This window comes from Schistocerca cancellata, chromosome 11 (assembly GCF_023864275.1).
Source record: "Schistocerca cancellata isolate TAMUIC-IGC-003103 chromosome 11, iqSchCanc2.1, whole genome shotgun sequence".
In the NCBI taxonomy this organism is placed as follows: domain Eukaryota; kingdom Metazoa; phylum Arthropoda; class Insecta; order Orthoptera; family Acrididae; genus Schistocerca; species Schistocerca cancellata.
Genome location: NC_064636.1, coordinates 142,068,261 through 142,140,349, shown reverse-complemented (window position 1 = coordinate 142,140,349; position 72,089 = coordinate 142,068,261).

The following is a 72,089-nucleotide window of genomic DNA, read 5'->3' as shown; positions in this document are numbered from 1 at the left end:
TGAAACAACGGTTCTGCTCACGTGGTCCGCTGTGTTGTTGTGAAGAAGAAAAAAATAAAAAAAATGAAACCACGGAGGAGAAGACTTGATGTGGCGTCAAGGCTGTGTAATAGAACGACTCGCTCATTGGCGTACCGACCATTTCTTTGGGGGGAGGGGGGTTCAAGCAAACCCATTTGCTGATTTCGTCTTTCAGCAAAACTGTTAAGAACACATAAATACCGACCGCGTGGGAAGGTGTGTACCTTGTTAGGTACACAGCACTGTTCTACAGAAACAACTCGTTAAATAATAATATGGACCCAGTTTTAAGGTTCGTCCTCTGTAAAATTGTTCCGTTGATTTAAGTTTTAAAAAGACATTGGTCCTACTTTGTTGTTAGACCATTTACGAAAAGGAATACCTATTTACTGTAGACTGTGGATGACAATCGGGTAGAGAAACCTTTTATTATTATTTTATAAACACTGTGCATCACATCATAAGGGAAAAAGAAAAACGTATTTTGAAATAAAGACATTTATTTTGTTTTTATTTAGACTAAAAGTTTTAGGTAAAATTTGCAAATGTAGTTTTCCTTTCTACGGTTCGGGAAAAAAAATTTTTCATGAAATCTATAAGATTAATTTTTCCACTCGTGTCTTGATAAATATGGAAGAGGAGTAAAGGGGTGACTCTCGATTGAGTCAGCGTTCATCTGAGGCAAGTTTTAAATCGTATCAAAGCGCCGAATGACCTCTGAGGATGGTGACGGTACTGGAACTGTCAACCATAATGATGAGGCAAATAACTTCCTGGAGGAGTCCTTTAACCCTAACAGGTTCAGCGGTAAGTTTTCTTCTAGCAGAGGGTACGCTACATGGTTGTATACCAGTCGTAATGGTTCACATCATTTCGAGCTGTGCAGAAAGCCTGTCCAGGTTGAAGTCTTGTTGTATTTACTCAAAGCAATTCTTCCAAACGTCTTGTAGATGGAGGACGTATTTGGGAGAACGTAATAAACACCGCTTCAAGATGGGATAGTCTCTTTAAATCCTCTTGGTTGCCCTTCGATCATTTTTTCAGAATGAGATCAAGAATTTCGAACGAATCCTTTCTAAAATTTCGTTCCGAAGACAATTTTTTGGAAACATTGTGTTTCTGTATGTTGCAGCTCAGTCGGGTTTGAGTAGTAGATTCTCCCGCTTCTGGCTACAGGAGTGTGGCTGTTGGCTGTGCAGGCAGTCGCAGCAAGCAGGTAGATGCTACCGGGAAAAGGGGGCGCCAAATTCATACTCTTGAGCAAGAAAAACTTTTCACAAGACGCCTAGCATCCAGCTCTCGTTGGTCTCTCGATTATTCATACGATTTTGAAACGCGTTCCTGTTGGTCTTAGAACATTTTTGAACACATTTTAAATTGATTTATGAATGAGTCATAAGTTGATTTTTGAATGTGTGCATAGTGTACGTGATAACTTCTCGCTGTATCCATGAAAATGAAACTTGGACAGAAAATTTTTGGCCAGATCGCTACACCAGTAAGGACCGTTGTACAGTCCCCGGCTAGCAGCCGCTTAAGTTCTATTCTGGAAGTAACGAGGAAAATGTAAAACGCGTAAGTGGAAAATAATCGCGGGATAACTAAATAACTAAACCTGTGATTCTGGCAGGGTTAGTGAAGTTAATCGGCGAACAAATTTTGAAAATGGCAGGAATAGCAACAGAATTGGTGATGATAAGATTGTTGGTTAGAACGTGGAAGGAGAAGAAACAGGGACATCACACAATTTTAGATTTATATAAAAACTTCGTAATACTACTTTTCGATCTCGTGCTCGAGAATCCGGTACGTATAAATAAAATGTGAAACTATTTCCTAAAATGAAGCTTTTTGCTTGTAGTAGGCGTAATAGACGTGTGATATTGGTACTTTGTGAATTATATTCTTTCGTGTTACAAAAATGGCCATTTGTGCCAAAACATTCACGTTTATTTGATGTGTGTTACAAAATTGCTGCAATATTAGAAAGGCCTATTTTGTTTTATCTAGCAGACTGACAAAATAGACGTAATGAGATCGTAAAGCCACACCAGTCTTGGGTATTATTTGTGTTAAAAGCTTTTTCATTATTAGCTAACGACATTTCCATTTTTCACTTAGCAAAACGTTTGACGAACTTTGAGGTAAGAGATTCTTCCGCAGAAAGGAAAGCACGCCATGTAAAGCTGGAGCAAGATTAGAGAGAAAAAATGCTGCGAGCTAAGGATTGAAGAAATGTGTACTTTCTTGCTTATCTCTTGTTTTTATTGGTTTTATGTATCCTATATTTAATTTTATGCCACACACAACAGCAAGTTATTAGCTAATAGGGAATAAAGAGTGCAAATTTTCTGGAGAGTTCTTGTTCTCCCTATTACAAATAATCCCATTCTCTGTTAATTGCGAGATTTTTTTAAAGAGGGGCAGGCTGTCAAACTGGGAGCAGAAGAGGCACCAGAGGACATTTAAGTTTCCACTGTCCTGAATATAGTTTGGTGGCATCCATTATAAAATATACACGTTTCAATTCCACAGAGCGAAATACAGTGACGTGCGGTAGAAGAATGCTTTATGAAGAGGCACTTTAGCACACTTCAGACCAAATAATCTCTTACGCCGGCCGCGGTGTAATATCCTTAGGTTAGTTAGGTTTAAGTAGTTCTAAGTTCTAGGGGACTTATGACCACAGCAGTTGACACCCATAGTGCTCAGAGCCATTTGAACCAATATGCCTTACATTTCCTCGAAAACGTATGTTCTTTGTTTTTCATAAAGGCGTGCGCCAGAAGATGAACATATTTTCATTCTGAATATTGACGACATGTGGACGCAAATTAACGAACATCTAGAGATTTGTAAAATAGGTATAATGCAGAAACACGAGAAGCTCAGCAATCTTTTTGTCTGCTTTCTAACGAATTTTCATGAAAGAATTTTAAATAAAACCAACATCATCTTTACTCAGAATGAAAAAGTCCTGTTATGAAAAAGGACTAAAATACGTCAGGCCTAACCTTTTAGACAGAAATGTGAGAGAAAATGTGCTTCTTGATTTAAAAATGTCTCGATTATAAGAAGATTCATAATGCTTCTCAAGCCAGAATTGCGTGTGATGTAACCCGCATGCTAGAGCAAAATACAGCTACTTTGCCTAATGCTACGCATAACGTCAAAATTTTAGTAACTTCCATTAATAATCTTAAAACAGCAAATGCTTTAATAACTAAATCCGATAAAGGTTGTTGTCTAGTCGTTGCTTATATTTCTGAGTATATTTCTTAAAAACTGAAAATTTCTTCAGTGAAAACAACATATCGGAGCTGCATGAGGATCCGACTCCTGAATTACAGAAAGAAGTAACAATGCAAAGTTTCTTATAAAACCTTTCCAAAAGAAACTACTCATTAATATGAACCCTCAGCCCCCCTAAACTTCGGTCCCAGTTCAAAATTCATAAATCCAATTTCCAATAGCATGAATAGCGCATATCACAATTCGGCCCGATTTCTACACGAAACTTTGAAAAAATCTTTCGTTTTCGAAAATAATTATTCTGTTCCAAACAGCTACGTTTTGGTTCAAAATATTAAAAACTTAGTATGCAGTTCAGATACGAAGCTCTTTTCCTGAGATATTAAAAATCTTTATACCAATGTCCCGGTACATGTGACGCTCATCATTGTGGAAGAAAATTTACGTCAATTTAATAAACATCTATCAGATGAACAGATTACCGATTTTATGAATCTCATTAATGTCGTTGTCAAGTACAACTACTTGGAACTAAACGGACAACTTTGTGGACGATATCCACTTTCAATAGGAAAGTTTAATGAGCAGATTGATTTACTTGAAACCATAGCTGTCAATAATGAGTATACGCCAAACATAGTGGACGATATCCTCAAAAAGAAAACTGCAAGAACTACTACGCACAACACCTCACCCGCTGAAGTTAACCCAGCGATTTTCTATTCCTTTCGTAGGACCCATTTCCTATGAGATTCAGCGCATGCTTCGCACCAAATACAACTGCAATGTTGCCTTCTCTACTAATTACAATCTGACGAGAAAATTCATTCATAATTTGAAATCCATTCGCTCCCCTACAGAAAGTTCTGGCGTTTATAAGATCATCTGTGATACCTGCTCCTCCTATTATATAGGGCAAACTGGACGTGCTTTCACCATCAGCTATAAAGAACATCTTTTGAGAAAAAACTGCACCAGATCCCTAAATTCATCCTTTGCCGATCATCTCTTAATTACTGGACACGTGCCTAAAGCCATTGGCGATAACAATATTCGGCATACCGAAAAGAAGGGGCGTAGGTTAGATTAGAGGAATTGGAGATTTTCAAACATCTATCTCGTCATGATGGCCTCATTCTAAGCGAACAGCTGCAGCTGCGAAATAAAAACTTTTTCCACTGTATAAAGCCGTTGCTTGATCTTTGATTCAATTTCCTCATGCAGTTTGCCGAAATGTTATTTTCCTGTTACGGCTTTGCTGTTTTCTTGTATGTCATAACTGACGGTTTTTTTTACGTTACAAAATGTATCTGTTTAAAGCAGATAAATATGTCACTTCATCTTATTATTATTAGAGCTTACATTATGCCTGAATCAGCTTCATTACAATTTCATGTGTGTAATTTTGAATGTACAGTAGCGTAGTTGTTTCTGCGGCTACTAGGTGGCGCTCGTAGCAACACCGTGTTTACTTGCCCACACTTTCTAACGTGGGCACCTCAGTTTGGTTGCAACCCGTGTTCACTCAGGTACGAGCAGCCTTTAGCAGCTCGCCATCTTGTCTTATTTACAGCTTTCCATGACGTCGCCTTTCCGGCTTAGATTTTTCTTAGAATGCATCTCTTTCCAGTCAGTGCACACTTTAGTTTATTAATGTCTTACATAGGGTACCTATTATGTTTTAGAACAGTTAGTTTAATTCTGAAGACGACGCTCATAGTAGCGTCGAAGCCTGGTCAGTTTTGACTTAATATTTGTGACCGAGGGCTTATTTGTTCTAATATAATTCTGAAACAGTCACTGAACCTTAGCAGCTATGTTCAAAGTTTTACAATGAAGTTGTTTTTGTCTGCTCGCTACAGAAATTTGACTTATTAACCTTTTCCGCAGAGGCAGTCAATATATTTGAAATGAAACGTTTAGTTCCACAGTACTGGTTAGTTTCAACTGTTCGCTGCATTTCAGGGGCACGTTTTCACGTTCCTAGCACGTATGGCACTAAGGCATAATTATGAACCAAACATGATACAATACAGTACTGGTGCTCCAAGAAAATTTACATCCCGAAAACCACACCGCAAAGCTTAAAAATCAGGTCGAGGTCTACTTCATTGGGAATCTGCACACACGAATGTGCACTTCAGATGTGCAAATTTTAGTATGGTTCACGAAATTCCGATGCTCTAGGAGTATCCTCTGATGTCTTGTTTCTTTTATGACATAATGTATGGTCCTTCAGTGTTTTACACGTACGCACATACAAGGGCTTCCTACATCATGGTAGCTGCGCAAGCGCGGTTTCTCCTGTTATCTGCGCTCTGTCAGCTGCTGAAACGAACCTATTTCTAACAGGTCGAGGGAAAATATTGCGAATGGTGGTTTGAAAAGCGTTACTTTCAGAGTAAATATCCTTTTACGTAAGTTTAACTAAGTGCGAGAATGTACCATGAATTTATTAAATCACAGAGCCTTTGACTCTCACTTAAGAATCAACTCTTTGATGACGAGCCATTTAGAAGAATTTCGAACCTTGAGGATCGGACATTTATGTCATTATTAAAAATATTTCTGGCACACTTGTGTGATACATATAAATGTGTAACACGCGCAAAAAAGATCAACAATATATGTGAAAGCTTTTCTTTTCTTGCAGCAACACTATGTATAGTAATTTAAACTGTTAACTTTCCCTGTCTGTGTGTTCGTGCTACTTAACAGTGGTGTTGCTGTTGCCTGACTACATCACGTGTCCTACGATCTGAATATCTGCTGTCATCGGCTGGCGAGATCACGTGACATGAGCTTCATGACAGCCTGCTATATAGTAACATGTCTGAACAAACGTCTCACATTTCTGATGCTGCCACAACGGTGGACTTTATCTTCCCGTGGAATAAATGGATGATCCGTGTGCACTGTCATGATGCCTGATTTCATGACCAGCTGCAATGGGTTATGGAGGGATTTGTATGCAATACTGCACCTGGTTCAAACGCGTGCGTCCAAATACTAATTTTCTTCCAACTTACGGGAATTATTCCATTAAAGTTCTCGATACTGTTACATGTATATAGTTTGCGTCTTTCTGTAAGAATTTCTTATATCGTTACATACTGGTTACCGACATCTTTACGTCTGCTTGCTTCGTAGTGGTAGGGAATGCTTATTCACCAATCGTTGTTAATTTTTTCTGCAACATTTCTTCGCTTTCTCCTGCTTGAATCCTTGGGACTGACCTGTTTGCCGCTGATACGGATGGTCAAGAGAGTTATGATTACCCAAACGTAGATCCAACGACGGTTTTCTCCCGTTTGGATTCAGATTTGGTGCCCCCTTCAACTCAAAAGTATTTCCGCTGCATCGGAAATAATGACACCTTTTTGTAAAAACTTTCGTGTACGTCATAGCTCCACCCCCCTTCCCAAAAAGGTCTCTCTGAGAAATGGGAGAATATAACTACAAAAAAGGGTTCAAATGGCTCGGAGCACTATGGGACTGAACATCTGAGGTAATCAGTCCCCTACAACTTAGTACTACTTAAACCTAACACATCCATGGCCGAGGCAGGATTCGAACCTGCGACCGTAGCAGCAGTGCGGTTCCGGACTGAAGCGCCTAGAACCGCTCGGTCACAACGGCCGGCGCAGATTTCTTGAAGCAGCTTATTTAATTCATTTTTTAAAATATAATCCATTATGGAGTCGAGGTAGCAGTTGTCTTATACTGGTTATCACTGTTAGTATTCCACCGCGATTCTTATACATGTATTTTAACAACGCGTTTCAAGAGACAGTGCTCTCATCACCAGGTTGTAAAGTCTGTCATGAAATTAAACGGACTAAAAGACAAAATACCATCACAAATAGTTGGGAAGTCCATAGAGTAAAGCAGAATTAAAAGTATATTGGACTGTGGGTCCTCGCCTTACATTGAAGTTGTTGACACAAGTCGATGGCCGTCCCATAGCTACCAAATATGCTGTCGCACTGTGCCGGCTCGGGAGCTGTTGTGGACTGACGTGCCTAGGTCTTGTGGCGTGGTTACAGCCGTGTGCTTGACGGTAACGCTATGCTATTGGGCGCCTTATTTCTTTATTGCATTGGTCTGCCATCGTTAGCCTCTCGCAACTCCGTTAGTGACATGCTAAAAGTTTGTCACATACCTACCCTAAAGTAATTCTAAAAACCCGCTAAAAAATCTCATTTCTTTAAAATTATCTTGTACATTTACAATATTGCTTTGTTTCTTTTCATGGATAGCTATCTCGAATTCCTCTAGTAAATCAAGTTTCCTCCGTTTCTTTTCTACATGCAATATCTCTACGTTATCTTCTATGCTATTAAGAGGATGGCCTGTTTCATATATATGGTTCGCAACAGCTGATTTGTCATAATTTCCTAAACTGAACGCATCTTTATGTTCTTTATACCGGATCGCGAATGATCTTCCTGTCTGCCCTGGCTCTGTCCATATATGAAATGAGTCTTCAAGCCATTTAGTTTGGGGGGGGGGGGAGGGGGGGATGGGAAGAAACCGTATCTCCCCCTCCCCTTATTTGGAAGTGGGAGGGGGAGTGACTGCCCCTCCTTGCCTGCCCTCCCCGGGGGTGGTTGATACGTCGTTGCAGTGGTAAATGTAAAAATGCAGCAGCATTTGTATGGCGTGCTCGATGCTGTGAAAATGGTTTCTCATGTTTCTAATACAGTTACCTGGTTCGTGTGAGACTAAATTTGTGGCATAAACAATATTTGATTTTTATTTTTGTCCTAAAAAATCAACTTGTTTCCTTAATTTAAGCAGCCCTCATTAACGATCTTCCATAATATCTACGACTGAGAATATATATTTGAAATGAACACAGGAATTTTGCGTGGTGTGTGTAATTAGAAGCAAGGATACGTGCATTATTCATGAAAATGATGGATTTTAGTTACCAGGTGTAGGTATTTAAAATTGGATGAAGAAGAGGATGAGCAATACGGGACTTGAACCAGCGATCCATGAGCTGCACCAAAATAACCATCCGCTATACATTCAGTGTGTATTTGTAAGTCAACTGCGTCAAATACAGTTCCTCGCAAAACTTGAAAGCCGATTTTTTTTCTGGAAATTCACGAAAAACATTAAGAGCGACCTATTTCTCGGCACTTTTTAGCCGTGTTCCACGCGCGTGTTTCACTGCAGAGCAGGAAGCAGCGTGAGCCATTTTCGTACTGATTATTAATGGTGTGACATCAGAGCACACCAGTACAGAGACTGTGACTGACTGTACACGATATCTGAAATAAAAACTACATAGCCCCCTAAGAAAAACGTCAATGGCTGGTAGTACGTTAGAATATCTTAGTTTCGTTCAACATTACGTAGTAATAAGATATTCAGTACAGAAGTCGGACCTACTTCAAAATGCGTAAGAACACGTGTGCTGCGTCTCTCGACCAATGTTCGCGTGTGTGTTTGCTTACGGCAGGTCTGTTCTTACGATGAACAGAGCAGAGCAGTGGGGTCCCAACGCCAGCCGACCGCCAACGCTTCGACGCTATCGCCAGCGGACCGAACCCCAGCCGAGGCAAAACGCTTCGTCGGCTGCGATTTGCCGCCCGCACACGATAATCAAGTTCCGGCCACCGAAGCAGTTGCTGCCGTGCGTTGGCCTAGGCTGTTGTGACCACATCCTCACGCAGTATCATATCTCCCATTTCATCTTCATCTACATCCTCTTCCATTTCCATAATATTGTCCTCAAGTGCATCGCCCTTGTATAGACCCTCTATATACTCCTTCCACCTTTCTGCTTTCCCTTCTTTGCTTAGAACTGGGTTTCCATCTGAGCTCTTGATGTTCATACAAGTGGTTCTCTTATCTCCAAAGGTCTCTTTAATATTCCTGTAGGCAGTATCTATCTTACCCCTAGTGAGATAAGCCTCTACATCCTTACATTTGTCCTCTAGCCATCCCTGCTTAGCCATATTGCACTTCTTGTCGATATCATTTTTGAGACGTTTGTATTCTTTTTCGCGTGCTTCACTTACTGCATTTTTGTATTTTCTCCCTTCATCAATTAAATTCAGTATCTCTTCTGTTACCCAAGGATTTCTACTAGCCCTCGTCTTTTTACCTATTTGATCCTCTGCTGCCTTCCCTATTTCATTCCACAAAGCTACCCATTCTTCTTCTACTGTATTTCTTTCCCCCATTCCTGTAAATTGTTCCCTTATGGTCTCCCTGAAAGTCTGTACGACCTCGGGTTCTTTCAGTTTTCCAGAAAGGGACACTAGGCAAAAAGAAAACCTTTGCATATATAGTGAAACCCCAAGGAAACTGGTATAGGCTTGCGTATTCAAATACAGAGATACGTAAACAGGCAGAATACGGCGCTGTGGTCGCCAATGGGTAGATAAGACAAGTGTGGGGCGCAGTTGTTAGATCGGTTACTGCTGCTACAGTGGCAGGTTATCGAGATTTGAGTGAATCTGGACGTGATGTTACAATAGGCGTAGGAGCGATGGAACACAGCATCTGCGAGGAAGCGTTGAAGTGGGGTTCTTCGCGTACGACAATTTCACGATTGTACCGTGAGTATCAGGAATCCAGTAAGACATCGCTGCGGTCGGAAAAAAAGATGCTGTAAGAACGGGACCAATGGCGACTGAAGAGAATCATTCAACGTGACAGAAGTGCAATCCTACCGCAAATTGCTCCAGATTTCAATGATGGGCCATCAACAAGTGTCAGCGTGCGAACCATTCGACGAAACGTCATCGAAATGAGCTTTTGGAGCCCAGGGAGCAACCCTGTACGCCTGTCCTGGCCCGTCAACACCGACATTAGACTGTTGACTGGAAACATGTTACCTAGTCGGACGAGCAGACGGACGTATACGGGTATGGAAACAACGTCACGAACCCGTGGATCCTGCCTGTCAGCAGGGGACTGTTCAAGCTGGTGGAGGCTCTGTAAAGGTGTGGGGCGGGTGCAGTTGGAGTGATACGTCTGGATACGTACGTAAGCATCCTCTCTGATCACCTGCAGCCTTTCGTGTCCACTGTGCATTCCTACGGGAAATTCCAGCAGGACAATGTGACACCCGACACGTGCAGAGTTGCTACAGAGTCCTTCCAAGAACACTCTTCGGAGTTTAAACACTCTGCTGGCCACCAAACTGCCGAGAAATGAACACTACTGAGCGTATCTGGGATGCGTTGCGACGTGCTGTTCAGAGATCTCCACCCCGTCGTACTCTCACGGATTTACGGACAGAGCTGCACGATTCACGGTGTCAGTTCCCTCCAGCACTGCTTCAGACCTGAGTCGAGTCCACGCCACGTCGTGTTGCGGCACTTCTGCGTGCTCGCGGGGTCCTACACGGTATTAGGCAGGCGTACAAATTTCTGTGGCCCTTCAGTGTAGGACTGCATCGCTTCGCTGAGATACATAAAAATTCCTCTGCCAAATGACATTAGCCCTTGTGGTAAAACTCTTAGCAGTAGCGAACATTCTCAGTAACGGAGACGGAGAGACAAACCTCTCTCCCAACAACCATTAAAACTCCCAAATAGCGGACGGCGTGGACACGGCGGAGGTCGCGCGTCGGCCGGCAGTGCAGGCCTTCAGAAGGCGGGGCTTTGATGTCGCCGCCACTGCTGCGCCGCCTCCTCTCTGAGTGAGGAAGGCGTGTGTGGGGGCGGCCGGCTAGACCAGTGCTCCGTGTGGAGGGAGGCCGCTAGAGGAGCTCACTGCTGCTGCCTCCCAGCCAGGGAGTCCGGGTACCGCAGTGCTGAGGTGGCGCGAAACCGGACACGGCTAACGCTGAACGAAAAGGTAGAGATAATTCGTGCGGAAAGGGAATTAGAGATACGGCTACGAGGTTTGTTCTTGGAAAAACACGGGTCAGTGACGTTTTGAGAAACAAAAACGGCATTCCGAAATCGTGGACTGGAAACGATAACTTAACTAGTAAACGCGCTTTTCACAACACACCGGGCTCAGAAGTTGACAATTTCACACCTCACTGGTTCTGCCGTGCTCGCAGCAATAACTTGCCACAAGGTGGACCTCTGGTGCGCGGGAAAGTACTCGGAATCGCCAAGAAGTTGCGGCTTAACGATTTTAAAGCCAGTAGGTTGACCTGACAATTTAAGGAGTAGCCACTACATATCTTCTCTAACGGTGTGTGGTGGATAGAGCTCAGCGGAGGACGAAAACATCGTGTCAGACGGGAAGTTTTGGGTAACAGGAATTCGTGAGGTTTATGAAGAAGGAACCATTTTTATCTGTGATGAGACTGGGCATTTGAGCTCTTCCTGGTAAAACAATGGTCCTGAAACAAGAAAATTATTCGCGAAGCAAAAACCAAAAGACCGACTCGCCGCTGTATTGTTTGTCAATATCATAGATAAATTTGAAAAGCCTTCAGTTACTGGTGAGGCCGCTAAACCTGGTTGTTTTGGGGTATTGACTTAGGTAAATTGAACGTGGAGTGGTTTGCTCAGAAACCATCTTGGATGACGAGAGGAATAATGGCAGAATGGTTGCTGGCATTTGATAGTAGAATGGAAAGACGGAGGAGGAGGATGTGATTTTTTATAGATGTGCCACTTCCTCATGCGATGCTGCACTAAAAAATGTGAAAATATTTTTGCCGCGAAATTCAGCTTCCAGTTGTCAGACATTCGATCAGGAGATCATTAAGATTTTCTAAGTGTTTTAAAGACAGAAATTGTGACGTAGTTCGTTTCGAATTGTCAGCGTTCAATCTGGACATGAACTTCAAAAATCTGTTAGTAGTTCTGTGGATTTCTTCAGCCATAAAACGATAACACTCACAACAACTGTTTCAAGAAGGCAGGAATCGGAATCGTTTTTAATAACTGAGCTTCAGCGACTAACGATGGTGTCGCAGAAAACAATGTCAAGGGACATAAGCATGAAGTTCAGTTGAGGAATTTGGTGGATCTGAGGGATACACCAATATGTCGTGATGCCCTATTCACAGAAAGTACGTCAACTAGTGTAAGTGACTCGTAAAAGAGGCGTGTCATGACAATGTCGAGAATGGACAACAAAATGAAGATGAAGATAACGTAATTTTAGAGGACAACTCCACTTTCAAGTAAGCAGGCGGGAGAAGAGGTAAAATAAAACTGAAACACTGTTTTTAATGAGAAGTGACGAAGAGAATTTAGTTTCTAACGAGAAGTGAAGAGAATTCAATTTAACGTTTTAAGTTGAAACACACATGAAGACAATGAGACTCTGGCTCAGAAAGAAAGATCTGTTTATTTCCAACAGACGTTCCAGAATGCATGAAGGGAATGCCAATACTGTATTGTACTGTAATCCGTTCATCATACGAATAAACCCGATGTAAACATTGCGCTGTGTATTCTTCCGCGTTTGCTGGAACCTTGTTGGATTCCCGTCTCAAGTGGGACTGCAGCCAAGCTGTCTCGAGTACTGCCAACTACGACAATAAGGGCACACGTTGTGCTGTGCGTTACGCGCACATCGACTGCCCGGTGATACGGGACAGCAGCTTTAGCGGCGCATTTAACTTGGACAGCGCTGGCCGGCCAGCTGGTACAGCTGCAGGTCACACGTAAAACGAGACGAGCAGAGGAGCAGTACAGCTTCTTATGTCATTTGAATGTTAAGCAGGCTGAAACAGTACACTGCAAATCTCCCACAATATGCTCCTTAGACGACTAGACGAAAACCTCACAACGTTACCGTTTTTAGCTAACGTAATATTGTAATGGAAAACAAGAATGACGAAAGGTAATTTTTTTGCATAAGCTGTGTGTAACGTAAGGGTTTCACCGTATAGTTAAATATTGAAGCCACTGAAGATATTATTTAGGCAGTCGTCTGGTAATCTCTTAGCTCCTTTACCCGAATCAGAGAAATACATTTCAGTTCTGGAAGTGTCACCTGCTAAATTGATAAAGAGCCTATCGACAACAGAATCCACGAAGCCAACCATGCGCAGCATTTTCTCATTCTCTTTTATGGCGAGCCGTTCTATATCCCGCCAGCGTTCGGCAGTGACGTGTGAAGAAGCTGCGTGCGTTATTTCCAGTAAGTCTGGCAGCAAACAAGTCCTGTTACTTGTCGGGTGAAATCCCGCAGCTTGGCTCCAGATCGGTTCTGTTGGGTTCATTTTGTAATGGTACAGTAGCAAATGTAAAGATGCAGCGTGTGTATGAAGCGCTCGATGCTGTGAAAATGATTGTTTTTCATCATTCTACGATACTTCTGTGGTTTAAAACGACGGACATAGTCCAAATAAAGATGATTTGGTTTTTCATTTTTGCCTTAAAAATGAAATGTTTCCTTCATTTAAACAACTTTTATGAACAGTCTTTCATAAAACATCGATAATTAAAAATTTGTATTTGAAATGGAAACAGAAATTTCATGTCCAATATGTAATTAGAAACAAGACGTACACTACTGATTAAAAATGATGAGGTTCATAATTACGAGATGTAGGTATTTCACCTTGAACGAGAAAACTTTATACTGGGGAAATTCGAACCAACGCACGAATAACGGCACTTGGTTCACATTTTTACAATCACGCTACCGACTGCAGTACTCGTTTATTGTGTGTGTGGTTATCAACTGCCTAATATAGAACGCTGGGAATACTTCTGATTTTCTCCGTAAATTTATGAAGATCATAAAGGACAGCCTATTTCTAGGCGCTTTTGACTGTGCTTTACTACCGCGTTTCACTACGGAACAGAAAGTAGCGTCAGCCATTTCCGTACTGCGCATTAGCAAGGCGATAATCAGAGCACAACGTTGCTGCACAGGCTGTGACTACACGACTTTTTAAATAAAAAATACGTAGCTAAGGCGTGATAAAGAAAAACGTTGATGGCTGTTGATACATTTGAATATCCTAAGTTCAGTTTAACGTAACTTAGTAATAAGATATCTAACAGATAAGTAGGAGCTACTTCCAAGAGCATAACACCAATGTAAGAGTGCTACGGCTTCTGACCAATCATAGCGTTTGTGTTTATTTACATCAGGTTTATTCTTACGATGAGCGGATTGTAGTTGTACGGCTACCTCCCAGATCCGGACACCGTCTCGAGTATGCTCGACGAATGTGACGAAAAGAGTGTAAGAAAGACTTAACGCCTGACTTGATTGCTACTTACGCTCGGCAAGAGTGTGAATAGAGCACTTCTTTGGCGGAGCGGACACAAGGAAGAATGATGATATGGGGGACCGGAATATATACTTCCGTAAAATAGTTCTCTGAGCACCAAGTATTTAACAGCACGCGACTCGCCGCCTTGTTAATATAGAGTTGCTTGAGCCGCATTTAGAATCCGCTAAAATTGATCTCCACGTGGAGCGTTCATGGAGACAAAAAAGGAAACGTAATCTCAGGGATTATATTTCGTGTCACCGCATTAAAATATTGCTGCAGGATATCTTTACCGTAGAGAAATGTAATTAAAGGAAACCTTTGAGTTAAACTATTTCCTTTTTTAAACGGAATAATCTTTGTTTTGCCGAGAAGCTGTGAATGTACTGAACTGAATGTTAGTTTTTGCTTTAATACGAAATAAATTAATTTATGCGCTTTCTTGTCTTTACTAATTATGATGAGAGTATTGTAAAGCGTGTGTTGATGACGGCGATAAAGTCAACAATGAAATTATTTCTACGCAAGATGTCTACCAAGAATGGTCGATTGTTTGGCCGTTCTTGCTTATCCAGCGTACTGAAAACCTAACAAATAATATGTTTACTTCTGCACATGAAAGAAAAATGCTCAGTCAGCATAAATTACCTTATATTATTTAAAATTCACAACTTTCAATGCGAGGCGGCCGCATTAGCGTGCGTTTCCTTTTTGGTTTCTTGGGGCAGCGAACAAAGGACAATTACATTGCTACATACATTCTATACAGTTATCTTATATGGTGTTTTGCTTCATTGTTATTTCGTTTCGTTACGAATTACCGATCTGACAGTTAAACACGTATTCTGAGTCTTTAACTTTTAATTTTACTTTGTTTTGTATCAGACTTGTGCACGATTTAATATTTTGTACCACGTATCGTTACAAGGGCCCCCTGGTATGAATGGGCCAAACACACCCGTGGTTTGCGAACAGTCAGTCATACCACCATTGTAACAACACACGTCACTTTTCACACGTATGTTATTATACACATGTCACTTTAAGTCTCTATTGTTCTTTACACATGTAAATGCACATACAAGCTGACAAAATGTTGTGGTTAGTTCAGTCACTCTTCAGCCGCACGTGTCACCTGGTTGTTGTTTGTGTATGTAGTTTGTTTTGAACGTCACTAGTGCAGCACTTCACAACATTTACGATTACGCTTGTACTGTCTCACTGTTTAATAAAATGCAAAGCTCATAGCTTGTCAACACCTCCCGTCACGCACGCACACACACACACACACACACACACACACACACACACACACACACTGCATTCATACAGTCGTCGTGTTCCGTTAGGGTTTTCAAATGGTTCAAATGGCTCTGAGCACTATGGGACTCAACTGCTGAGGTCATTAGTCCCCTAGAACTTAGAACTAGTTAAACCTAACTAACCTAAGGACATCACAAACATCCATGCCCGAGGCAGGATTCGAACCTGCGACCGTAGCGGTCTTGCGGTTCCAGACTGCAGCTCCTTTAACCGCACGGCCACTTCGGCCGGCTAGGGTTTTCTGTTGTAGGTTTGTCCACCTGTCACTTACAGCGTTCAGACGTCCCGTGTTTTCACGTTACTCGCTGCAGTTTGACAGTACATCCAACACTTTTATGCATGTGATATTTCAACATCTTCGTACATTGCATACGTGAAACTTCACATTAATGCTTAGATATTTCTACACGCTAGGGACTTTGGCCACAAATTTACCTACTGTTTAAAGGTTCAGTCTTTTCCGTGTATCACAGTTGTTATTCCTTGCTGTGGCTGCGCTCACCTATTTTTGCAACTACACAGTTCGTGGATTTGTCGTTTGTTGAAAGGTTTTGGCCTTTTTACTGTCGCTACTTTAGCGTCCAGATTGTTCGATACTTACAATTCACATTTGTACGTGTGAAGGATCCATTATTAGCACCTTAACTTTGACATTATGTAGCACTCATGGTACATATTTTACAATAAAAATGTTTAGATTTCGGTAGGATTCATGTAGCCAGTGTCCCCTCATGCAGAAAGTTCGATCAATTGGTCACCGGGACTATTCAGTTCAGTATATTTAACCATCATAGCTGCTCTCAACACTGTTTCATTATCTAGTGTTAACTTTGCTTTCTAACAACAGGTCTGAGGACATTACTCCCAAGTATCTAAGGTGTGAAGGATTTATACCTTCCACCGTGATAGTTTAATATCAATACTTCTTTTTCAGAGTCCTGTAATTATGGTTATTCTAAAATTCTTTGATACTGGTCTATGATTTAGAGGCGCACATTAGTCACCTAGGGACCATGCAAACTACCCACATTTTCTTACTCACACGCACAGTGTAAATGTGAAAATATAGAAAATGTAATTCACTACTGTATCTGTGTCAAAGGGAAGAACGTGTGCACGTGTTTCAGCTTCACTGTGTACCACGCGGGATGCACGACCGATGCTTTCAAAGTTCACCTTGAGAACACTGTTCAGTTAGGAGTAAACATTGCTTGTTCCTGCCCTTTTGCGCTCACGAACGTTGGTATTACAGTTATATCTGCACAAAATGTGCCGATCTTGTCACCTATAGTTTTCTTTTAAAAGATATCCAGACTACACCCAACGAGTCTTGAAGACGGGTTATTTTGCACCGAACACCCTTTGGAGGAATGAAACAACTAGCTAGAATCGTCACTAGCTTTAACCTTACGTGATTTGATTCATCGACCATGACAGACACACACTTAGCATGTTGAAATTCTGACTGAACTTCATGCATTGCGTAAGGCGATAAAACGTTCACTAAAATTGACTCTCATTTTGTCCTCGAACATGCGAATTTCTTCTCGAATAGGTTTCTGATGAGAAGAGTCGTGCAGGTCATTGAATGGAAAGGAGGATTGTGTTTTGCGGTATGGAACCCAAACAGCAATTGTTCCGCGTTAGCCTTCGTGTGTTTGTAGTTCATTCGTTCTTACAGAGGAAGTGACGCAGCTACAAGTCCTTCCAGAAACTGCGAACAGGTGCTTCATTTTCTTTGTGCTTCGTTGTATCGGTAAGCCCTCAATGTTCAGTGGGAAACACTGAATGACACAGCGTAGATACCACCTTCGTACTCGCGGTTTCCATCAGGTAAAGGAATCCTCTATTCAAGAAAGAAACTTTATTTTCGCCATATTAACGGGCAGGAATTAGTTTCACACACAGCGGACTAGGCAAGCTCGCCAAACCGAGTGTGGAAACTGCCGCCTACTTCTCACTGTTGTGTGTAACAGTGCGAAGACATCGTATGCGTTGCACCCACTGCAAATTTGTCATTTAGCAGGGAATAGCTAATTTGTAAACACGAAACAACTTGATAGTCCTATAACATTCTTTAACGAAAACCACCCGTCATTTCTGCGGTAGCAGGTAATCTATACGAATCGCGAAACTCACGCGTAGGTGACTGGCAGTAAACACGATGACGGAAAATGTTCTGTTCTCATCTCTCCTCATTCCGTGATCAAAATAAACCTTGTTTATTCCATCTTTGCCTTCAAGACAAAGCAACACTCCAGAAAATGTTAAGAAACTGTCTATGACACTAAATTAATGTAAAAGTGAAGCATCAAAGATAAGGTTACTGCTGATAACGAAAAACCGTAACATTTGGCATCCCGTTGAATATTCTCCGAGACAACGGGAGACGGAACGAAATAAAAGGAGTCCCTTTAAAGACCGGACTCGTGGTCACGCTTGCATAGGCCCTAGTGTGAAGGCCCTTTAAAATGGCTCCTGTCACTACGTTTACATGCGACACGTCTTCCGAAAGACGAAAACCGAATTTCGGAAACAGTTTTTCGCCGCCTTTTTTACATGTGTAAGGTCTGAAGCAGATTCGCCATCCCAGTTAAATATGTCGCCTGGAAAACAGCTGTTGCAGTTTCTCATATAGTCAGCACAGTAGCTATTTCCCTTCAGTTAGACGAGGTGTAAATAGCTTTCGTCTAATATTTCTACTTGTCCTTCACTGTACATAAAGCCACTCTGGCCACATTAGCCGAATTTTTTTTAAAACTAGACGAAGCCTGGCAGCCCAAGGATTTTTCAAAACCGGTTGCGTTTACGTGGGAGTGAAAATTGATTGCGCAGTTCGGAAAATCGGCAACTGGAGGCGGATTTTCAGAATAGATTTACATGACTACCCAGAAGCGGTATTCGGAAATGTGATTACGGTATCTGGTGTTGGGAGTCCCGTGTAAACGTGGACGGGGTGTGTGTTGCCAGCTGTATACGGCAGTACGAGACAATCCGGTGTAGGTGGAGGCAGGCGTAGACGCCTCGCCGGCTCTGCCGCAGCCGTTCCCTCGGCTGCCGGGGGCCGACGTGGCAACGCCGCAGTCGTGTAAAGTTCGCACCCCTCTCATGAGAAATACGCATTTCTTTCATAGTTCTTGATAGATGTGCCATAGTTGTAGAGTTCTTTGTACAAAATTTCAATAGTCCTGCAGAATTTAGCGAAGAAAACAAGAATACTCGAAAAAATTTCGTATCGAAAACATTCTTTGTCAATTTTAGCAAAATATATATTCGTACAACAGTTCTGAACAGAACACAAAGACCTCTATCGAAAATCCTAATAACATCTTTTTGTGGCGATGCTAGTTTATACAGTAACTGCTTTGATCTTTGACCCACTGTCTCCACAGAAAGAAAGAAATTCGTACAACAGTTTTGATGAACACTTCTGGATAACACCCCAAGACTTCTATCGATAATCATAACATTTTTTGTGGTTATAATAGTTTAAGATAATTGATTAATTGTGGAGCTCACTTACTCTACAAAAAATTGTCTATTCGTACGTTCTGATGACAGCTCTGGATAGCATTGTAAGAGTGCTGTCGAAAATACTAGTAACATATTCTGTGCTGGTAATTGTTTACGTAGTAACGGCATTTATTAAGGTTTGCTTACGAGCATTTCCCGTGAAGTTTGTACCCCATTTACGAGAGATATAAATTTTTTTCATAGTTTTTGATATGTATGCAATAGTTCTAGAGTTCCCTGCTCAAAACACGAATAGTTCTGCAAAATTTCGGGAAGAATACAATAACTCGGCAAAATTTTGGTATAGTAAAAAATTAGTTTAGAAAAAAAAATAAATTTGTGTAACAGTTCTGTTGGCAGTTCTGGATAGCACCGGAAGAGTTGTATTGAAAATAAGAACATTTTTGTGGAGATAATAGTTTATGCGATAATTGTTTTAATCTGATACTCACTTTCTCTACGAAAACAAAATTCGTAGAATAGTTCTGACGAGAGTTCTGAATAGCACCCACAGAGTTCTACTGGAAACTATAACATTTTTTGTGACGATGACATTATATGAGATAATTAATATGGGACTCACTTTTGTCATGTGAAAGTAATAAATTCGTACAAAAGGTCTGATGGCATTTCTTAATAGGACCCTAAGAGTTCTACCGAAAACTGTAATATCATTTTTTGTGGGGATAACAGTTAATGAGATATCATTTATGAGAGACCCACTTGGTCTACATTATAATAAATTGGCACAACCCTTTTGCTGACAGTTCTGGATAGCACCGAAAGAGTTCTTTTAAAAACCGTCACAACATTTTTGTGGTGCCAATAGATTGTGAAATAGATAGTGTGTTCAGTCTGCAGTGGGTGTGCGCCGATGTGAAACTTGCTGGCAGATAAAAACTGTGTGCCGGACCGGGTCCCGAACCCCAGGCTCTGACGAAGCAAAATCGTCACAATATCCTTTCTTCCAGGAGTGGTACTCCTGCAATTTTCGTAGGATAACGTCTGCGAATTTTGGAATGCAGGAGATGAGGTAGTGCTGTGAGGACGGATCGTAAATTCTCAATTTTATTTTGGAATTACGTGAGACATAAACAGTTTGCAGTGACTACAACTAATAAGGTCATCTGCGTAGGCGACAATTCCGTCTGACCTGTCATCCCCATCCAGAAGTTGTAGGAGGGGTTAGATTGTTATGTCCCAGAAGATGGGGCCGCAGATCGACCCTTGAGGAGAGCCTTCGGTAATTCTTTTAATTACTTTCCGGCTGTCCATCTGCCATTCGACCACTCGGTCTTTACAGTAGTCTACAGTGATAGCGGTACCTCCAGATGTCTTAGCCTCTGAAACAGTGAGGGCCACCAAAGATTATCAAATGCTCCGGCAATTACAATCATTATTGCCATGGCGTATTTCTGTTTTGTGGTCTTAACTATGTGCAGGGCCTGGTTGATGGCATCATCTATTGATCTGCCAGATCTGAAGCCGAACTGGTGTTGGCTCATACCCCTGAGAGCTCTGTGTTTGCAGGCGCTTACACAGTAGCCTCTCCTGAATCTCTGCTAGGGTGTTTATTAGGCATATTGGCCCGTAAGTCTTTGGATTTCTTAATAATGACTGCTTTGGAGGTTTTCCATACTGTAGGTACCCTGCCCAGCCGTAAGGCACCGTTCAGTAACGTTGTTAGGTAGGTGGTGATATGCGGTGCTAGTTTTTTCAGTGTTTCCGAGTGGATACCATTTGGTCCAGGTGCTTTTTTGTTTTTGAGCTCTGAGCTTGCTAACACAACCTCTTCCTGCACAAAAGGACAGGTGACAGTTGCAGCGTTGTATGGTGTGTGTAGGTTTTCTCTTAGTGTTGCATGGTATTGTGTGTCTGTATCGATAACGTCGTCAGGGAGCAATTTATACAGCAGAAACTCCGCTGTATTCCTCCATCCCCTCGTCATCGTGCCGTCATCCTGCCTTAGCGTTCCCAGAACTAGTGGGGTTCTTATCTTCTCTGTCAGTATTTTGTATGGTTCCCCCCATATATTTTGCTCTGTGTTTCAAATAGCTCCCATTGTTGTCTATGCGTGTTGTATAGTGTCTGTCTATATGTCTTGTGCTTGCCTATATGCTTAAAGTCTTACTCGTCTGTCACTATCTGCTATCGCCCTTTGATATAATTTTCGTTTGCGTCTTGTGTGAGTCTCGTGAGTTCTTTGGTCCATGGTACTGGTGAGCAATTTGTGTTCTTTGCTGTCGGTATTGAAGTGTTTTGTGCATGTTGTATCACCTGTGTTAACTTGTGTGCTCTATAATCGATACTTCCATTGATGTTTTGTAGATCGTGTCGTTGGATAATTTCCGTTAATTTGTTCCAGTCTGCTTTGTGCAACAGCAAGTGTCTGGTGTGTGATTTTGTCATTGTGTTCTGAGTGTGAGTTAGTGTGTATGTTATGACATTATGATCACTACTGGTTATGTTGTCGTGTGCAGTCCAGTTTGTTACGTATGCCATTGCTGCATTATTTACTAGCGTGAAGTCGATATTACAGCTCGTACCATCGAACCCTGCATATGTTGGTATAGGTCCTCCCGTATTCATTACATGTAATTGTGTTTCTTGTATTAGATCAGTGATTGTGCGTCCTCTGTCATCTGTTCTGAGTTCCAGAGGGTCGATCTGGAATTATGTCAGCACTTATCTCTAATTTTTTGCCTCTGGCATACGTTACTAGTTCTCTGATGTAGTCTGCGTACGGCTTTATTTGATGGCTGTATTGGGCGAACATGGATGCAATAACCCATGTAACGTTCCCGTTGGTTATCTCTATGGTAACCAAGTGTTGATTGCATAACTGTGTTACCTTAATTATAAGTTATATTTAGAATTACTATTGCAGCCTTACAGTCATTGCCGCATGTTATTCTGGTAGCATGTTTTGGTAGACATATCAGTTGCCCGTTTCTGTTGTAAGGTTCTTGTAAGCACATGATGTCTGCCTGCAGGTCTTGTGCTATTTTAGGGATTTCCGCGCTGACTGTCGGTACTGTTTTTTGTTTTATGTTGTAAGATATTCATTTTTTGTCTATGTCCACTCAACGCAACAACCAAAAGTGAGCGCAAAGCACTTCCAGTATCACGAAAATCTGTCGTGTAAATATGGGCCAAAACTCGAAGGTAAAGTTGTTTGACTTGTGATTTACCTCTTGAGAAGCATTTCCACCTCGAAATCATGACCATAAAATGGCTTAAATCTATCCCCGAACAACACGAGGGCAGAATTACTCTTTCATGCAAAACAATATGACTATAAAACCTTTTCAAATAATCAACCTTTTCAAATAATCTGTTAAGTCCGAGCAATTGGCTATTGCTTTAGAAATGGCAACCAGCAAAGCCTTACTGAAATCAGTTACCATGATTTTTGGTTTGGGATTTCCAGATGTGACGATTTCCATAAAGAAAAATGACAAGAATGATGCGCCATGCCTGGAGGATATCATCTGATAACTTGGGCAACTGATTGATGATATCTGGATCTTTACTAGTGACGTTTACTTCGCGGATGCGTATGTACTCATACAGGTATTTGACTTAATTTCCACACAGTCAGCTCTGTTTGACAGATCCCCAAATCGTGAAATAACTCGAAATACAACGCCACCCGTAGCATCTACTGAATCGTATTCACTGCTATTCATTTGATGACAATATTTGTGCAACCGAGTTTGATCTTTCAGCCAATATATACAGAAGAATGGGTCCAATCCGAATGCGTGAATTTCGTCCCGATGGGTTGTATGTTTTGCGATTTGCAGGTTTTCAACAGGCTTACTGGTTGTTATACCATATCGTTTGTCCCTTTACTCTTCTTTAGCCTTTCTCAAGACATCAGCATTGGGTAGATTTGTAGGATTCATGTCTCCGAAAGACATTTTTCGGTTCATCATTTCGCCAAAGAGCTGCAGGAATCCTGTTATCAACCAATTTAGCAGCTACCTGTTGTCTTCTTGTGCCACGAAGTTGTCTTCTTTTCAGGTGAATACCATCGTCTAAAAGTCTGCAGTTTAGAATAATATCGTAGTTCCTTTTTTGGCTTCTACAGAGCAATCCCTTCGAAAGTGGCTCCACATTCTGTACATCTTCCTTTGATCTTCAAGAAGTACTTTGAACTTCCACACACTTTCGCGTATTTGAAAGAAAAGGCACATGGAATTTTGTGATGTTTATAAATTTTATCAGCCATCAAATCGGTACATTTCCCTATTTCCAGTCCTGAAAGTTTCTTTGTTGGTTTTATGGTAGACCATTTTTTCTGCTGACAGTAGTAGGTAAAATTGCTTTGTCATGCCCTTGTTTCACGAAGAACCAAAAACAATCCACGACTCATCTTTGCTGTCGTCTTTTTCTTCAACGAAACATTCCAGCCTGAAGGTGTTTCTAACAAAAGTAGGCAGTTCGGTTCATAAGTATCACCCACACAACAGCACCGACAGCACAACGGGCACAGACTGTACGAGAGCTCTGATTGAACGAGCATGATGATTATTCGCACGAGTGTGAGTAGTTTTGTTACGTTTAGTCATTGGGGGCAGAGCAAGGAGCGAAGTGCAGCAGTGGCGGGCGCCTTCACACGACGCGGCGCGCGCCACCCACAAAGTGCAGCTGTTGTTGTCGTTAGCTTTGATGCTACCGCGAGAAACTTTGATGCTACCTCTATTGTAACTGCTACGCTGACGTCACTTGCCGATTGTTTAAAAGACGCAGTTCACGTGTTCATTGTTTCCAGATGTAGTGCCACGACGTTTGCATGTTTGCTGTGCTTCGTTGATTATTTTTTGGTCTTGAGAGGTCTCAGGGACGTGTCATAGTTTTTATTATCCTTCCATCGGGCGCAGCTGTTAAGATTGATACATGTCGAAATTTTCTGTAAATTACTTTTCAACAATTTGCAGTATTGGCGCCTCCTCGTTATAGATTCCTTCCTCTGTACGCCTTTCATTGTTGTATGATTCAGTATGGACGCTAATGCTCTCCTGATGAGATATGAGCCGATTACTCGTTTTTATCCACTGTGCCCTTTCGTATTTCATTTCAGCAATTAATTTATTTGTTTATCGACGTAGTAAGTAGTACAAAGCTGATCCAGAATGTAAAATGCACTTGAATTGTGTTTGAACTGTCTAATCGTCAGTGTCCGCTGTCTGAACGTCAAATATCAAATTAATACACTGCGCCTGGTTGCGTTATTTTATAGGAGTTTTATTATTTTAAGTGGGATGTAGTAGATCACGTTGAAGAAATCCAAAACATATTGTTCGAAGAGGATAATATTATTCGAAATTTACCTGAACAAATAGGCGCAGCCAAATCAGCTTTGTGATGCTGTAATTGCCTCATAGATGGCGATATTTGTCTATTGTAGTTTTGCATTCCAATCACCAATTTGAGAGCGTCATAGCTTCATTTCAGCGTGAGAGGGGGTAATATCAATAGATGTTATTGAATTGAAAGCCTTCATCAGTCTCTTGTTTTTAATTTTTGGTAACAAAAGTAGCAGATAAATGCTGGAGGATCTCTGTGGAGGTGATGGGGATGGCATTGAAAAATTTCACCTCGCAAATGAAAGCGTTTCAAATTTATTGTGGGGTGTCTTAGATTTTACAGTCGCGCTATTCGTGATGAAATGAGACAATTGGAGAAGCTAACAGCAATTCGGGAAATATTTACTGTTTGTACGCAACTACGAAGAATCTTATACCCTCGGAGAAAATGTTGCAGTAGACGAGAAGCTGGAAGGATTCTGTGGAAGGTGCAGTTTTCGCCAAATGTACGTACCAAAACAAACAAGTATGGATTTAAAATCTATGCTTTTGTGGATTGTTAAGTATTTTACCCGTACAGTTTGGAAATATACGCTGTGTTGCAACCAAAAGGATTTACCAACTGAGCAATGAACATTTTGATGTTATTCTGTGACTGTGTAAACCTACATATGTCAGGTCGAAATGTGAAAGCGGACAACTGGTTTACTAGTACTGGAATGATGAGTTATGAAGGAAGAATTTTTCTTTTGTTGGCACGATGAAGAGAAACAACTGTGAGATTTCTCTAGAGTTTCCTATCATTAAAAGAAGGGCTGTCCAGAGTTCCTGTTTTGGCTTCCACAAGACTGAACTCTGGTTTCCTCCGTACCTAAAGAGGAAGTGTGTGATCCTGGCATCACGTTTGCGTGAAGATAATTCGATAGATGCTGTCTCTGTAGATGAACGGAAGGTGATGTAAATTGTACAATAGCGTCAAGTGTGGTATTTTCACAGCGGATAAGCTGAATGCTTTGCACAACGCTGCAAGAAATGTGCGCCGATGGTCAAAGATTATATTTTTGTAATGATCAGTACGGTTTGAATCTATGCACAAGTGATTTATTGTGGCAACAGTGAGAATTGTATCATAGGGAAAGGGTCCTGAATCAGCTATGTTATACATTGTTGTTTTCGTCGCTATATTCTGCAGAACTACTAAAATTTTGTGCAAAGAACTGTAGGAGTATGGCACATCTAACAAGAACAGCGCAAAAAATGTGTGTTTCTCGGAAAAAAAGGGTCGCTAACTTGCCACGACTGGACGCGGCGCGCCCCGGCGGTTTGCTCGGGTCAGCCGTGGAGTGGGGGAGGGGCCAGGCGGCCAGTGTCAGCAGGTTCTCAGGGGGAGGCGGGCAGCTGGCCCCGACTGCAGTCTCCGGGAGCCGCGGCTGTTCCGCCGTTTTGGTCGCTTTTGTGTCGTCCGTCGCGTTAACTCACGAGAGAGCAACGTCAGAAAACTGCTCCTCTCTAATACAGTGTCTTAATTTAAAAAAAAATTAGCATTGCTACGAATGGGGAATAGTGTGTTACATTACTGAGTCGAGTGTTTCATTGCTCGTTATTTATCGCCGTCCTAGTCATTTAAGCGCTGAAAACCTGAGAGGGGATAACATTGAACGAGCGGAAACATTGTTTCGATGTGCGATTCGAGATTCCTTCAGAATTCTCGCACAACACATATTTAAAATAAATACAACATGTTATTTATTATGTTACTGCGTGGAAATAACGTATCTTCATACGACACAACTTTGCGAAAGCCATAAACTGCAGCACTTTGGGTTAAATGAGTTTTGGAGCGACACGGCGTCTGCAGATTCCGTCAGCCATTACGGAACCTCCACCAGAAATGTTTCCCGTAAACTGAGCGAATTTAGACATCCAAAATGCTTCGGTAATCCACTCGTAAAGTAGTATAACCTAATATTACGGTTTTCACGCAGTAAGAGAAGTATCAGTTGGAAGCTTAGCGTGTCTCGAGGAAACGGAACTGAAGGCGGTGAAATAACCGGACATTATTCAGATGGCTCTAACAAGGGAACCTCCCCATCGCACCCCCCTCAGATTTAGTTATAAGTTGGCACAGTGGATAGGCCTTGAAAAACTGAACACAGATCAATCGAGAAAACAGGAAGAAGTTCTGTGGAACTATGAAAAAATAAGCAAAATATACAAACTGAGTAGTCCATGTTGAAGATAGGCAACATCAAGGGCAATTTAAACTTAGCAGTGCCGTGGTCCCGAGGTTAGCGTGGGCAACTGCGGAGCGAAAGGTCCTTGGTTCAAGCCTTCCCTCGATTGGAAAATTTAATTTCTTATTTTCAATTTATGTCACAAACTCTTATGTTTTCATTACTTTTTTGGTAGTGATTATCACATCCACAAGGAAACCTAACAAGGGCAAGGTAGAAGAATATTTTTACCCATTCGCCAACTGTACAAGTTAGGTGGGTCGACAACATATTCCTGTCATGTGACGCACATGCCGTCACCAGTGTCGTATAGAATATGTCAGACGTGTTTTCCTCTGGAGGAATCGGTTGACTATGGCCTTGCGATCAACTGTTTTCGGTTCCCATTGGAGAGCCACGTCCTTTCGTCTACTAATCGCACAGTTTTGCAGTTGGGTCGCAAAACACAGGCATTAAACTTACTACAGTGAACAGAGACGTCACTGAACGAACGAACAGATCACAACTTTGCGAAAATAAAGAAAATAAACTTTTCGCTCGAGGTTAGACTTGAACCAAGGACCTCTTGTTCCGCATCTGCTCTCGCTAACCACGGGACCACGCCACGGCACTGCTCAACTTACAGAGTCCTTGATGTTGCCTATCTTGCAGATGGACTACTCAGTTTGTATATTTTGCTTATTTTTCCACAGTTCCACACAACTTCTTCCTGTTTTCTCGATTGATCTGTTACGTTTTTCAAGCCCTATCCACTGTGCCAACCTATAACTAAATCTGAGGGGGGTGCGATGGGGAGGTTCCCTTGTAAGCACCATGGGACTTGACATCTGAGGTCATCAGTCCCCTAGACCTAGGACTACTTAAACCTAACTAACCTAGGGATATCATACATCCATGCCCGAGGCAGGAGTCGAACCTGCGACCTTATCAGCAGCGCGATTCCGGACTGAAGCGCCAGAACCACTCGTCCACAGCGGCCGGCGGTTATTATTCACCCAGTATTTCAGAATGAGGCAGCTTAGCGATTTGCGGTACTCAACTTGCTATCAAAGACTGAGATATTTTTCTCGCTAACGTCTTTCCCCCGGCCCTAAAAACAATGTTCTTGTTGTTGTGGTCTTCAGTCCTGAGACTGGTTTGATGCAGCTCTCCATGCTGCTCTATCCTGTGCGAGCTTCTTCATCTCCCAGTACCTACTGCAACCTACATCCTTCTGAATCTGTTTAGTGTATTCATCTCTTGGTCTCCGTCTACGATTTTTACCCTCCACACTGCCCTCCAATACTAAATTTGTGATCCCTTGATGCCTCAGAACATGTCCTACCAAACGGTCCCTTCTTCTGGTCAAGCTGTGCCACAAACTTCTCTTCTCCCCAATCCTATTCAATACTTCCCCAGCAGTTATGTGATCTACCCATCTAATCTTCAGCATTCTTCTGTAGTACCACATTTCGAAAGCTTCTATTCTCTTCTTGTCCAAACTATTTATCGTCCATGTTTCACTTCCATATATGACTACACTCCATACAAATACTTTCAGAAACGACTTCCTGACACTTAAATCTATACTCGATGTTAACAATTTTCTCTTCTTCAGAAACGCTTTCCTTGCCATTGCCAGTCTACATTTTATATCCTCCCTACTTCGACCATCATCAGTTATTTTGCTCCCCAAATAGCAAAACTCCTTTACTACTTTAAGTGTCTCATTTCCTAATCTAATTCCCACAGCATCACCCGACTTAATTCGACAACATTCCATTATCCTCGTTTTGCTTTTGTTGATGTTCATCTTATATCCTCCTTTCAAGACACTGTCCATTCCGTTCAACTGCTCTTCCAAGTCCTTTGCTGTCTCTGACAGAATTACAATGTCATCGTCGAACCTCAAAGTTTTTATTTCTTCTCCATGGATTTTAATACCTACTCCGAATTATTCTTTTGTTTCCTTTACTGCTTGCTCAATATACAGATTGAATAACATTGGGGATAGGTTACAACCCTGTCTTACTCCCTTCCCAACAACTGCTTCCTTTTCATACCCCTCGACTCTTATAACTGCCATCTGGTTTCTGTACAAATTGTAAATAGCCTTTCGCTCCCTGTATTTTACCCCTGCCATCTTTAGAATTTGAAAGAGAGTATTCCAGTCAACATTGTCAAAAGTTTTCTCTAAGTCTACAAATGCTAGAAACGTAGGTTTGCCTTTCCTTAATCTTTCTTCTAAGTCATAAGGTCAGTCATGCCTCACGTGTTCCAGTGTTTCTACGGAATCCAAACTGATCTTCCCCGAGGTCGGTTTCTACCACTTTTTCCATTCGTCCGTAAAGAATTCGCGTTAGTATTTTGCAGCTGTGACTTATTAAACTGATTGCTCGGTAATTTTCACTCCTGTCAACACCTGCTTTCTTTGGGATTGGAATTATTATATTCTTCCTGAAGTCCGAGGGTATTTCGCCTGTTTCATACATCTTGGTCACCAGATGGTAGAGTTTTGTCAGGACTGGCTCTCCCAAGGCCGTCAGTAGTTCTAATGGAATGTTGTCTACCCCCAGGGCCTCGTTTTGACTCAGGTCTTTCAGTGCTCTGTCACTCTCTTCACGCAGTATCGTATCTCCCATTTCATCTTCATCTACATCCTCTTCCATTTCCATAATATTGTCCTCAAGTACATCACCCTTGTATAGACCCTCAATATACTCCTTCCACCTTTCTGCTTTCCCTTCTTTGCTTAGAACTGGGTTTCCATCTGAGCTCTTGATGTTCATACAAGTGGTTCTCTTATCTCCAAAGGTCTCTTTAATTTTCCTGTAGGCAGTATCTATTTTACCCCTAGTGAGATAAGCCTCTACATCTTTATATTTGTCCTCTAGCCATCTCTGCTTAGCCATTGTGCACTTCCTGTCGATCTCATTTTTGAGACGTTTGTATTCCTTTTTGCCTGCTTCATTTACTGCATTTTTATATTTTCTCCTTTCATCAATTAAATTCAATATTTCTTCTGTTACCCAAGGATTTCTACTAGCCCTCGTCTTTTTACCTACTTGATCCTCTGCTGCCTTCACTACTTCATCCCTCAAAGCTACCCATTCTTCTTCTACTGCATTTCTTTCCCCCATTCCTGTCAATTGTTCCCTTATGCTCTCCCTGAAACTGTGTACAACCTCTGGTTCTTTCAGTTTATCCAGGTCCCATCTTCTTAAGTTCCCACCTTTTTGCAGTTTTTTCAGTTTTAATCTACAGGTCATAACCAATAGAGTCCACATCTGCCCCTGGAAATGTCTTACAATTTAAAACCTGGTTCCTAAATCTGTCTTACCATTATATAATCATATTTTTAATATTAAGGCTTGCTAGTATAGTTGAAGTATACGCTTTTCTGTTTAGTGTTATTTGATGTTTGAGCATTGATTAATTGTGTTCATGTTAGATGTGATTTGATTGACCTATCCTAGTTGCATTTACCTGTATATGTACATTGAGAATGTAGACACAGAAGTACTCTTGTGTGAAGGGAGTTATATATAGTGACAGTAGAACATTTATATGGTTTTAACTAGGGCAATGTTTAGGTTGAGTCAAGCAGAGCATAGCAGCACGCAACAGCCTTCAGCTGTTAGCACCCCCCATCTTCTTAAGTTCTCACCTTTTTGCAGTTTTTTCAGTTTTAATCTACAGGTCATAACCAATAGAGTCCACATCTGCCCCTGGAAATGTCTTACAATTTAAAACCTGGTTCCTTAATCTCTGTCTTACCATTATATAATCTATCTGATACCTTTTAGTATCTCCAGGATTCTTCCATGTGTACAACCTTCTATCATGATTCTTAAACCAAGTGTTAGCTATGATTAAGTTGTGCTCTGTGCAAAATTCTACCTGGCTGCTTCCTCTTTCATTTCTTAGCCCCAATCCATATTCACCTACTACGTTTCCTTCTCTCCCTTTTCCTACTACGGAATTCCAGTCACCCATGACTATTAAATTTTCGTCACCCTTCACTATCTGAATAATTTCTTTTATTTCATCATACATTTCTTCAATTTCTTTGTCATCTGCAGAGCTAGTTGGCATATAAACTTGTACTACTGTGGTAGGTGTGGGGTTCGTGTCTATCTTGGCCACAATAATGCGTTCACTATGCTGTTTGTAGTAGCTTACCCGCATTCCTATTTTCCTATTCATTATTAAACCTACTCCTGCATTACCCCTATTTGATTTTGTGTTTATAACCCTGTACTCACCTGATCAGAAGTCTTGTTCCTCCTGCCACCGAACTTCACTAATTCCCACTATATCTAACTTTAACCTATCCATTTCCCTTTTTAAATTTTCTAACCTACCTGCTCGATTAAGGGATCTGACACTCCATGCTCCGATCCGTAGAACCCCAGTTTTCTTTCTCCTGATAACAACGTCCTCCTGAGTAGTCTTCGCCCGTAGATCCGAATGGGGAACTATTTTACCTGCGGAATATTTTACCCAAGAGGACACCATATCATTTAATCGTACAGTAAAGCTGCTTGCCCTCGGGAAAAATTACGGCTGTAGTTTCCCCTCGCTTTCAGCCGCTCGCAGTAGCAGAACAGCAAGGCCATTTTGGTTAGTGTTACAAGGCCAGATCAGTCAATCATCCAGACTGTTGCCCCTGCAACTACTGAAACGGCTGCTGCCCCTCTTCAGGAACCACATGTTTGTCTGGCCTCTCAAGAGATACCCCTCCGTTGTGGTTGCACCTACGGTGCGGCTATCTGTATCGCTGAGGCACGCTACCCTCCCCACCAACGGGAAGGTCCATGGTTCATGTGGGGGGCGTGGGCGTGATACATTTCTTGTTGTTGTTGTTGTTGTTGTTGTTGTTGTTGGTCTTGTTGTCTTCAGTCCTGAGACTGGTTTGATGCAGCTCTCCGTGCTACTCTATCCCATGCAAGCTTCTTCATCTCCCAGTACTTGCTGCAAGCTACATCCTTCTGAATCTGCTTAGTGTATTCATCTCTTGGTCTCCCTCTAAGATTTTTACCCTCCACTCTGCCCTCCAATGCTAAATTTGTGATCCTTGGTGCCTCAAAACATGTCTTACCAACCGGTCCCTTCTTGTCAAGTTGTGCCACAAACTCCTCTTCTCCCCAATTCTATTCAATACCTCCTCATTAGTTATGTGATCTACCCATCTAATCTTTAGCATTCTTCTGTAGCACCAAATTTCGAAAGCTTCTATACTCTTCTTGTCTAAACTATTTATCGTCCGTGTTCCACTTCCATACATGGCTACACTTCGTACAAATATTTTCAGAAACGACTTCCTGACACTTAAATCTATACTCGATGTTAACAAATTTCTCCTCTTCAGAAACGCTTTCCTTGCCATTTCCAGTCTACATTTTATATCCTTGTATTCCCTCCTGCCTGCTTCATTTACTGCATTTTTATATTTTCTCCTTTCATGAATTAAATTCAATATTTCTTCTATTACCTAAGGATTTCTACTAGTCCTCGTCTTTTTACCTACTTCATTCATCCTCTGCCGCCTTCACTACTTCATCCCTCAAAGCTACCCATTCTTCTTCTACTGTATTTCTTTCCGCCATTCCTGTCAATTGTTCCCTTATGCTCTCCCTGAAACTCTGTACAACCTCTGGTTTAGTTAGTTATCCAGGTCCCATCTCCTGAAATTCCCACCTTTTTGCAGTTTCTTCAGTTTTAATCTACAGTTCATAACCAATAGACTGTGGTCAGAGTCCACATCTGCCCCTGGAAATGTACTGCATGACAGAATGGCGATGTACTTCCAACATGATTGATGTCCGGCACATAGCTCGTGTGTGGTTGAAGCGGTGTTGAATAGCTTATTTCATGACAGGTGGCTTGGTCGTTGAAGCACGATACCGTGGCCCGCACGTTCACCGGATCTTAAAATTTAAAACCTGGTTCCTAAATCTCTGTTTTACGGTGATACATTACCCGTGTTAAAATGGCCCGTTGACCAATTGTGGAAAAGGTCGATATCATGCTGATATGTGGCTATTGTGAACAAAATGCCCAGTGGGTGTGTGCTACGTATGCTGTTCGGTATCCTTGGCGACATCATCCAAGTGTCCGGACTGTTCGTCGGTTACTTACGATATGTAAGGAAACAGGAAGTGTTCAGCCACATGTGAAACGTCAATCACGACCTGCAACAAATCATGATGCCCAAGTAGATGTTTTAGCTGCTGTCGCGGTTAATCCGGACATCAGTAGCAGACACATTGTGTGAGAATCGGGAATCTCAAAAACGTCGGTGTTGAGAATGCTACATCAACATCGATAGCAGAATGCTACATCAACATCGATAGCACCCATACCATATTTCTATGCACCAGGAATTGCATGGCGACGACTTTGAACACTGTGTACAGTTCTGTCACTGGGTGCAAGAGAAATTACGGGACGATGACAGATTTTTTCCACGTGTTTTATTTAGCGACAAAGCATCATTGACAGACAGCGGTAACGCAAACCAGCATAATATCCACTATTGGGCAATGGAAAATCCACGATCGCTGCGACAAGTGGAAATACAGCGACCTTGGCGTGTTAATGTATGGTGCGGCATTAAGGGAGGAAGGATAATTGGCCCCTATTTTATTGATGACAATTTAAATGGTGAATTGTATGCTGATTTGCTATGTAATGTTCTGCCGATGTTACTACAAGGTGTTTCACTGCATGACAGAATGGCGATGTAGTTCCAACATGATTGATGTCCGGCACATAGCTCGCGTGCGGTTGAAGCGGTATTGAATAGCTTATTTCATGACAGGTGGATTGGTCGTTGAAGCACGATACCGTGGCCCGCACGTTCACCGGATCTGACATCTCCAGATTTCTTTCTGTGGGGAAAGTTGAAGGATATTTGCTATCGTGATCCACCGACAATGCCCGACAACATGCGTCAGCGCATTGTCAATGCATGTGCGAACATCATGGAAGGCGAACTACTCGCGTTGAGAGGAATGTCGTTGCATGTATTGCGAAATGCATTGAGGTTGACGGACAGCATTTTGAGCATTTATTGCATTAATGTGATATTTACAGGTAATCACGCTGTAACAGCATACGTTCTCAGAAATGATAAGTTCACAAAGGTACATGTATCACATTGGGCCAACCGAAATAAAATCTCAAACGTACCTACGTTCTGAATTTTAATTTTAAAAACCGCAGACCCTGGAGATGCCAGAAATCCTTACGACTTTTTCAGGCATTAGATACCAAGATGAGCGCAGCAGAAAGGAATTGGACTTATTATTAACATATGCCCTGTACCTCCTAAGGAAACAATTCGTGAGGAATGTAAATGTTGTGTTCCTTCCTCCAAACTCTGGGCCTGGGCATAATACACTCTGTTCAAGATAAGCACAAAGTAGCAGTTTTGCAGAAGTCAGTTTCATTCTTTGAGAGGAAGGATGTAATAACAGTCAGCCTCATACAGCCTGTACAAATGTTTGTTGCTGTCTGGAATTCTATATCACAACAGACAATGTAAAATTGTTTCACAAAGGGTGACTGAGGTACATCAGTTGCTGCTGCTGAGGATGACGTTGTTCCAGGAGGAGGATGGGGTAGAAAACTGATTTTTCTGTAAATGTCAGATTCCAGACACTGTTGTGATTAAGGTGTTCTGACTGCCATACCTGAGACTGATACGAATAAAATGCTTACATTTATGCCTATTAGGAGCTGGCAGTAACAATGAGGAAGAAGAAGAAGAAGAAGAAGAAGAAAAATAGGAGGGCATTGGGTCAGGTTTTGCTGCTGTTGTGCGAGGAATTGATACTGTCAGAAATTTCTTTTTGTCTTTTAATGTACATGACTGAATTCTAAATTATATCAACCAGTTGGAGCAACTGCAGTATGCTGGAAGGACAAACTGAACTAGACTTCTTGATTTTTTTTTTAAAAGAAATTAAGGTTGCGTTCTGTGAAAATTGTAATAATTGTAATAATTGTCTATGTAGTGCATTCAAATTTGAAGCACAGGATATTGGCAATTTTGTAATTAAATAACGATTATATCATCTTTTGGGATTATATGAAGTATGTGTAAGGAAGTTAATGTCAATAAAGCGTGGTTAATGAAATGTGAATATACATACAATCTCTCACATAAGCTAGTTGATAAGATACAGGGTGGGCAAGAAGTCTCCATGAGTGTAACTCCTGAAACTTCCTGGCAGATTAAAACTGTGTGCCGGACCGAGACTCGAACTCGGCACCTTTGCCTTTCGCGGGCAAGTGCTCTACCATCTGAACTACCCCAGCACGACTCACGCCCCGTCCTCACAGCTTTACTTCTGCCAGTATCTCGTCTCCTACCTTCCAAACCTAACAGAAGCTCTCCTGAACCCTGCAGAACTAGCACTCCTGAAAGAAAGGATACTGCGGAGACATGGCTTAGCCACAGCCTGGGGGATGTTTCCAGAATGAGATTTTCACTCTGCAGCGGAGTGTGCGCTGATATGAAACTTCCTGGCAGATTAAAACTGTCTCCGCAATATCCTTTCTTTCAGGAGTGCTAGTTCTGCAAGGTTTGCAGGAGAGCTTCTGTGAAGTTTGGAAGGTAGGAGACGAGGTACTGGCGGAATTAAAGCTGTGGGGACGGGCCGTGAGTCCTGCTTGGGTAGCTCAGTCGGTAGAGCACTTGCCCGCGAAAGGCGAAGGTTCCGCATTCGAGTCTCGGTCCAGCACACAGTTTTAATCTGCCAGGAAGTTTCATATCAGTGCACACTCCGCTGCAGAGTGAAAATCTCATTCCAGTGTAACTCCTATTTAGTATTAGAAGTTTTTATGCAGGTTAGTACCTCTTTTACTTCTTAAAAATTGTTAGAGTTCACGTTTACATATTTTCGCAGTTGCAATAGAGTTCTAATTCGTAACCACGGCAGATGTGAGTGGTCATAGTTACACTACTGAGGAAACCAGTGAAAAGTGTGTGGGTACGTGAACAGCAACACACGGAGCAGACAATGAGGCAGATTGTGGGAGCAGTTCTACTGCAAAAGGCAACAAGTCTGGAGTGGAAAAGACCTGCATTAAAAACAGGCCCCAGAGGGGAATGAATAAGACACAAGAGGAGACATTTGCCAACATATCTCCTTCGATTGACCAATCTCCAACGAAGTCGACATTTAAACATACACTCCTGGAAATGGAAAAAAGAACACATTGACACCGGTGTGTCAGACCCACCATACTTGCTCCGGACACTGCGAGAGGGCTGTACAAGCAATGATCACACGCACGGCACAGCGGACACATCAGGAACCGCGGTGTTGGCCGTCGAATGGCGCTAGCTGCGCAGCATTTGTGCACCGCCGCCGTCAGTGTCAGGCAGTTTGCCGTGGCATACGGAGCTCCATCGCAGTCTTTAACACTGGTAGCATGCCGCGACAGCGTGAACGTGAACCGTATGTGCAGTTGACGGACTTTGAGCGAGGGCGTATAGTGGGCATGCGGGAGGCCGGGTGGACGTACCGCCGAATTGCTCAACACGTGGGGCATGAGGTCTCCACAGTACATCGATGTTGTCGCCAGTGGTCGGCGGAAGGTGCACGTGCCCGTCGACCTGGGACCGGACCGCAGCGACGCACGGATGCACGCCAAGACCGTAGGATCCTACGCAGTGCCGTAGGGGACCGCACCGCCACTTCCCAGCAAATTAGGGACACTGTTCCTCCTGGGGTATCGGCGAGGACCATTCGCAACCGTCTCCATTAAGCTGGGCTACGGTCCCGCACACCGTTAGGCCGTCTTCCGCTCACGCCCCAACATCGTGCAGCCCGCCTCCAGTGGTGTCGCGACAGGCGTGAATGGAGGGACGAATGGAGACGTGTCGTCTTCAGCGATGAGAGTCGCTTCTGCCTTGGTGCCAATGATGGTCGTATGCGTGTTTGGCGCCGTGCAGGTGAGCGGCACAATCAGGACTGCATACGACCGAGGCACACAGGGCCAACACCCGGCATCATGGTGTGGGGAGCGATCTCCTACACTGGCCGTACACCACTGGTGATCGTCGAGGGGACACTGAATAGTGCACGGTACATCCAAACCGTCATCGAACCCATCGTTCTACCATTCCTAGACCGGCAAGGGAACTTGCTGTTCCAACAGGACAATGCACGTCCGCATGTATCCCGTGCCACCCAATGTGCTCTAGAAGGTGTAAGTCAACTACCCTGGCCAGCAAGATCTCCGGATCTGTCTCCCATTGAGCATGTTTGGGACTGGATGAAGCGTCGTCTCACGCGGTCTGCACGTCCAGCACGAACGCTGGTCCAACTGAGGCGCCAGGTGGAAATGGCATGGCAAGCCGTTCCACAGGACTACATCCAGCATCTCTACGATCGTCTCCATGGGAGAATAGCAACCTGCATTGCTGCGAAAGGTGAATATACACTGTACTAGTGCCGACATTGTGCATGCTCTGTTGCCTGTGTCTATGTGCCTGTGGTTCTGTCAGTGTGATCATGTGATGTATCTGACCCCAGGAATGTGTCAATAAAGTTTCCCCTTCCTGGGACAATGAATTCACGGTGTTCTTATTTCAATTTCCAGGAGTGTATGTCGGAACTCGGTACACGGAAGACAGCAATACGAGATTGTACAAAAAAAAGACCTTAAGGTCTGACCTTTTCCACGGATGTTTGTAAAGGAGTTCTCATATGCACAGGAATGAGCTGTGTTAGCTTGTGGTGCTTTGTCGACTCGATTTCCAAAAATCAGTCAATCGTACCGAGGGTACATTTTCAGACGAATGCGCCATTTATTGCAGCTCACGTGCTAGACATGTTCTCGATTGAGCCAAAGAGAATTGCCATTAGACAGTAGAGTTAGAAAGGACCTGTCTCACGTAATGTTATGGGCAAAAAGGACATCACAAAATCTTCTCGGACAGTTCTTGTTTGAAGGGAATGTGAATGGTGCAAATTTATTGACACGTGTTACAGACAGTTAATACCTGAGCTCGAGGAAAGAGGCCTCTCAGAATGTGTGCCGTTGCAGCGAGAAACATCTTTGATCGTGTTTCTCATGTCCCCATTTGGACATTTGTGTGCTTCATTAATTTTCTACCGGTTGTATTTTGTTCTGTCGAACGTTTGCAATGACAGCAGAACACAGGTGTCGCAGGTGCCTGTGAGATTCACAGCACACTCACAGCACTCCATCACTCACTCAGCTAATGTTAACAACAGAACTTCACTCGCAAAATGGCAGCCGGTGCTGTGTCTGCAGCTAATGCAGAAGCTGAGAGGACAGAGCTTCATTTGGCTTTTTGCGAAAGACCGACAACCACCCGCTCGGGAGCTAGTGTGACCGAATGTGGATTGGACACGACTGTATGGTGATCTCTTGTGTTTGCCCTCTGCTTGTGCGAAAGAGAATTCTCATTCGCTGATGCTCGTTCGCTGGAGTTCTTTCCGATGTGAACCCGATTTAACGAGTTCAGAGGCAGAACTCTCAATGTGCCTGTTACAGTGACTGGGCATGACTGGTAATCGTTTCTTCAAAATTAATAAAATTTTAACACGATAAAGAAAAGCATTGTAATAAAAACTGAATACTTTCTCATTGCTACCCAAAAATGAGGTGAATCGTTGAAAACTTGCTTTTTAGTCGATCACTCTTGTCGTGTGAAATATTTAATACCATCAACCGTGGAACATATTATTTGCTTAATGCAGGATGACACGTGGGAGGGAGACAGTTTTTAAATAAAGAATAATTGGTCAATTTTTAAAAGTTAATGTGTGTTTATTGGCATTAAATTGGATGCCATTTAATGTAGGCCAGAAGTCACACACAGGTTAGTCTGGAGGTTTGGAAGGGCAAGAGACATTGCCAAAAGTGAGATAATGCACACCAAAGAACTGCAATGTGCGATGTAGCATCATACTGCTGGAACCAAACATCTTTTAAAGGGATTCTTTATCTTCTCACAAGGAGAGATCCCTAGTGGTGGGATCGGCTTTTTGAAACAATCTATACTATGATGTAGGTTAAGATTCCAGGTATCACACACACTGCAGCCATTCACCCAGATGGGCCCTCATTTGCGAGTAATTGACGAAAAAAATTCATAATTTTACTCGATGCTCAAGTAGTATACAGGGTGAGTCATTAACAGTTCCCACCTAGAATAACTCCAAAAGTATCATAGTAGCTGAAAAGTTTGTGGGTTAAAAGTTGCATGGGACAATGGGGGCCATAATATGACGTTGGTTTTTTGTTGCTATGTGGGGTCGCGTCAGTTATGAAGGTCAACTTTGTGTGTGTGTGTGTGTGTGTGTGTGTGTGGGTGTGTGTGTGTGTCTGTGTGTGTGTGTGTTTAATGGGATGCTATAGTTCAGTACTTATTTTCTGACAGCAGTTGTCGAGACAAATCCAGTGATGTGTAACAGTAAGGTCTCCGAACGTCAGCGAAGGTCACAAAGGTGGCATGAACGTCCCATTTACAGTTGTTCGAAGAGATGACCATTGGTGTCAATGCAGAACTGCAATCTTCTTTCATGGATTGAGTGGCATTCCTTATCACTTTGGCACTTATTGAAGCACATGCTCTTACAATTCTCTCTCATATATAGTGAAAATAGTAAATAATTACGAAACACGGCGTATCCGTCTAATGTGCCATTGATATGTAAATAATATTAGACGGTTTCTCAATACAATACTAATAGGAATGGTAAGACTAGTATCGTCGAATCAAGCAAATGTGAATGTTGTATTCCTTCAAAGAACAAGTCGTTATGCTTCTCATTTACTGAGAATGCCAACGAAATTCAGTGAGAGCTAGACACTTACATGCTGAAAGATATCTTCGACATACTCACCCTACACCTCATACATTTAAATATGTGTAAGATAAATTGAGAACAACTGGATCTTTAACGCATCGGAAACATATTGGACAAAGGAAAGTTAGTAACGAGGAAGTGGAAATTGGTACTCTTGGTACTGTGGTCAGAGATCCTTGTGTCACTTCGTGTCAAAGACATTGTTTATAAAGACGTTCCAATTAAACTTGAAGATACGTGAGAGAGGATTGTCAGAGCATGTGCTTTGATACGTGCCGCTGTGATAAGGAATACCACTCAATCCATGATAAGATTGCAGCGCTGCATTGATACCAGTGGTCATCACTTCGAACACCTTCTGTAAATGGACGTTCGTTAACCGCTATCAGAAAATAAGTGCCAAACTATAGCATCCCATTAAAAAAAAGAAAGGGGGTTGACCTTCATATCTCTGAAGTGACCCCACCTAGCAACAAAAAACCAATGTCCCATTATGGCCCCTGTTGTCCCATGCAACTTTTGTCCCATGCAACTTTTCAACTCCTATCATAATTCCGGAGTTATTCTTGGTGGCAATAGTTACTGACTCACCCTGTATAATAGACTAGTTGTAATGGATAGGATAAGCTCTTCACGTGCAGAAGGTTGTAGAGTCAAATCTCAGCAGATGCTTTCCATTTTATATTTTTAAATCTTTCCGTTTTCTATTTTTAAATATTTATTGAAATGACTTTCATCATTATTTTTCTTCAATTAATTGGTTTTAAATGTAATTTTTTTTATTCCTATGTCACATCTTTTTAGTCATTATATGAATGTTTACATTTGTCTCGTTTTTCTCTTTATATGATTCTTTTTCCACTTGGAATTTTTGTGAATGTGAATCTGATTATGTTTGTCTATTATAATATTTAAATATTTGAAAATTCTGATCCATCAGTTAAAAAACAAAAGATGATATAATCTGTTTATATTCACTGTGCAATGGCATCAAAAAAAGTATTTCTCATTACAAGATGCCAGATGTGCTTTCTTTTGGTAATTGTCATACAGACATTTAAAACATAGCCTAAATTCCCCTTGCACTATAGATGAAACAAAACAGGTGACGATTTAAGTGAAAGAAGGAATTACAAGTAAAGTTAAATGAGGAATAGAAAAAATGGATGCAACAGCGTCAACGAAAAAATAGGAGGAAGTCAAAACAGAAGAAATTAGATCGAAACTAATACATAAATTAATTGAAATCACATAAAGAGACTTCAAGCACAAAAAATAATAGGAAAAAAATGAGAGCATATGAAGATGTTGTGATAACTAAAATATGACTAAAGGAATAGAAATTAAAAAAATGACATTTAAACAAATTAATTGAATAAAAATAATGATTAAGGTCATTTTGATAAAAAGTTAAAAATAAGAAAAGATAATTAAAGTACCGGACCAGATTCAAACCTCACGCATGTGAAGCCACACCCTATCTGTCACACGTGAAATCCTCCGATGTCACATTCCATTTTTAATGCTGTTGAGCACCACGTGAAATTCTGAAGTTTTTACATCAGTTACTCTCAAATGAGGGCTCACTGGATGAATGGCTGCAGGGTGTAATACGTAGGACTAACCGACATTACTGTATGGCCGGTTTCAGATACTCGATCCCACCACTGGAGACCTCTCCTTGTCCGTTCTGGTTTCAAGAACATTTTTAGCATATGAATGTATCGAGGCACGGTAACAGGGACTGCGGCCCCATACTGTCGGAAAAAATACAGTCCAAGTGTGACGGATACTGATGACTAAAGTGTGAATGCTCAGGAGCGCAATAAAGCAGGTTTTGTTTACAGGTGGTCCCATTTGCTTGAAAATGAGCTTCATCACTCACCGGTAAAATCACTTGCATTCTGCAAGCAAAGTCTTTGCATACAGCGAAATCAGTTGGCTTGAGTTGTTGCACAACAAGAAGTTTGTACTGATGAAATATTAATGTGAGCAAAATTTTTCTAACAAATTGATGACCGATTGCTAGTTAACTTGCATGACGGCTAGCTGGCTGTCACGGGCATCTGGCTCTCGCATCCGTTAGCCTTGTAACATTTTCTGGTACCATTGCATTGCTTCTTGGGCTTGAACACTTCGTATGCGGTATGTTCCCAGTTTATCTGAAGTTTTGCACCCATCTGAAGATTGTGTTAAGACTCGGGACAATCTCGTGTCATCTGAGATTGACTCGTACACAAAACATTTGCTGCGTAGCTGCAACAGACCCACCACTTCTGAAGAAGCTGTCATAGACGAACAAACGATGTTGCAAGTCACGCTGCTCCATTGTAACTGAAACGGTATGTCATGTGGAGGGGAACTACCCCCATCGTGACCTAAAACCGACCCTCTGCTATGTGTCATCCTGTAGTTGTGGTTCACTTACAGCTTTATCTTAATAGTTATGTGAAATATCGCCTGTTCCTGCAATGAAACTTGTACTTGAGTTTTGACTCCAGGCTTTGCTCAAAATTTATTGGTCTGTATGACTCACCTGATGTCCAACTCGAAAAGCAATTATCCTTACATTCACAATCACTCGGAAATGTTCCACACTTACAGTTTTATCGTATTGCAGCTGTTGAAGTTGTTCACTCACGTAATGGTGTGACACGACTCAACCCCCCACCCCCACCCCTCTAGAGCTGAGCTCGGAGAAAGTCTCGCCTGCTGTGCTGGAGCGTGTGCGTGTGATTAGTGTGTCATACTGTAACAATACGAGTCAACATAGATGTAACAGAACTTGAATAGCGTATTTGCCTCTATTGGTTACGGTAGAGAGATCGATCTTTCGGTCCTGTCTGTATATTTATATACAGGAAAGAGGGAAGATGAGGGAAAGACGAAAGGATGTGGGTTTTAAGGGAGAGGGTAAGGAGTCATTCCAATCCCGGGAGCGGAAAGACTTACCTTAGGGGGGAAAAAGGACAGGTATACACTCGCGCGCGCGCGCACACACACACACACATTCATCGGCACATACACAGGCATAAGCAGACATTTGTAAAGGCAAAGAGTTTGGGCAGAGATGTCGGTCGATGCACGAATAAAGGCTGGGCGAGTGTAAAGCTATCGTTAAAAACGCACGCCGCGCGATTTGTTATGATTTGGTCGGTCATAATAATAACAACGTGCTTTTGAGTACAATTAAAATATAACGGCGATACCTGTTTAGTGTTATTGGAAATAATATGTAGTAAATTAATGGCTAAGGTAGCCAATCCTATAAGAAGAGGTAAAATTGGGCATATTGAGGTGTTTTGCTTTATATCGACGAAGCCGATGATATGGTGCCATTTTTTTGTTTACTCTTGGAAATAAACAAGTAAGGAAGTGCTAATTGTGCATAGAGAAAAATATAGGGGCGAGTTTTAAATAACTACAGTATACAATCAGAGTAACAAAAGGACATTTAGTTACACGAAATCACGGATAGCGAAGTGTGGTCATTAAATTGAGTACACCTACAGGGCAGTCAATTCCGGAATAAATCTATACGCATCTCACGAGGGACATGGTATTCAGACAGTTTTTTTTTAATTATATCGCGGAGAGCGGGCTCCATTTTTATGAAAAGGAGAAAAACGTTAACTTTTACGCGAACTCTTAATAATTGCGGATCGGAGAGAAAAGTAATTGTCCTACGCCTAACAGGCATTTGTGGAGGCGGTGGCTAAACTAGGAGAGTCAATTGCAAAATACTGTATCATTATCATCGACTGTTGGTGTCGAGCAACGGAAACTGTTCATCAAAGGGTTTCGATGGAACTTGGGAGTTAGTGTTCTGGCACTAGCATATACTCCACATCAGAGTGTGAACGAGTGGTGAATGCGAAATAAAACTGTGAACAAAGTTATGTTAAATAAAACAGAAGAAACAAGACAGTTTGGTCGTATCTGTTGTTATTCCATAAACTGTAACATTTCTTATCATTGTACGAAGCTTTTACAGACGATCGTTTTGACAATTTGCTTCGAAGGGCTCTCGTTACGAGTTAAGCTTTGGGGACCTGGTCAAAAGGGGGTAGTTCGTAGATCCTAACTACTGCAGCTATTCTGGAATCGGGTGCTACCGTGACTGTTGTGTGTTGTCAATGACTTAAAGTTACCATATCTCATGTTCTAAGATCGACATGCCTTTCCACTCGGGATAGCGGTGCCTCGCGGTAACGACGACAACGCCGGCGACGAAGGAAGATACGGTACAATACGTTAGCAGTGGGGGCAGTCCCGCTAACTCATTTTGCAGTCCCATTAGTAATTAAAACACACCGTGCAAGATATGCGAGACAGAAAACCTTATTATAACTGTGACAGTGAAGTCTCATTATTTCCACAGTTTGCTCTTGATAAACTCGTTGTTGTGCTCTCGATAAAGAGGACGGAGTAGCCTGAGGGTCATAGTTAGGCGTGTTCCACCCTCCTGCCATCCGGGGAGCAGTTCGTCGGACTGTGCTCGGCCTTGCTGTTAGGAACTGGGCACGTGTACAAAATATATACGGCGCACTAATAAACTGCGCGATGTGGGCAGCCAGCATCAGTCGAAATATGCTTCCTGTCATCTACAGTTAGTTACGTGACAGTGTACAGGGTCATCAGCTGGTCTGCGAACATTTTTAGGAATTGGTTTAAAAAATTTTATTTCAGAGACTCCAACTAAGTCTTTATGATAATTCTCTGAGAGGGAGATCTGTCCAACTATAGATGCTGACAAGACACGGCTTCAGCCCTCTGCCAAATTTGCTGGCGAATCCACAACACCAGTTTAACGGGTACTCAGTGTAGGAGGCAGGTGACGTGTTTGGCTGTTGGAGGATTCTGGAGGTCACATCAGAATTGCTTCTCCCATTTCAGTTGCAGCTGTCGAACAGAGCAGACTCTCTCGGTACTTCGGCTAGAGTGGACGACTTCTGCTGTATCCCTTTGTCATCCCTGTTTGCGAGGACTGGCCCCTGGACATCAAAAATGACCTCTGTATACTCACTTTAAACTCTCCAGTGAGTTCTGCGACATCATCTCCGAACTCACTGGCACTGTGTGTTCGAAGGCTCAACTCGCGAGCTTCCGCCACTGCCCACTTGTCGCTTAAGTCTGTTGTCGGGACCAAATGGATTCGTCCCGCGTCGAAAGGAGAGCGAGTACTTGAGTTTGAAAGTATAACCACAGACTCACGGCACCCCTGCTATACGTACAACCATTTTGACAGACTCTAAATTAGTAATTCATTTATTTTATTTTTATGATTTTGGGTTTATAGCCATTCTCAGTTGCAAATTGACGAGCCTAAATGACATAAGCAACCATTGAGCATGACAGTTATTATAGGTCAGTATAATAACTGATCAGTTAGCAGTGATTATTGTTCTGTTTATAAACACACATATATGAATGGATTTATGTCTCTCTCTCTCTCTCTCTCTCTCTCTCTCTCTCTCTCTCACACACACACACACACACACACACACACACACAAAGAAGCGTGTGTTTGTGTGTGCATGCATGAAAAACTTTTTCGTGCATGTCTATTCAGAGATTCTGTAACAATTAGAAGTGCAATCTGTGAATGGTGACTGATTATTAAAATAAATTTATAACAGTTTTCAAAAAATGTACAATAACAGTTTTCGAAAAATGTACAGAAATGAATGATAAGTGATGCAACTCACTGTTAGCCCATAAATACAAGTTGTCATGACCAAACGAATACAGAAATAGTTTGCTTTTTAGTCACAGAGATATAACATTGAAGTCTCTCTGTGCCCAGTTACTGTTTTGACAGTGCACATTTTCTCACGGTGGAGACGGAATAAACGAGAATGCAACTGTCTTGTTCGCATTGAACGAAATTTGTGAGTTTTTCGGCTGAAGCGTGGACTGTAACGTGAAACTTATTGGAGATGTCACTCCTCTTCTATTGGAACACTTTTGTAGTGGTGTACACTACATCAATTGATATTTGTCGTGCACCTTCCACAGTCTCACAAAAAGCAGCCTTTTTAAAGGCCACCTGATTCTGACAATCGGCCATTGCGCCTCGCGAGTGCTACTTCGCACCAGTGAGATCGAGTACTCGACTTCCGCACTAACGCCGAATCATGACTAACCCTACGCTTCAGCAAGGGAAAAAAAGTCGACGGGTACAAAGTGACTGCAGCGCGACAGTTCAGACTTGTCATACTTGTGGAATTACAGTGGGAACGAAGGAAGCCCCACACAGAAGTAACACAGTACCTCAAATTGTAAAGTATTAGGCCTGTACTCACTCACCCTTCTGATCTGTCGGCGACCGGGCACATGCTATGAACTGCCTCATCTCGTGCTCCCTAATCCTTTTAAATTGTCGATGCCACACCCAGACTGGCAGTTGCCCTTACTCGCTTTCCAGGCCAGCCCTTCTGTACGCTGTGATTTCAGAATGTACTAAAGTTTGAACGGATTTATTAAACTTATGAAAAAATGCTGTGAACTCGTGCACCAGAGGAATATATTGTTATTGCTTGTCTGGAAACACTGTACGTGTTTGCATCTTTGATGTACTGCTTGTCTTAGAGAGCAGTGACCGTATCTCCACAGTTCTGCAATTCCAACCTGCAATTATATGGAAGATTTTGCTTGCTCGACACCCTGTTCTCTGTTGTGACATTATTATCTGACGGCTATTCTCCGCTTTGTATACGGTTACATCTGTAAGGAAGCGGGAACCCCACTACAAACTGCTGGAAGTCCTCATCGTCTGAGCAATGCGTCCTTAGAGACTGCCGGTAATGAGGAATGTGGCCGTGCAAAGAATTATCGACTTTGGCTCTTTCGGGAACTTATTTTCGGCAGAACGTATGTGGTCTTGGACTGAATGACTCCACCTGTATGTTACGTTTTGCTCATTATAAACAAAAATGCACGTATAAAATGATTATATCTGAGTACACTTAATGCTCTAAATTGCCACAAGAGCTTCCTGTATAGATGCAAAAGTGTATGCTGCAAGGAAGATTTTCCTCTCAGATTTGGAAACGTGAGATTTGTCATCCAGATAATTCACTTCTTTTGGAAGCCTATTCAAAATGGTTGGTATAGAACACTGCACATTTTTCTGTACCATTCCACAGTTTCCTCTACTACTGAAGCTTTATTCACGCTGAATTTGAATACAGTTATGCGCATCCAGTATCTCGGACTTAACACACTAAATATACCAAACTAAAATCGACGGAACTTCACAAATCGAAATATGTTTCCTTTCTGGCAGTGAAGTTATAAACAAATATAGTGCATTGCATTACTGTCTTCGTTTACTCGAGCTTATTTTTCAATTTTTGTAGTTCATTTTCATGCTTTAATGCTCAAAATAGAGGCTCAGGCAACCATGTTGCAAAAGCACTCAAAGTATATTTACAGTTGTTCATCCACACGAAGTCACCACAGTAGTGTCAGTGAAAGAGAGGTAAAAAAGATAAAAACCATAAGTCAATAAGAATTTCGTGGTCACTTCCTTTGTTAGTATGCCATCTCCTTGCAATGTAGCCCATCAGCATCAGTACATCAGCGAAAAATAGAACCGTGTACACTGAGAGGGAAATTGGTAACATACGAGGTGTGTTCGAAAAGTAATTGAACTTTTGAAATAGCACACCAACCAGCAGAGAGAGCATGCTGCAGCTACTGAGCACACCTAGCAGCAGGTTTAAACAACAAACAGCCATTTGCCTCGCGTCGCTCGGACAATTAGCGAGCGAATGACAGCCGCTAAAGCAAGCACGTGTACAGCCTGCTCATCGGATTAGTGCAATGAAGGAGCCTGGAGAACAATTTGTGTGAGTGTGTGTGTGTGTGTGTGTGTGTGTGTGTGTGTGTGTGAGTGAGTGAGTGTGAAATTCTGCTACAAATTTGGCAAAGCTTTCAGAGACATTTCAAATGCTTAGCCAAGCATACGGGGAGGACTGTATGAGTTGCTCGCAGTGCTACAAGTGGTTTAAACATTTTCAGCAGGGCATAATGTCGGTCTGTGACAATTCCGGGTCTGGACGTCCTTCCAAATCGACAGATGATGGTGAAGCAGATAGCGTTCGTGCCGTGATTCGCGGAAATTAACTGTCTGGGATGTTGCTCAGGAGGTGGGCATCAGCGTAGGATTGTGTTATCAAATTTTGAGTGAAATACTTGAGATGCGTCATGTCAGTGCGAATTCGTGGCACGTTTGTTGACCGAAGATCAGAAACAGACCTGTGTTGAAATGAAATGTGCGGGGAACTGCGTGCCACTGTTAATGACAATGAAAACTTCTTAAGAACATCATAAAAGAGTTCATGAGAAGTGAGGGTCACTTTGTCCAAAAAAAGCATGCATGAGTAGGTCAAAGATCAATGTGATGATTTTTTTTTGTGACCGCAAAGGCATTATCCATCACCATGGTCAGACGGTAAACGAGGAAGTCTAACAGGGAATACTAGTGCGCATGATGGATGCTGTGCGCAGGAAGAGGCCTGAATTGTGGGAAAACCAGAGTCGGATGTCTCATCGTGACAATGTGCCGGCTTACGCGTCACTCCTTGTCTGCAGTTATCTAGCAAAACAGCACATTCCAATTGTGTCCCATCCACCATATTCTCAGGACCTAGCCCCAGCACATTTTCCCCCGTTTCCCAAACTGAAAAACACTCTTCAGAGGACGTCGTTTGCAAACCGTATAAGAAACACAGGACAACTGACGAGAAACCTGTGAAACCTGTGTGCTATCCCACGAAAAGCATTCCAGGAGGTGTTCCAAAATGACAAGAAACAATGGGAACTGTATTACCAGTGGAGAGGACTATTTTGAAGGGAACAATGCTTGAAATGTTGTACAACAAGCAATAAGACTGATACAGCAAAAGTTCTTTTTTAAAATGCTGAACTAATGGGCTACATTTTAAGGTGACATAGTCACAGGGGAAATGATCACACAATTTTTATTGTCTTTTATGTATTTTTACCCTTTATCTTCTTTTGAAATTTATCATTGCTTTAATCCATATTCATTAAAATATCCTGTTTTAGGTGAAGCTCGGTTTCTTCAGAAGGCTATTTTTAAAAAAATTGTAAATATATAAGTCGAGCAGTGTCTGTTATCTTACTACTCGCATCCTCCAGGACTGGATTTGTGAGCACGAGGGCAAATTGTAGCGCATCACCTGTCCGCCACAATCGTCAGATCTCAATGTTTCTGAGTCTCTGTGCTCTGCTTCAGAGAGACGGATACTCGGTCGCTATCCTTCTCCGTCGTCGTTTTCTGAACCTGCCACTATTTTGCAGGAAGAGTGGTATAAGATTGCTTCAAAAATCGTGCCAGAGCTGTATTTATCCGTTGTGAGATGACTGGGAGCTGTTTTGAATGAATGTCGACAGGTTTCCTACACCGTATTTGGCATGCTAGTGTCTTGTGTTTTTGGTGTTTCCATATACCCCTGTGTGTTTCTTATTTATGTACGTGTGTTGTTCATTACTGTTTATGTTATTTTGTTACTTGCTACGACCCATCAAGTCATCTCCAAGTCCTGATGTCATGACGAATGGTGTCCCTTCGTGAACTCCCAGACGTTGTTTTGTTCCTCAGTTATTCCAGTGTCCTCCCAGTGGTTTCTTTGATGTCTCCTATTCACGTCATCCTGTCTTTTCCTCTCTGTGACCTTCCATCCTTCTGAGCATTACAGTTTATTGTAGTGAGTCTTAGGCTCCTTCTCCAAACATATATTCCAAAAGAATCACTTTCCTTGCTGTCCACTTTTTTATTGTCGACTACTCATATCTGTACAGAGCTGTGGGAAAGATCAAGGTTTTATGTATTTTTATTTCCTCAGTGTCGACAGTTTCACTGCCTGTAGTTACTTGCCTAATTTAATTTTAGTGGATTTTTCAAATTGTTCCATCCTTGCTTCAGCAGTGTAGGAGCCGCTTTTTGTTCTCGTGAATCCTAAATGTCTTTATTCCTGTTCTCACAAAGTCAGTAATATAATTTTTGAATCTTCTGTAATGCAGCACCTCTTTGTCACAGGAACCCGAGTGTATTATCGTGCAGGAAGATCTGTGTCACGACGCCTTGCAAACTGGAGCGCTACGACCCAGACAGGTAGGAGCAAACTTACGTTTCCAGACAGTTTTCTTCTTTCCTCTTCATAGCCATTTATATCTAATTTTAAGACGAGGTTTTGTAGTACTGACAAAACCTGACACTGGTTACGATGATACACACTAGCTCGTGCTAAAGTGTGTACTGCTGCTACTAGTAGGTGCGAGTGTCACATGCATGCAGATATTGGCTGCTCGACTTCAGAATGTGAAATGTAGCAATATTTACACAAATATTTATTTTACTCCTGTATAACTTCTAGGATTATTTTCAGTGACATCAAAATCCATAGTTTCTGACTTTGTATAAACCCAGACACGGAAAAAAAGAAGCTCAATCAGTTATATTTTCCTCTCTAGTATGTTTATTTTACTACTAGCTGTAAGATCTTACTAATATTTAAATAAAGTAAACTGACTTGTATACTTTGCATAGCCTAACATACAATTCAGGGTAACAGTGTGGTCAAAGCCAGGAGCACATTATATTTTTGCTGAAGCACAGTAATTGGGAGTGAAACACTCAGCACTTTCCCACTTCAACAAAGACATCGTCAAGTTGCTATGAATCAGAATCTCTAGCTGCAATGACAGTTCCGCTGCAATGACAGTTCCGAATAGTACCTGCACTTGTCGTACAGTATACAGGGTATATCAAAAAGAATCATCCTATTTGGCACTACTGTATTTCTGAAAATAATAAACATATACATTGAATTTTGTTTTTTGACGACCTCAAAAAGTTTTTTGTTTATATCTTTTCTAGGTGTTCAATACGCTCCGCTTGAGATGCACGGCATGTCAGTGAAGTATTAAAATTGCTCCCACACATGAAGCGACCATGTCGAGTAACGGCTTCCACAGCTGCTGTTATGCAATGTCTCATTTCACTCACTGTTGTTTGGTTATGGAGGCACATAAAGAAAGTCTTTTGTGTAAATCCTCATAAGAAATAATCGCGTGCCATCAGGATTGGTTACGTTGGAGTCCAGTAATGTAAGGCCAAATGGTTTGGTCCAATGCAGCCGATCCGTCGTTCACTAATCCTTTGACTTAAAAATTCCCACACTTCCAGATGCCAGTGTGGAGATGGCCCATCCTGTTGGTAAATGAAGTCATTCGAATCAGTCTCCGACTGCGGGAAAAGAAAGTTCTTAAGCATATTGAGATATGTGCTTCCTGTAACACTGTTCTCGGAAAAGAAAAATGGACCTTACACCTTTTCCTGCTAAGCTGCAAAACACACATCAAATTTTGGAGAGTCCCTCCTGTGTTGTACAACTTCATGTGGTTGTTCCATACTCCATATTCTCAAGTTACGACGGTTCACCATTCCATTTAAATCGAATGTTGCCTCGTCACTAAACACTAAGTGTGGAAGAAAACTGTCATTCTCCATCTTGCCAGTAATGAAATTACAGAACTCCACACGTTGTTGTTTGTTATCTACACGAAGAGCTTGCATTGCAGTAGCTGCATTTTATGTGATTTCATGTGTAAACATCAAGCAACACGTGCGAGACCGACATTGAGAGTATGTTGAGATGTCGATGTGCACAGTCAATGGATTTCAGTTGACTCCTCGTGAAACTACGTTGATGCATTCAACGTCTGTGTTAGACGCTCAGGGACTTCGATCTGTCTTTACACAAACAACCTGTTTCTCGGAATTGTTCATGCCATCATCTAATGCTCTGTATTACTGACACGCACTGCGCCAAATGTAGAACTTAAAATGCCTTTTGTTGTTCCGACACCATTTTTACTAGAACTGAAGTGGGCGCACACTGCCGACCTAGCAGGAACAGTGTAAAACTTGGTTACGTTGGAGTCCAGTAATGTAAGGCCAAATGGTTTGGTCCAATGCAGCCGATCCGTCGTTCCAGTAATGAAATTACAGAACTCCACACGTTGTTGTTTGTTAACTACACGAAGAGCTTGCATTGCAGTAGCTGCATTGTTCATGCACATATCTCAATTAACATAATAGTTTGATTTTTTAAAATCTGATGATTCTTTTTGATGCACCCTGTAGTACTACCTGACCCTCGAATCGCAGTTGCTTGCAGTAATCTGCATTTGTGGCAATATCCTTATAGAGAGAAATGAGGATCATTTATAGGAATAGAATTACTATTATATCTTGCCTCAGTGGTTTTGTAAATGTTGACTAAGTTCTTAGATGGACTTAACAATCATACAGTTTAGGAAATACAATTTTGTAATAAATTATGTGCCCAAAGATTTTTTAAAATAAACTAAAACAGTCCATCAAACAATGAAACTCCTGGATGGAATATAACAGTATTATGAAAAGGAAGGTTTCCACGCATGCCGAGTTGTAAATAGGCACAATAAAAAGACTGTCACAAATAACCTTTCGCCCTGCGAAGTCTTAGTCTGTTAGTAAAACAATCCATGTTAGGTACTGGAACCTTTCTTTAAAGAATTGTTCAATCTGGAAATTTGTCTTGATTTTTTTTTCCCTCCCTATCAGGAATAACTGAGATTGACAAATTTTTTAAAATGGCAGCTACTTGTGCCAACAGCTCTTCAATAACAAAAACTGGCAACAAATAATCAAATTATTTAAAAAAATTAATAATGTGTACATATAAATAATCTACCACTTGCGGAATATTTAAGATTGGGATCATTTATTAACTATCTTTCAGAACAGATTTGGTTTTTAGCATATAAAATCATTTAAATCAAAGCACGGTTCGTGAACCACATTTACATTTAAAGACAATTCCAACACATTGCACAATACCACGGTTCAAAATTATTCTTCTCGGTATGAAAAAATGCATGTATGATAATTACTGGTTGGTTCTGATTGATAATACGTCCCTGTGTTCGCTCATCAGTATTTCACAAAATTACCAGCAGAACACAGCGCATTGCCTTATCAGAACCAGTGAGCCACCAGCAGAAGCCGGGTGAGCCCAGGGCAAGACGTTATTCTGTCTTTAACAATGTGTGTGTGTGTGTGTGTGTGTGTGTGTGTGTGTGTGTGTGTGTGTGTGTGTGGTGACTGTCTCTCCTTACAGCTCACAATGCTGTCATTGGCCTGTCATGACTGGTTTATCAAAGCTTCATATTCAGCTCTTTTTGTTAGCAGTTATGTTAAGTAAACAAATCATAGAGGGGATAATTTCAATGGTTAAGGAACCTGTCTACATTTGATTAGTTTTCTTATAAAGCATGTGTAGAGCCCATTCATCTAGATTTTGGCATCAAGCCTTTGAACAACAAGAGATCCTTTGATAGTGTACCTAGCAAGTGAGGCTACCGCTGTGGGCACAAAATGGACACAGTGACGGGTGCAGTTTGTAGTTGACCAGATGAATGCTCGTGCTGTGATGTTGGGCAGCTTTACTAAAAGTAGCCATCAGTTGTTCAGTACCACTGCTGCAGTTGACACTAGGATAGCTCCAACTGGCATCATGCTGCATAATTAGAAGTTGAAGATTATTATGTATGTTGCTCAGCACCAGCACCAGAATCATTTTAGTATGCTGCGAAACGTCGAGGAGGACAGGAACATATCCAGTTTCGCATTTCTCTTGTAGCTGTGTGGCAAACACTGACCTGCCCTACCTTCTAAGCTTAGTAAACATACTACTGTCACAGCACGAGTGCCACACTGACACCTCACAGTGTGCATTCAGCGGCCGAGGCGGCTCTCCAGAGCTGACAGCCAGACCTGGGCACAGGTTGATTGTGAAAGCTGCGACTGCCAGCTGCTGCACGAACATCCCGTGAGGTGCTGACTTAGGTGACGGCAATGGAGCAGTACTGGTGATCGCGTTAAAGGTCTGTCCCACAAGCATAGAATGGCTACTCAGAAGTGCGATGTGTCAGTCGGGGTAATCGAGATCGGGTGTCACCGTCACATTGCCACAGCGTGCGTCAGACACGGTATAGGACAGTACGGCAGTAATTGGCTTCCATTTCCTCAGTATATGTGTGCAATAGGCCAGCAACTTCAGTACAAAACTTATTTTGCTACCCCCAAACAGTACAGTGGTGGTATAACTTAAAAGGCACACCACATGAAATATGCCAGGCTCCAGAGAGTAGCATATGGTTGTGTGTGCAGTAAACAAATGGTGTAAGCACAGGGGCTTCCCAGACACACCGTGACCAAACAACAAACCGCGCTGCTGCTGCGGTCGCAGGTTCGAATCCTGCCTCGGGCGTGGATGTGTGTGATGTCCTTCGGTTAGTTTGGTTCAAGTAGTTTTAAGTCTACGGGACTGATGACCTCAGATGTTACGTCCCATAGTGCTTAGAGCCACTTGAACCAAACAACTAAATAATAATGCAGTAAACAAGACAACATGGTCGCACACAATGCTGGGCCTTCCAGCCACATTTCCTTCTCCCCTCTGTTCAGCCAACGCCTGGAATATGTGCTGCACGTTCCCCCTTACAAACATACAGGAACAGTGTGTACCTTTACATCACTTCAGTGCATGCTGCAGGAGTGGGTGCCAAATGTATGTCCTTCTGTCTTCCTTGAAATCATCTATGGCTTTACCAGAGGCCACTCAGTGAATCCCACCACGTTTTCATCTACTAGGGTACAGCAGATTTCATTTCCTAACCCATCTGTTGGAGTCTGATATATCTCCCACAGCGTCAATATTGATAAGATATTTTTGCTAGTCATCCGCATTTCTCTACATTCGTAGCAAGCTGCTGTACACGTCCCCCCCCCCCCCCCCCTCCCGTCAGTTTTCTGACTCTAGCACCTGCAACCTACGTGCTCAGTTATTTTCTGGCTGTTTTTCAATCTGTCTCTTCCTCTACAGTGTTAGCTCTGTTTAGCTCTCTAGCACAATGGAAGTTTTAATAGATGTCCTATCATCCTATCCCTTGCTCTTATCAATATTTTCCATATATTCCTTTCCTTGCCAATTCTGTGGAGAGATCATCTCATTTATTACCTTAGCAGTCCACCTAATTTTCAACGTTCTTTGTAGCACCACAACTCAAATGCTTCCATTCTTCTCTTTCCCAGTTTTCCCATAGTTCATGTCTCACTACTTTAAAATGTTGTGCTCCAAACGAACAATTCCACCAATTTCTTCCTCACATTAACGCCCGTGTTTGATACTAGTAGACTTCTCTCGACCAGAAATGCCATTTTACCTGTGGTACTCTGTTTCTTGATGTACTCCTTGCTCCCACTGTCGGCGGTAGTTTTGCTGCGTGGGTAGCAGGACTTCTTAACTTCATTTACTTTGTGGTCATCAATCGTGAAGTTAAATTCATCACTGTTCTCATTTTTGCTACTTCCCATTACGTTTGTCTTCCTTTGATTTAATCTCGGTCCATATTCTGCATTCATTAGCCTGTTCATTCCATTCAGCATGCCGTGTAATTCTTCCTAACTTTCACCGAGGACAGCTATGTCATCAGTGGATCTTATCATTGATATCGTTTCATCTTGAGTTTCAATTCCACTCTTGAACCTTCCATTTATCGCCGTCATTGCTTCTTTGGTGTATAGATTGAACAGTAGGGGAAAAAGACTACGTCCCTGTCTTCCACACTTTTTAATCTGAGCACTCTGTTCTTGGTCTTACAGTCTCATTGTTCCCTCTTGGCTCTTGTACATTTTGAATGTTATGTGTGTTCTTACAGCTTACCCTTAATTTTCTGAGAGTTTCATACATCTTCACAAGTTAACACTGTTGAAAACATTTTCCAGGTTGACAGATCCTATGAACGTGCTTTGATTTTTCTTCAGTTGTGCTTCCATTATCAACAGTGACATCACAACTGCTTCTAGTGCTTTTACCTTCCCCAAAGTCAAATCAATTGACGCTTAACACGAGTTCAATTTTCTTTTCCATTCTTCTGTATATTATTCTTGTCAGCAACTTGGATGCATAAGCTATTAAGCTGATGATGTGATAATTATCGCACTTGTCAACTGTTGCAATCTTTAGAATGGTGTGGATAATCTTTTTCTGAAAGTCAGTTGGTATATTGCCAGACTCACATTCTACACACTAATGTCAATAGTTACTTTGTTATCACTTCTCCCAATCATTTTAGAAAATCTTACGGAATGTTGTATCTCCCTTTTGCCTTCATTGATATTAAATTTTCTGAAGCTCTGATTCTGATTCTAATACTAGACCACATATCTTCTCCATATCGACTCCTGTTTCTCCTTCTATTACGACATTAGCCAAGTCTTCCCCATCATACAGGCATTTCCTACTAACTGCTCTCTTCTGTGCATTTAACAGTTGTAGTCTTAATGTTATCTTCTGTGCTTTTAATTTCACCAAAGTATGTTCGGCTTTTCTATATGTTGAGTGCTCCCAACAACCATTTCCTTTCAGATTTCTTCTCTTCTTTGTGGTCATATTGCCTTAGCTTCTGTGTGCTTCCTATTTCTCATTTTTAAGTGACTTGTACATCTGTATTTCTGAATTTCCCTGAGCATTTATGTACTTTCTTCATTCATCAACTGAAGTATTTCTTCTGTTGCCCACGGTTTCTTTGCAATTAACTGCTTTCTACCTTTCCAGCCTCTGTGATTATTTGAAGAGATCTCCATTCCTCTTCAACTATGCTACCTCCTGAACTGTTCATTATGGTAGTATCTATAACCACAGAGACTCTTCATCACTTAGTACTACTATATCCCACTTCTTTGCACACCGATTCTTCCTAAGTGTCTTAAACTTCAGCCTACTCATCACTACTAAATTGTGATCTGCATCCGTATCTGCTTCTGTGTACACCTTACAGTCCAGTATCTGATTTCTGAATCTCTGCCTGAAGATGTTGATGGTATGTAACTGAAATCTTCACATATCTTGCATCCTTTTCCAAGTGTACTTCATCCTCTTGTGAGTCTCAAAGAGAGTATTCGCTATTGCTAGCTGAAGTTTATTGTACATCTCAACTAGTCATTCTTCTCTCTCATTCCTAGTACAAAGTCTGTCTTCTCCTGTAACCCTTTCTTTTACTCTTTCCCCTACAACTGCATTTTTGCCCCCCCCCCCCCCCCCCGACTATTAGATTTTCATCTCCCTTTACATACTGGATTAAGTGTTGAGTATCATCATATAGTTTTTCTATATGTTCATTGTCAACTTGTGATGTCGACATGTATACCTGAATTCTCATTGTCTGTGCTGTTGTTGGTTTCCTGTCTGTTGAGAAGAACCCTGTCACCGAACTGTTCACAGTAGCTCACTGTCTGCCCCACCTTCCTACTCATAATGAATCCTACTCCTGTTCCGCCATTCTCTGCTGCTGTGGGTATAACCCTATTCTCTTCTGGCCAGAAGTCCTTGCCTTCCTTCCATTTCACTTTAGTGACCACCACCGTTCCAGATCGAGCCTTAGCATTTCCCTTTTTTTATTATCTGGCTTTCCTACTGCATTCAAACTCCGTACGTTCAACGTCTTGACTCGTATAATGTCATCCTTTTGTTGGTTATTCAATCTTTTTCTCATGGTCACGTCACTCCTAGCAGTCTCCCCCAGGTATCCAAATATGCACTAGTCAGGAATCTCTAGCCAAGATCATCATGATATTTTGTCAGTTACCGGCCAGATCTCCTGTTGATGCACTTTGTGTGTCTAATGCGGTGGTTTCCATTGTCTTCTGCATCCTCATGCCTTTGATCATTGCTGATTCATCTGCCTTAAGTGGAAGCTTTCAAACTCAATGGTAAGAGAGTTCCCTGAACCTGTCTGCTCCTCCACCCACTTTTGACAAAGCTGTTGACTGAGTAATGGTGACGTCTTATGCTGGAAGTCTTCGGCTGCCAACGCTGACGATTTTTATTCAAAATGTAAGCGGTGACAGGCTTTGAACCCAGTACAGAGGACATTTTTGATTGCTAATTAAAGACGATACAGCTAGACCATGAAGTCCAAAGAGCAGGGTATGATTTCCAGTCAGATACCCCCCAGGGGGCTCACATTTCTTTCGTGAGTACGTGCATGGTGAGCACGGGGTGCCAAGCTAGTGCAGCCATCTTCTTTCCAGGGCTGCATTTCCTTGCCCTTCCCTCCTTTCCTCTCCTTGCTCCTTCCCCTTTGCCCTCTCCTCTCCCTCTCTTGGTGTCCTTGTTTGTTGGCCCCGCTATCTTCCTGGTTATGTTGGTTTTGTAATTTGTCTTTGTTGCATAATCACCTCATCCTTTTGGCATTCCCTGGTACCCCCTGGGGATTGACCTCCATTCTGTAGTGTGAGCCATTTGGGTAAGAACACCTTACCTAGTATCTCCTATGTGTGCCCTCCTAGTTCATTCCACCTGTTCTTTCATGTCGTCCTCTGATGCTAGGGTGCATAGCCTGCACGGTAGCCAGCCCGTGTGGTGGCGTCGCTAGTACCCTTTTGTTTGAGCTCCCTGAACACACAGGGATCACACATCTGATACCTGAGCTGTGACCATCTCAGGTAAGCCTAGCAGTGGTAGCTTGTCGTCCTGGAGAATCAGAACTCCAGGGAATGGCCACCGTGCCAGACAGCCCTTGCTGTGGCTGGGTGGTGCATGTGAGGAGAGCCCCTGATTGGAGTGGGTGGTATCAGGGAGGACAGTATCCAAATGAAATACATATGGGTCCAGAACTCAGGCCGTTCTTCTGCGGCCGTCTCCGCATGGAACTGATTATTTTAGTGCTGCTTCTCCTGTCCCTTGGGCGTTCCCTTCCTTGGCTACACCCTGGGAGGAGGGTCAGGCCCGTCGGCTAGGGGTGAAACCTTTTCCCCGCTATCTGGTTTGCACCAGGACTGATAGGGATACTTTCAGCAATGCCAAACCTTTATTTTTTGTGGAACATTGAAGACAAGTTTGTCGAAGTGGACTCCCTGAGCAAGATACGGTCGGGTTCGTTGCCGAACAAAACTGCTTCAGCTGCCCAGTCTGCGGCCCTTCGTGCCTGTAACCATCTTGGCACAATTCCTGTGTCCATTAGCTCCCACCAGTCTCTAAATATGGTACAAGGTGTGATTTTTCACAGGGACCTCATCCTTCAAACTGATGAGGAACTTCGGGACAATATCAGAAGTCAGGGTGTTAACTTTGTTCGGCGTGTTCAGAAGGGTCCTAAGACAATCGTGCGTTCCCTCTCCTGTGCGTGTTAATTGTCATGGCAATCATTCTCCACGTTCACCAGATTGCGCAGTATATAAGAAGGAAAAGAAGATACAGGAGTATAAGTCCCTTGGTCTCTTAACCTACACTGAGGCTCGTAAGAAGTATGCATGTCTTCACCCTGTGTCGATGACTAGTTCGCTTTAATTTCATCTTCACCCCTTCGTCCCCCCTTCCTTACCCCAGTCCCGAACCCCTGTCCTACTCCACTCCCCTGCGGCTGCCACACCCTCTCCTCCGGGCACTGCTCCTCCTCCCCAGCCGGAGAAGTGACCCACTTCTTCGCCGTCTGCTGGTCAAGGGCGCCCCTCCCGGGATATCCCTTTCTGGCACCTTCCAGGCCAAAATTCTGCTGCCATGCGACGACCGCGAGAACCACGGTCTGTCGGTCCCCAGGTTGCCCGATCTCTTTCTGTTCCCGATCTTGCTGCAGCTGGCTCCTTTATGCCACACAGTCCTCCTCGATCTCAAACAGAAAAGAAGTCCCGGGACAAGAAGCCTCAGATGTCACCAGAGGTCCCATCTTTAGCTTCGCAACCCAATTCTGACTTGTTGTTCATGGATGTCGCCCCCTCCTTGTCGGTGACGGTTGGTGACTGGCTTTAGCATGTTCAACCCCCATTTTTATCATTGTTCTATGGTTATCCAATGGAATTGTAATGGGTATTACCATTACCTACCGGAGTTGAAATGCCTTATTTCGTCTTACTCTGCAGCTTGTTTGGTTCTACAGGAATATCATTTTACTGATGATCACTCACTGATTCCCTGTGGGTTACGTGTTTTCTGTCGAAATCGGGTCGGCCCCAGGTGGGCCACTGGTGGAGTTTGTACATTGGTCCGTACAGATGTTGCTAGCACGTGGATTCCTCTTCAAACTGCATTGTAAGTGGTTGCTGTTAGGTTCCACCTGGACTCACAGGTCACGGTTTGCAATCTGTATCTCCCTCCTGACAGGACACCTACACCTGCTGACATAACAGCCCTTCTTCTGCAACTTGTTCCTCCCTTCCTCCTTTTGGGGCAGTGCATTTCCATCCAGACGAGGTCTTCTCATAGAGCAGTTTCTTGCAGACCACGACTTGTACCTCCTTATTGATGGCTCCCCTATTCATTTCAGTGCCAGTCGTGGTACCTTTTCTGCCATCGATCTTTCTTTTCCTTCTCCCTCCCTCTTCCCTTCATTACACTGGTCATCACATGACGACCTTTGTGATTGTGACCATTTCCCATTGATTCTTTCACTCCCTTCCCACTCCCCGATGGGAAGGCTACCTCGTTGGTCTTTCCAACGCTCTGATTGGCATCGATACACTGCACAGGTTGTTTTTTCTCCCTCTTTGTCGGGTTGTATTGATGATGTCCTACGTGACGTGTCTGACGCGATTGTTCGCACTGCTAGCCATTTGTTTGCAGTATTTTTTGAACTTCGCAAGGCTTATGACACGGCTTGACGCCATCACATGTTCCTTACAATTCATCAGTGGTGTCCACTGTTGTTCCTGTTGTATTGGTCGTTTAGTGTTTGGGTTGGTACTGTTCTTAGTTCTCCACAGACCCAGGAGACTGGCATCCCACAGGGTTCTGTATTGAGTATACTTCTTTTCCTCATTGCTATCGATAGACTTGTGGCCTCTGTCGGTCCTGAGGTCGCCCCTGCTCTGTATGTGTATGATTTCTGCATTTGGGTTAGTTCCTCTTCGATGGCCTCTGCAGAGCGGCAGCTCCAGGGAGCTATACGGCATGCCTCTGCATGGACCCTCTCACACAGGTTTCAATTCTCTCCTTTAAAATCGTGGGTGGTCCACTTCTGTCACCGTACTACGATCCACCCCATCCGGAGCTCTATCTCGATGCACAACGATTACCTGTGGTCCCACAGTTTCGTTTCCCGGGTAGTCTTTTCGACAACAAGCTCACTTGGCTGCCTCATATCATACTTCTGAAGGTAGGATGTTTCTGTAAACTCAGTTCTTCGCTTCCTTGCCCACAACTCTTGGGGAGTGGAAAGCTCCATCCTTCTCTGCCTTTATCGTGTTCTAGTGCTGTCTCGCTTGGACTATGTTGTCAAGGTTATGGTTCGGCTGCTCCTTCCACACTGTGCCTGCAGGATCCGGTCCACCATTGCAGTATCCGTTTGGCCATTGGTGCCTTCCCTACTAGCCCAGTTGATAGCCTCCTGTTTGAAGCTGGGATTCCCCCCCCCCCCCCACACACTGTGTTGTCTCCGCATCGGCCATACCAGACTGACACACGGTTTTCTTTTGCGTAATGAGCCACCCTCACTTCGTGGTCGTGTAGCCTTCCACTGAGTAACCCACATTTTGGTGGAATGCCCCCTTCTTTTGGCTCTGCGTACTAAGTACAGATTTCCTCGCACTTTACCTTTAATGTTGGCTGAGGATTTCTGGATAGTCGAACTGGTTGGTACTCAGTTTCCTCCAGGAAAGTGGTTTTTATTCTAAACTTTAAGGTTTTTAACCTCACTTTGGTGTTGGGGCATGGCGGTGAGGGCTGGGGTATCTCCCACTGTAAGCTGTGTCTGGAGATTCCCGACTCCCCTCCTTGGCCAAGATCCTTTTTTCTTCCCCCTTTTACTCTGTTTTTTTTTTTTTTCACTTTTTAGAATTTGTTAGTCTCCTTTTGCCATATGCACTTCTACATTCTAGCGGTTGAACGCTTTTAAATAGCAGGTGGTCTTGCCCTACTGCTTCAGAGGTGGGATATTTCCTGCCTCTAGCATAGCCATGGGGTCGCTCTCCTGCTGACTTTGCTCATTTTGTTTTTACCATTGACGACATGACTGCTGTTTTACATTTTTTAGCCTTTTCCCTTCTGTTGTTCTGACTTTTATGAGATGTCAAACTGTCTGAATGGACCACATTTGAAACAAGGGACTGATGACCTTGCTGTTTGGTCCCTTCAACCCTAATCAACCAATAACCATCCAGTCAGATATCCAGTACAGAAGATGATGTGAGCGGAGACAGTAATTCAGTCAGCACAGTACCGTGGTCACACAATGCTGGGCCTTACAATCACATTCTCGTCTCTGTTCAGCCATCACCCAGATTACGGGCCATGGTTTCCTTTCTACAAAACACACAGGTATGGTGTGCTCTGGTTACCTCACTGTACTGGATGCTGGAGGGGCAGGTGTCAAATGTCTACCCTTCTGCCACGGCTGCAATTCTCTCCGGCATTATCGGGGGCCACTCCAGTGAATCGCACGAGTTTCCTTGCACTAGGGTGTGGCAGATTACATTTCCTATCTGTCTAATTTGGTCTCTAGCATGTTCCACACCGTCAGTATTGGTGTGACGCTTAGATCCAAGTATTATTTGTTACTCTCTGTCTCTCAGATTCAAATGCTTCATATTAAGTCTTTCTTCTTCTTCTTCTTCTTCTTTTTTTTTTTATGTGTTACACTACTGGTAACACAACAATTTATAAACATTGTTCGTGAAACAATATTACCTATCCTGTGTAATCCATTTTTTATTCTAGCGGTAGCCTGTACTGGAATCTTCTGTCTGTTTTGTCCAGCTTAATTTAACATGAAAATTGATGTTTGAGGAAGAAGTACATAACCTCTGCTATCAAGAGACATTACATGCGTATATGGTTCTGTCTGCTTTAGTCAGAAGCAAATTTTGAAACAACTCTTCTGTAAGTTTTACAGTATAGCAGTATCTGTGACAGGCTTCATGTGTTTTTCATTGCACGAGGTTCGTTCAATAAGTAATGCCTTAAATTTTTTTAAATGCTATTAACATACATAGACAAATGTCCCTGTTGGTCCCTCCCATTTGATGTTTCAAACCGTTTTCGCAGATGGCAGAGCAGTAGTACAGCGTCAAAATGGCGTCTACACATGAGTTCCATTACAAGCAGTATGCTGTTATTGAGTTTTTGTGCGCAGGAAAAGAAACCGTTCAGTGCGTGGCAATGCTGCAGTTCTGCAGTTGATAGCACAGTTGGGCAACGGGTGAAGAAAGTTGCACACTCTGGAAATGCAGAAACAAGCTCCACGATCAGCCACACTTGGGACGTCCTGCCACAGCCGCTGCTCCAGACATGCTGAATTGTGTGGATGCCATTATTCGTGCTGACCGGTGCATCAAAACTTGACAATTGGCTCTACAGTTGTCGGTCAGAATTGGAAGTTCGTCTGCAATGATCAGGACCCTCTGCTATTCAGATAGTGGTGCTCACGATGAATTCGATTAACGCTCGCAGCGGGCTACACGATTCAAAGAAGGGCCATTTCATCTGAACTATTAGAGCGTTTTGAGACCGGCGGAGACGCCTTTCTCTCATGGATTGTTACGGGGGACGAAAGCTGGGAGCACCACTTTGTGGCAGAAACAAAAAGGCAGTCCATGGAGTGGCGTCACCCTGATTCGTTACAAAAGAAGAAATTAGAGACGAACCCCTCTGCCAGAAAAGTCACGGTGACAGTCTTCTGGGATTGTGATGGTGTCATTTCTGTGGGTGTGATGGGAAGAGGGTCAACCATCAATTCAGGGCCATATCAGAAGACTCACACGAGAACCGTTACCGACGTGTTCAATAAGACAAGAATCCAGCAGAAATCTTGCTCTATTACAATAATGCACGCCCACACACAAGTCAGAGAGCCCGGGAATGCATTGCCCCATCCACGATACAGTCCGGACCTGGCACCCTCGGACTTCCATCTCTTTGGGCCGCTTAAAGATTTTCTACTGGGAACACACTTTGAAGAGGAGGAGAGTGTCAGTCTTACAAGTGGACACGGGCAAGACGTGTCGATGTATGTCACCAAATTCTGACTCTTACATTATGAGGAAAAAGAAAGTGGGGCATTACTTAATGAATAAGTTGAAAACTGAACTTGACGGATTGTTTCCCCTATGTCCCCCCCCCCTCACCCCCCTGTTAGTGATATTCCACTTCCATACATTATGTTCCAAATAACCTCACAAGCGAGTCACAGCTAGCTGACTTCAACTGCTTCCAAAACTCTGCCCGGCAGTTGTGCTGTCAGTGCAGCACAGTCGCTGTCCCCTATGTTCGGGCTGTGGTTTGCGCCCCACTCTGAACAGTCGCCCCCTGTTTGCAGCGCGGGCCGTGGCTCCAGCAGTCCCAGCACCGCCACTCAGCCACTCGGCGACCCCGGACGCTCTCCTGCCGCGGCTGCCCGCCACACTCCGCCGCCTCCTGACGACGCGGCCGTCTCTCGCCTGCGGTGAGTGCTGCCGACTTGTACACTCATTGCCGCGTCAACCAAATGCTACACTAAAAACATCTAATTTAAGCATTTTTGAAATTTCCGGTAAAGCTGAGCTTACAGTTGTCAGGAAAAATTATTTCTTCATTTAATAGGTGTGTTTAATGTAACTGCTGCTGTTGATGGTGTTTACATATCTTAGAAATTAGTTCCGAAGGGAGTGGGTTTGGAGCTACGGTGTCAGTGCATTGCTATTCAACGAAACCTACACGTCGCGTGAATGAGTATACAGCTGTGTCCAAGTTCTCACACGGAACCTCTTGAGTGCGAGATCACAAATTCAGTCTTCAGTGAGGCTCATTGGATAGTATTAACAGTTGTGATGGGGATAAATATTAGCTGCTAATGTTTGATGATCTTCATGAGGAGGGCTACAGAAAGTGAGTGTCCAATACGTACAGATATAAACCTCCTATGAGACACACGTATTACACTTAACAAAATACACATCGTCGACATTAGAGAAATGTTCAGGACAGATAATTAACTTGAACAACGAGCACCAAATGAAGAACAGCGCGTCCCAGTGGTCACAAAGGTTTGCACCATCAAGATCGAAGGTGAACACTGTCGTGGACCTTACCGTGGAACTGGTCTTCCTTCGAGGTGCACGTTCAGATAATGCGATAATACGTTTTATAGGCACGACAAACAAAACATCTAGAGGCTGAATTTTCCAGTGGTACAAATCACAATGTCGCACTCCTTTCAGGAGGGATAGTTTGCTCTGAGGGAGTATGATTTTTATACGCAGACCAGGAACGACCAAAGAAACTTGCTTTAACCAGCCATTGGTCAGAAGCAGTGCTCATACTACAGCTGTAGTTCTCTTATGCCTATTTTCCTGCTCTCGTTTGCTTTGAGGTAACTATTACCTAGTGCCCTTGCAAGATGGCGCACACGAGAAAGAATCGTAGGGGGGGCAGAGTACCTCCAACTTCTCGCAGCACAATAAATAGATTTCCAACCAATTTACCGACCAGACTCACTCGACATAATTGTGTACTGCTGCGTTAAGGCATTGATATTACCAGAGTGAGATTTTCACTCTGCAGAGGAGTGTGCAGAATTTGGAAGGTAGGAGACGAGGTCGAGGTACTGGCGGAAGTAAAGCTGTGAGGACGGGGTGCGAGTCGTGTTTGGGTAGCTCATGGTAGAGCAGTTCTCAGTGAAAGGAAAAGTTCCCAAGTTAGTCTCGGTCCGGCACACAGTTTTAATCTGCACTGATAGTTAATCTTGATATACCTCTCCTGGAACTTACAATTCCCTCTTATCCCCTCTTTTAACCACTTTATCTTCAGATCGCGATGGTTGATGTTAAAAACAAATTCCTTACTGAATGATGGGACAAGTTTGTCTCATCTACAAACCTGCAGTTCACTGTGCATTGTCGAGTTAACGCTTTATTTGAAATTTCGTTACCTGATTTCTTTCCGTTTCGTAGCACTCTTTCAAACTATGCCAGTAGTATAGGCGTTGGTATGGGACACCACATGTTTTTGACTTGAAAATATTTCGGCGTGTTTTTGACTTGAAAATATTTCGGCGTGTTTTTGACTCGAAAATATTTCGGCGTGTTTTTGACTTGAAAATATTTCGGCGTGTTTTTGACTTGAAAATATTTCGGCGTGTTTTTGACTTGAAAATATTTCGGCGTGTTTTTGACTTGAAAATATTTCGGCGTGTTTTTGACTTCAAAATATTTCGACTTTTTTTCTGACAAAATATTTAGACGTGTTTTTGACTTGAAAATATTTCGACGTAGTTTTTTTTCTGGAGAAATATTTCGACGTGGTTTTTTTTCTGGAGAAATATTTCGACGTGGTTTTTTTTCTGGAGAAATATTTCGACGTGTTTTTTTTTTCTGGAGAAATATTTTGACGTGGTTTGTTTCTGAAGAAATATTTCGACGTTTTTTTTTTCCTGAAGAAATATTTCGACGTTGTTTTTTCTGAAAAAACGTTTCCACATATTTTTTTGAAAAAATATTTTTGTCTTATAAAATTTCCACTTAAATTTTCTGTTAAATATTTCCAATTTTCTTTTTAAAAATTCGCTGTTGGTCTTAACGAAAACTGTATCGACATTACTATTTTCATCATTTCCACATGTTTTACTCGTAAAAATATTTACTTAGTTTCTGCATGAGAATTTTCCGCATCTTCCCACTGCACATTTTAAAACATTTTGCGTGAAAGTGGTCGTCCCTTTGAACAAGTCTTTTTGCGCAGAGCAGAAGATGGCAGCCCCTGTTTGGCAGCCACTTTTTTTGGGAAACCTTGGCAATTTTAAGTAAGGGCAGCGGTATGGCACGAACCCGCATCTTTTAGACGGAAAGACGGCAGCCACCTTTCTGCAACGACATTTTGCGTCCACTTTCTTGAGATTTCCAGGCAGCGCTCAGTTGTTGCTCGGCAGGCACTTTTTCGTGGTCGCTGTTTAGCTACCACTTTCTTGCGAGCGCATTTTTGCAACGACTTTCTGCAACGACACGTGAAAATTTTAGAGGGTGTCCACCCTCGAAAATCAGACAGTTGTGATGTGCTTACAAGTCACCTCAATTATTTACTGGTTGATAGGTGTCTCTTCAGTTATCTCTATTTTATCATCCAGCAACAATCTGTACCAACAATCAGTATCATCAATGCATTCTGTAATCTCGCGGAAAGCATAGCTGTATTCTATTTATACATGTAGATTTTATTTCATTATTAAATAACACCCAGAGAAGTGTATCGGTTATTGTGTATTCTCTTCTAAAGCCATAAGCGTATCGTAGTTACAGTTAAATTCCTTACCTACAGCTGTACTTACAAAGTTCTTTGTTTTCTTGTGTGTTGTTATCATATCGTTGGTTATTATGACTTTGTCTTGTGATCCATGTACCAGCTCGGCCATTGTTTCCATATTCAAAACCTTTAGCACTACGGTAGTTAAGAGTGAAGCCTTGTAATTTTGGTAGTCTGTTTACCTCTGTACGTTTTGTATGCACAACTTTTTGGTCCTGTTCCTGTCCATTCAATACTGTGATCATCTTTACCAAACTCGTCAGTCGATTCACAAAGCGTGCAACCTGTTTCTACACCTGAGCATCGGGACACACCAGTGTTGAATTTGTATCTGTCCTGAGACGCCATGACCGGCCTCATTTGAACTCTTCTGTTGGGAGAGTTAATTTGGAGTTGGAACGGCTGCTTGGGTCGGGTGCGGGGGCTCATATTGGTGTGGTTCCTGCTGATTCTCTCAGTAGGTGGGACTATACCAGGCATGGCCTACATCTCAACAGGAAAGGGAAGGGGAAACTGGCTGGGGTAATAGCAGGAAATTTAAGGGGGGGAGGCACTGCCATGAATGGTAAAATACCAGTGGTTACAGGTGTTGGAGCAGCACCTTTTTTAGGATAGGTAAGACAGAAAGATGTCAAGTTCTACGAGAGGTCAGGATTGAAACAAATCTTCAGTTTAGGAAAGAAATTAAACAGCACAATTCTAGCACATTGGATCACCAATCACAGCTGTCAATTATAATTTTTCACCAATCACCAGAAATTTTATCTCCACCAAGTTGTATCTCAGTCCTAGGTAATTGCATTGATGAATTAAAGTCACCCAACCCAGTTGACATAATCTGCCTCTCTGAACACCATGTGACCACTGGTATAGCAACTAGGTCTAAGCACAATGAGAAACTCAGACAGGAGAGTACTGCAAATGTTAGAATAAGGAAAGGTTCTCATAAAAGTATAATTAAAAATAATGTAAGTATATTTCATCAAAATATTGGGAGTTTAAAGAATAAAATAGATGAGCTTCTGGTTTGCTTAGAAGATTTAGAAGCTGAGGCTGAAATAGATATACTATGCCTGTCTGAGCATCACATTGTTACTGATATGGATAAGGTAAATGTAAGTGGATATAAGCTCCCTGCACATGTAATGAGAGAAAATATGGAGAAAGGAGGAGTTGCCATATATGTCAAAAGTCATCATTGTGCAAAAAGTATAGAAACAAAAAAGTTTTGTGTAGAGAAACATATAGAAGCATGTGCCTGTGAGCTTAAATTAAATAAAGGCACATTTATAATTGTAACTGTATATAGGTCCCCATCAGGAAATTTTCATCTATTTCTGAAAAATTTGGACTCCTTGTTGTGCTATCTGTCAGACAGGGGGAAGCAAATTATTATTTGTGGGGACTTCAATGTAGATTCTCTGAAAGAGGGTAATAGAAAAAATGACCTTGAAGTATTACTCGGTTCTTTCAATTTGACACCCGTTATTGATTTTCCTACTCGGGTGGTAAAGGCTAGCAGCTCACTGATAGATAACTTCTTTATAGACCAAGATAAGTTTAACCAGATAAATGCTCAGCCTGTTGAGAATGGTCTTTCTGATCATGGTGCACAGCTAGTTACAATATGTGACATAGCTCCATTCAGCAATACTAAACAGTCCTCCAAAGTAGTACGTTCAGTCAACAATTTAACAATTGCAAATTTCAGGGAAAGCCTACAGCAGTTAGACTGGGATGAGGTGTACTGTGAACCTGATGCCAATTTAAAATATAATTTATTTCATGACATTTTTGTAAATGCATTTGAAAACTGCTTCCCCAAGAAAATAGTTAAATATACTCGTAAGAAACCTTGTAACAAACCATGGCTTACTAAGGGTATAAAAATATCTTGTAACCGGAAAAGGGAAATGTATCTGACAGCAAGAAAGAGTAGTGACCCAGAAACTATCAAACATTATAAAAACTACTGTGTTATATTAAGAAAAGTTATTAAAAAATCCAGAAGTATGTGTATCATGTCTGAAATCAGCAACTCTGATAATAAAATTAAAACAATTTGGAATATTATTAAAAGAGAAACAGGTCAACCAAGAGCACAGGAAGACAGTATTACCATCAAATTGAATGAAAACTTTACGAACAAAAAGGCAGAAGTGGAAAATATTTTTAATAATCATTTTCTAAATGTTGTGGATATAGTAGGATCCAGGTGTTCATTAGAAGATGCTAGGCTGTTAATGGAAGAGGCCATACCTATGCAATTTGATACAATTGAAATCTCACCCACTTCTCCCTCTGAAATTAGGAAAATAATAAACTTGCTTAAAAGCAAAAACTCACATGGAATTGACGGCATTTCCAGCAAAATACTAAAAGCTTGTTCTCAACCACCTGTTCTCAGCCACCTGTGTAATAGCTCTCTGGAACAGGGCATTTTCCCTGATAGACTGAAATATGCTATTGTTATACCTTTGCATAAAAAGGGGGATAGATCTGATGTCAACAATTACCGTCCAATATCCCTTCTAACAGCTTTATCCAAAATTTTTGAGAAAGTAATGTATTCAAGAGTAGCTTCACATATCTGTAACAAACAAGTACTAACAAAATGTCAGTTTGGTTTCCAGAAAGGTTTTTCAACAGAAAATGCCATGTATGCTTTCACCAATCAAATTTTGAATGATCTGAATAACCGAACACCACCCATTGGGATTTTTTGTGATCTCTCAAAGGCTTTTGATTGTGTAAATCATGAAATTCTGCTAGACAAGCTCAAGTACTGTGGCATGAGTGGGACAGTGCACAAATGGTTTAATTCGTACCCAACTGGAAGAGTGCAGAAAGTTGAAATAAGTAGTTCTCATAATATGCAAAGATCAGCACATTTCTCAAACTGGGGAACTATCAAGAATGGGGTTCCACAAGTGTCAGTCTTGGGTCCTTTGCTGTTCTTAATATATATTAATGACTTGCCATTCTATATTCATGAAGAGGCAAAGTTAGTTCTCTTTACTGATGATACAAGTATAGTAATCACACCTGACAAACAAGACTTAACTGATGAAATTGTCAATACTGTCTTTCAGAAAATTACTAAGTGGTTCCTTGTAAACGGACTCTCACTGAATTTTGATAAGACACAGTACACACAGTTCCGTACAGTGAATGGTATGACACCATTGATAAATATAGACCTTAATCAGAAGCATATAGCTAAGGTAGAATATTCCAAAATTTTAGGTGTGTCCATTGATGAGAGATTAAATTGGAAGAAACACATTGATGATCTGCTGAAACGTTTGAGTTCAGCTACTTATGCAATAAGGGTCATTGCAAATTTTGGTGATAAACATCTTAGTAAATTAGCTTACTACGCCTATTTTCACTCGTTGCTTTCATATGGCATCATATTTTGGGGTAATTCATCACTGAGGAATAAAGTATTTATTGCACAAAAGCGTGTAATCAGAATAATAGCTGGAGTCCACCCAAGATCATCCTGCAGACATTTATTTAAGGATCTAGGGATATTCACAGTAGCTTCTCAGTATATATACTCTCTTATGAAATTTGTTATTAACAACCAAACACAATTCAAAAGTAATAGCAGTGTGCATAACTACAATACTAGGAGAAAGGATGATCTTCACTACTCAAGATTAAATCTAACTTTGGCACAGAAAGGGGTGAATTATACTGGCACAAAAGTCTTTGGTCACTTACCAAATAGTATCAAAAGTCTGACAGATAACCAACAAGTATTTAAGAAGAAATTAAAAGAATTTCTGAATGACAACTCCTTCTACTCCATAGAGGAATTTTTAGATTTAAATTTAAAAAAAATATTAATAAAAAAATAAGAAATAAAAAAAATAAAAATAAAAAAACAAAAATTGAAAAAGTTGTTATATTAACTTAAGTATGTTGTTAAATTAACTTAATTATGTCTTGTATTGGAAAATTTGACTCGTTCCACATCATTACGAAATATCGTATTCATGATCCATGGAACTAGTATTAATCTAATCTAATCTACAGTATTCGTACCATCGTCGATGTAAACAACAGTGTCTGTGTCGTAGGACACTATTTTATCACCTAATCTATCGAGCATATCGTACGGCCTCATTCTAGTGTTGGAAGAGGTGAAGGTGGACACAAATAGGTTGGTACTTGTACGATCTTAGACATTGTACTGATATATAACTTCGATTACACAGGTCTGATTTCAGGAAAATTAGTGAAAAAATTCCATCAGGTACAGTTGTTTCAGAAACAGCTTCTCTAGTTTGAGCTTTTTTCGATATCTCAGCACTCTAGTGAGTTTGAATTTTGGTTTTTAGGGTCTCCGTAAACTGTTACTTAGCCATTTTTATACTAGATGTACGCAAAATAAAAGAGTAATCAGGAGAAACCAGCAGTATTTTCATGTCAGTGCCTGTCTGCTGCGCTGCCCCTTCCCCCGCCATCACCGAGCAGTGAGCTTCTGCTGTTGTCCTCCAGTTCACAGTACCTCTTCACTCTGTGCTGTTCACGTGTTGTTGTTGTTGGTGGTGCTTTAAACTAGTGACTGTTTCCTTGTGCTGTGAAGTTGTTCTATGGACAGTGGCTACCAGAGGATATATAAATTCGCCACATCGCTTGTGCTACATTTGTGGTAACTATACCGTTAAAAAGCAACAAGAAACATTTCCGATTTTGTTGAAAAGGTATATTTCGCCTATCTTGGTATAAAGTTAGATGATCAAGATAAGCCTTGGGCCCCACACAGTTTGTCCAGTGTGTGTTGAAGAACTGAGGCAATGGTTTCAACGTAAAAAGCAGTCCGTACATTGTGGAATACCAATGGTTTGGAGGAGCCCAAAAATCATAGTGAAGACTGCTATTTTGTTCTTGCAGTGCAAGAAGACAGAGATAGCAATGATTCTGGCACAACTGATCCCATTCCGTTCTCACAAACTGAACTGAACGATTTAGACCTAGGCCTTTCTATAAAATCGGCAGACGTTTTAGGATCTAGATTGAAAGATAAACATATATTGGCACCAGGTAGATCCTTTTCTTTGTATCGATCGAGGGAAAAA